At 45.7% G+C, this 72,089-nt stretch overlaps 2 protein-coding genes across 2 annotated transcripts in view; one reads left to right on the top strand and one right to left on the bottom strand.

Moving 5' to 3' along the window:
- The first annotated feature begins 5,259 nt into the window (after positions 1-5,259).
- Positions 5,260-34,869, top strand: LOC120936480 (dysbindin domain-containing protein 2-like). Its single transcript, XM_040348856.1, has 4 exons — positions 5,260-5,459; positions 5,596-5,731; positions 29,286-29,423; positions 34,016-34,869. Exons 1-4 carry the CDS (start codon positions 5,316-5,318, stop codon positions 34,213-34,215), a joined length of 618 nt encoding a protein of 205 aa, XP_040204790.1. The 5' UTR covers positions 5,260-5,315; the 3' UTR covers positions 34,216-34,869.
- A 19,629-nt stretch (positions 34,870-54,498) lies between these two features.
- POLR2D (RNA polymerase II subunit D) overlaps positions 54,499-72,089 on the bottom strand; it is a 20,248-nt gene continuing 2,657 nt past the window's right edge. The window contains exons 2-4 of the mRNA XM_040348857.1: positions 61,744-61,924; positions 59,790-59,885; positions 54,499-56,173 (exon numbers count right to left, since the gene is read on the bottom strand). Of these exons, the coding sequence (XP_040204791.1) occupies positions 56,095-56,173; positions 59,790-59,885; positions 61,744-61,924 (356 nt within the window). The 3' untranslated portion in view covers positions 54,499-56,094. The remainder of the gene's footprint in view (positions 56,174-59,789; positions 59,886-61,743; positions 61,925-72,089) is intronic.

Here is a 72,089-nt window from a genome sequence, read left to right on the forward strand (position 1 = left end):
ATAATAATGTAAAATTGGTGATTGAAAGGAAAAAACAAATAACACTTTAATCAGAAAACACAAACTGAAATTAAATTATAGCTCTAAATAAAAATGAATAAACAGTCCAAATTATTGACAATAAAAAGCCCATAAATGTTTAGCAGGTGAGATGTTAAACACCCGTGCATCTGTGCCACATTACAGATTAGTTGCAAATGTGTCCAAAAGAAGAAAGTGATATGTCCTCCACCAGACTTTTAGATTGGCTTCTTACCAGATTTCCACGATCCCTTATGACAGGGGATCAGAAACAGCATGTAATAGGTCCCAGTCTCGCAGTTTTAGACATGTACGGTCCTGATGGATCTCATTCACAAGAAATTTCAACGGTATCAGTGCCTTCTTCTGCAATAAGCGTTTATCGATTGGTTTGCGCAAAACTTATAGCGTTTACAAAATAGGGGATAGTTTTATTGCATTTTTATTAATATTTTTTTTTTACTACTAATGGCGGCGATTAGCGAATTTTTTCATGACTGTGACATTATAGCGGACACATCAGACAATTTTGACACATTTTTGGGACCATTGTCATTTTCACAGCAAAACGTGCTATAAAAATGCACTGTTTACTGCGAAAATGACAATTGCAGTTTGGGAGTTAACCACTAGGGGGCGCTTTAGGGTTTATGTGTGACCTCATATGTGTTTCTAACGGACCGTTTTCATCGGACATGTCCCCTCGTGTGTACGAGGCCTAATACGCCACCTATAGGTGAACTGACACTGGCACATCAAAAGACAGGAAGTCCCGATCTATATAACCCCTCCCATACAGGAAGTACCTCAGTTTTGTAGCAAAAGCAATGAATATCCCAGTAAAGAGGGGAGGGACCTCTGTGTCCCGTGATGTACTCCAAGAAAAGGATTTTACAGGTAAGCTGTAGGAAAAATCCTATTTTCTTTATTGTACATCACGGGACACAGAGCAGCATAGTAATTACTATCTGGGACATCCCAACGCAATGCCCCTGAGGGGATGGAGACACATATAAAGCAGACCGCCAACAGGCGAGAGGATCTATATTGCTGCCCGCAGCACAGGGCGCCTCCTCCTGCCATCTTACATCTATCTGATCGAATTTTGTAAATGTATGCGCCACCTTGAAGACACTGCCGAAAAAACTGAGGTACTTCCCGTATGGGAGGCGTTATATAGAGGGGAACTTCCTGTCTTTTGATGTGCCAGTGTTCATTCACCTATAGGTGGCGTATAACCCAGATAGTGATTATTAATTAATTCATTATTATTAAGGTTGTCCCGATACCACTTTTTTAGGACCGAGTACAAGTACCGATACTTTTTTTCAAGTACTCGCCGATACCGAATACCGATACTTTTTTTAAAATGTGTCCCCAAATGCAGCCATGTCCCCCCACATATGCAGCCATGTCCCCCCACATATGCAGCCATGTCCCCCCCACATATGCAGCCATGTCCCCCCACATATGCAGCCATGTCCCCCCACATATGCAGCAATGTCCCCCCACATATGCAGCCATGTCCCCCCACATATGCAGCAATGTCCCCCCACATATGCAGCAATGTCCCCCCACATATGCAGCAATGTCCCCCCACATATGCAGCAATGTCCCCCACATATGCAGCCATGTCCCCCCACATATGCAGCCATGTCCCCCACATATGCAGCCATGTCCCCCCTATATCCAGCCATGTCCCCCCACATATGCAGCAATGTCCCCCATATATCCAGCCATGTCCCCCCACATATGCAGCCATGTCCCCCATAAATCCAGCCATGTCCCCCCCATACCATTACTTAGATGCCGCCGCATGGTTAATCGGCGCGCGGGGAACATCACAGCTTTCATTTGAATAACTAGTGTTCCCCGCTGCGCCACGTATAGACACTCCCCCTTGCTCGGGATTGGACAGATCCGTCCAATCCCGAGCATCGGATGAGGCATCGGGGGCACTTGCGGGAGTACAAGTACTCCCGCAAATACTCGGTATCGGTCCCGATACCGATACTGGTATCGGGACAACCCTAATTATTATCATAACGATACTAAAATACAGACAATACGTTTGCCCTCGCTTGTACAAAGTTTTGCTGCTTTCTAAAATGTGTAAAACAATCCTAACTAGCCCACAGGTTTTCATGCTGTCTGTAAGGTTCCTGTAGGCTGCAAACCCTGCTGTGACTGTATGTAGATAACTGATTACAGTACTTCTGAGCCTGTAGCTAACAATCGCCTCTCTATCCTACATGTCTGCATGTACCATTACAGTGGTCAGTGTTGAGTGATTCATCCCATGAGATTTAAATTGATGTCATGCTCCCTGACGTTGACCGTATCTATTTCTCAAAGAACTCTAATCATCAGAATGAGGGGACACAAAAGCTATAGAAAATGAATAAATGAAAGCTATGGTAACCAGTGAAACAGGAACTATGGTAATTAGTAACACAGAAGTCATGGGAAAGGATATGACATACTGTAACTGCACTCCAAAGTTCAAAAAAGGTTTTTTTTTTTTTTTTTAAAGTCCTAAAATAATATCATCTACTAATAGATAAATCTATTGTGAAAAGAATACAACTTAAAATAAGAAAAAGTAAAAAAATAAGCACTGTCATAACTTGTTTCTATATATACTGTAAAATGTTTTACACATTTTAGAAAGCAGCAAAACTTTGTACAAGCGAGTGCAAACGGGATTCTTTTTGGTCAGGGTGGACTTAAAGAGGAGTTCCAGCCTGGGTAAAAAATAAAATAAAAAATACTGCAGCTGCTGACATTTAATATAAGGACACTTACCTGTCCAGGGAGCCCGTGATGTTGGCACCAGAAGCCGTCCCGTCCTTCGGCTCCGGGTGCAGGTGCCGGCATCCTTAGTAAGGGAAACAGGAAGTGAAGCCTTGCGGCTTCATAGCCTGTTTCCTCCTGTGCATGCGCGAATGGCACAGCGCTTTCTCAATGGTCCCGTCATCTTCTGGGACACACACAGGTCCCAGAAGGCAACAGGGGGCAGGAGGGGGGCAAAAAAATAAAAACGCGGAAGTGACGTACCTCGCCGCGGCGACATGGGACGGAAGTCCTGAGGAAAACATACAAAAAAGGTATGAAGCCTCGTACACACGACCGAGAAACTCGACGGGCGAAACACATCGTTTTGCTCGTCGAGTTCCTTGTTAGGCTGTCGAGGATCTCGGCGAGCCAAATTTCTCCATTCCCGTCGAGGAAAAAGAAGACATGCTCTCTTTTTGGCTCGGCGGGATCCTCGACAGTTTCCTCGTCGATAAGTGTACACGCGACCGGTTTCCTCGGCAAAAAAAAAACCCCCAGCTAGTTTCTTGCTGGTTTTTGCCGAGAAACTCGGTAGTGTGTACGAGGCCTGAAAGTTTATATATTTTTTTTTAAACTGAGTTAAATTTTTGCCTAGAACTCCGCTTTAAAATGCCATTGACTGCCGACGATTGTGGGGTTTGTTTTATAATGGTGGGGGAGAGATTAAAGTGCCACCGGCCACCAATGACTGTGGGTTTGTTTTTGGGGGGGTAGGTTTAAAATTAAATTGGCCACCTCTGATTGTGGGATTACTTTATAAGGGTGGGCAGGGAGGCTCAAAATGCCACTAACCACTAATGACCATGGGATTCATTTTAAAGGTTTGGTTTAAAATTTCACTAACCACCAACCAATTATTGTGGGATTGTTCTTCAAACAGGTGTGTGTGTGTGTGTGGGGGGGGGGGGTGTTAAAGTGCCACTGACCACCAGTGATTATGTTTTTTTCTGGGGGGGGGGGGGGTTGGGGGTGGAGTTACAATGCTATTGTCTACCAAAGATAGTTGTTTTTTTTTTTAAAAAAAGGGGGGGGATTTAAAGTGTAACTAAACCCACAACAGTAAAATTAGTCTGTATATGCAGTAAAACATGCTTGTAATACTCACTGTGGAACCTAAGGGGTTAATCCTCTGCATTGTGTAAAAGGGCTGTTTGATCCTGTCTTCTCTGACCCTCCCCTTCTTCCAGAGACCCCAAACCATTTCCGTATTGAAAAGACCCTTGGGGACAAGCTACACATGCTCAGTTTGGTGTATACTGCTGGAGAGTTTTTTTTATATATCTTGGGAGGGTGCATGTGATCAGCACAGGGCCAATCAGCACTGTCCAGACAAAGGGTCATGGGTCATGCAGTCTCATAGGACAATCAGAGTAGAATAAAAACTCCACCTACAAGCTTTGACCATTCACTGATAGAAGTCACAAGACTGCTATATACTGCTGATGAGAAAAGGTATTTACTAAAATAATTACATTTCCATGTTCTGTGTACTGTGGGAGACCAGATATAGTGAATGCAGGGTCCTGGGTTTAGGAACACTTTAAAGAGGAGTTCCACTCGTTTTTGTGTTTATTAATATTCAGCAGCTCCAAAAAATGTAGCTGACGACTTCTAGAAAACACACACCTGTTCCAGGATCCAGCGATGCGACCGCCCGAATCCTCAGTTCTCTCCCTCGCCTCTCCCTGGCGCCAGCATTACAAGCGTGGGCACCCAGGTGTGACAGCTTGCGGCTTCACAGCTGGGTGCGCACTGCGCAAGTCACGCTGCGCCTCCTCAGTGGCTGGGCAATCTACTGGAACCTGCGACGTGTCCCAGAAGATTGCAGGGAGGGAGGGGGAGAGGAGAACTTGCGCTTGAGTTAGTGGCGGAAGTGGGAGCGGGGTACCTGTCAAAACTAGGTACCCACTCCCCTCCAAAAACGACATGCCAAATGTGGCATAGGAGGGGTTGAGGAGCGCTTGAAGCAGAACTTCCAATTTTGGGTGGAACTCCACTCCAACGTTCCATTGACCATCAATGATTGTGGGGTCATTTGTTTTTAAAGCGAAAGAAATGGAAGGCAAATGTAACAAACCCACATTTTCAGGTATTTTATTTTTGGTAGAGTGTTGCATGATGGAGTAGTTGTCAGTCAAACTATTGCAGCACTGAAATATGAAAAATAGTCTGGGGTACAGAATATACTGGCTGATACCCCCCCAGCGATTACATTGTATATTTACTTCTACAGACATGTCCATCAGATGTGAAATGGGGACATCAGTTGGGATGTATGCAATCCTTGTGTGTAATGACATCCTTGTATATACTTCCCTGCTAGGATGAGAGTAGAGGGTATACAGACTATATACACACTATATCCAGACATATAAACCAAGTTCCATGGAAGAATGAACAGAGGGATCAGCAGAGAGGACAGGCTGTACAGTCCAGCACTGACACTCCATTCTCTAAGGATGAGTAATGAGACGTGTGTGTCCCCGCCCCGCCCCTCTCATCACACACGAGTGCTGTGCTCCTGTCCGGACTACACAACACCGCCGCGCCTCTGCTGGACTCTCCACCGTCCTTCTCCTGGACTAGACATGACAGCGAGACAGGTAAAGCCTCTATAGATCTCTATGGTCCCGCTGCACAGGGAGGACCGGGCTCCGCTGACTTGGGGGGACTTTTCCTGTAGTTGTGTATGGCGGAGATGAGTGATCCGGGTGGTGTCATGTTGTCTTGTCTCCCCAGGGACACCCCCTGTACCAGAGTCAGACCTCCGGTACTCAGCACCTCCGGGACCGACAGAGGTTCTTCGAGGACGTCCTTCAGCATGAAGTGGACCTGTACTACCCGCACACGCACCTCATCCCTGAGCGCTGGAGACGTGAGTGCACCATAGGGGGGGGGGGCATGGAGGGAGCATGGAATGGGCACAGGGGGAGCATGGAGGGAGCACAGGGGGGGGGGGGCATGGAGGAAGCACAGGGGAAACATGGAAGGGGCACGGGGGGCATGGAGGGAGCACAGGAGGTATAGATAGTGCTGTATATACAAGTTGGGGGGAGCTTTTTGGAATGAATGTTTGTGGGTCCAAGGCTGAGAAATGAACTCCTTGGTAAATATTGGTTGCTCATTCTCCCATCTGCAGTGTCTACCAAGGCATGGCACATTTTGAATATTCATGGGGGAGGGGTATTTTTGGCATACATTTCACCCGGCATTCACACATTTTAATATAGAGTAGACTTTCTCCAACTTTTTTACCCCATGGGGAACCCTTACAATGATGTTGATGTCTCAGGGACATCAATGGGACATCAATGGGAATAATGCCCCCCATACAGTGGTGGTCAGGGAATAATGCCCCCCATACAGTGGTGGTCAGGGAATAATGCCCCCCATACAGTGGTGGTCAGGGAATAATGCCCCCCATACAGTGGTGGTCAGGGAATAATGCCCCCCATACAGTGGTGGTCAGGGAACAATGCCCCCATACAGTGGTAGTCAGGGAACAATGCCCCCATACAGTGGTAGTCAGGGAACAATGCCCCACATACAGTGGTAGTCAGGGAACAATGCCCCCATACAGTGGTAGTCAGGGAACAATGCCCCACATACAGTGGTAGTCAGGGAACAATGCCCCACATACAGTGGTAGTCAGGGAACAATGCCCCCATACAGTGGTAGTCAGGGAACAATGCCCCACATACAGTGGTAGTCAGGGAACAATGCCCCACATACAGTGGTAGTCAGGGAACAATGCCCCCCATAATGTGGTAATCAGGGAATAATTACCTTTTACAGTGGTAGTCAGGGAATAATGCCCATACAGTGGCAGAGAGGGAATAATGCCCCCATACAGTGGCAGAGAGGGAATGATGTCCCCCATACAAGTGTAGTCAGGCAAGTATGCCCCCATACAGTGGTAGTCAGGGAATAATGCCCCCCATACAGTGGTAGTCAGGGAATAATGCCCCCATACAGTGGTAGCCAGTGAATAATCTCCCCATACAATGGTAGTCAGGGAATAATGCCCCCATACAATGGTAGTCGGTGAAGAATGCCCACCATACAATGGTAGTCAGAGAATAATTCCCCCCCCCCATAATGGTAGTCAGTGAAGACTGCCCCCCCCTGCAATGGTAGTCAGACAATAATCCCCCCCCCCCCCTATAATGCTAGTCAATGAAGAATGCCCTTCATACAGTGGTAGTCAGGGAAGTATGCCCCCCTACAATGTTAGTCAGAGAATAATCCCCCCCCCCCTATAATGGTAGTCAGTGAAGAATGCCCTTTATACAGTGGTAGTCAGGGAAGTATGCCCCCACCCCATACAGTGGTATGACTATGGAATGGACAGACTCATCCACATAGGTACGCAGGGGTGGGTACACGGACCTGGGTGCACAGGTTTTGTGCCAGTGTCCATGCACCTGCCCCTGTACTATGGGCTGGACATAAGATCAGGAAAGTGATCACAGAGCTCTCCATCCTGCACAGATCTGATTGTGGTGTGAATGAGCCCTAATACTGACGTTCTCTCCCAACCTCTCCTGTGTCACTCTGCACACTTGTTTAATAATAAATGGCTACTTTCAGTTACACATGTAAAATATTTGTCAACAAGTCTCTAAAAAGACATTTGTTTCCATTTTGGAGATTAGCTTTCCCCATGGGAAAATGAAGTGAAGACATGTAAAAAAACACGATTTAATATTGCAGCTACACACCCGATCGGGATTGTGCGGATCTCTGCTTGCACGCCGCTGTTTTTAAGAAAAGAAGAGAGAAAGATGTAAAACACCTTCCTGGTAGCGCTGAATAAATAAGCACATGGCACAGCTGTCAGGAAAACATCCCCACAAGTACAGGAACATGCCAGTACATTGTAAATACAACACAGGATATAGGGCCATATCCTCCTTCCAGGCACAGGCAGGCTAATGATAAGAAGGTTTATGGTGGATCTGACACATAGAAATCACATTGTTTCACAGCTAATTTCAACAAGCAAACTATCTTAAAGTGTTACTAAACCCAGGACCCTGCATTCATTATATCTGTTCTCTCACAGTACACAGAACATGGAAATGCAATGGTTTTAGTAAATATAAACTGCTAAATACTTTTTCTCATCAGCAGTTATAGCAGTCCTGTGACTTTTATCAGTATCTGGTTAAAGCTTGTAGGAGGAGTTTTCATTCTCCCCTGATTGTCTTTGAGGATGCAGGACCCCTAACCCTCTGTCTGGACAGTGCTGATTGGCCTTGTGCTGATCACATACACCCTCAAAAATAAAACTCTCTAGCATTACACATCAAACTGAGCATGTGCAGAGTGACTCCAAGGCTCTGTGCTATCAGGAGATGGATTGGGGACAGTAAAAGAAGGGGAGGAGACAGGATCAAACAGCCTTTTTACACAATTAACCCCTTAGGTTCCACAGTGAATATAACAAGCATGCTTTACTGCAAAAACAGACTGATTTTACGGTTTTGGGTTTAGTAACACTTTAAAAACTTTAAAACCTAGGAACAAAAATGTTATATATTGCAATGTACAAATCCTCAGCTTATACTGCAGCTTACAAATCCTGCCCGAAAGTTAAACTTTGACATAGGATTGTGTCGGTTCCTGGCGCTGCATATGCATTCACTCATAGGTGTGTGCAGCCTATTGCATTAGGGTGTGCACCCCAAAACTCAAACACACATGCGTGTGTGTGTGTGTATAGGGAGATGATGCAGCAGATTCAGTGCTGCAGATTAACACAATGGGGGTTATTCAAGAAAGGCAAATCCACTTTGCACTTCAAGTGCAAACTACAGGTGCAAAGTGCACTTGCTGTAAATCTGAGGGGTAGATCGGAAATGAGGGGAAGCTCTGCTGATTTTATTATCCAATCATGTGCAAGCTAAAATGCTGTTTTTTATTTTCCTTGCATGTCCCCCTCAGATCTACAGCGACTGCACTTCCAAGTGCACTTTCAGTGCAATTTCAAGTGTACTTTGCACTTGTAGTTTGCAGTTGTAGTGCAAAGTGGGTTTTCCTTTAGTAAATAACCCACAATGGATTACTCGGGGTGTGTAGTGTGTGACAGGGCACAGTGGATCCCCCCCCCCCGCCCTTGTGCCCGTGTGCCGCACATTCTTCTGTACACTGGATAATAAACTGGATGGCGCTAGTGCAAGGGTTGATTGGGGTATGCCCAGGCATACCCGGCACCCCACCTATGCATCCACTTCTATGGGCTGCCTGTCCGCAGCTCGCATCTGCCAGTGGCTCTGCACGTGGGATGGCACTAATCTGCCGTCTGGATGAACCCTAAAGATCAGGAATGATCCAGGCAGCCATCAGCCTGTCATTGATTTTAATAGAGAAGTATGAGATTCATAAAAAAAATGATACTCACCTAAGTGGATGCGCCAACAGTCCGATCATGCATCTGTCCAGTGGCGGCCCGCCCATAGGGGACGCACGGGCGCCGCCCCCCCTCCTGTAGGCACAAATTTTTTTTTTTTTTTTCAATGGCACCTTTAACCACTTGACCACCAGGCACGTAAACCCACTTAATAACCAGACCAATTTTCAGCTTTCGGTGCTCTCACAATTTGAATGACAATTACTCAGTCATACAACATTGTACCCAAATGAAATTTTCGTCCTTTTTTTCACACAAATAGAGCTTTCTTTTGGTGGTATTTAATCACCGTTGGTTTTTTATTTTTTGCGCTATAAGAGAAAAAAGACTGAAAATTCTGTAAAAAAAATGAATTTTTCTTTGTTTCTGTTATAAAATTTAGCAAATTTTGTATTTTTTTCTTCATTCTTTTGCATAATGTGAAAGATGAAGTTACGCCGAGTAAATAGATACCCAACATGTCACCCTTCAAAATTGCACACGCTCGTGGAATGGCGCCAAACTTCGCTACTTAAAAATCCCTATAGGCGACGTTGTGGGGTATTGCAGAGTATTGTGGGGTATTGCAGAGTATTGTGGGGTATTGCAGAGTATTGTGGGGTATTGCAGAGTATTGTGGGGTATTGCAGAGTATTGTGGGGTATTGCAGAGTATTGTACAGGGTATTGTGTATTGCACAGTATGGGCAGGGATAGCTGAGCATGTAGGGATGGATGGATGGCTGGATCTGTGACTGCATTTGTCACAGATCCAGCCCACAGCACTCGTGCTGCATCCGCTCTCTCCCCTCTCCTCTCACACTGTACCGTTTGGTACAGAGAGGGGAGGGAGGAACCGGCGTCATCACATGACGCCGGTTTGTTTACAAGTGATCACTCCGTCATTGGACGGAGCGATCACGTGGTAAACCGCCGCCATCAGTGGCGATTTACCGCGATCCGTGATCTGCCGGGTCCGGAGGACCCGGCGGTCACGGACATTCCCGTGTGCGCGCCCCATGGGGCGCGCGGGAGTGCGATTCTGGGAGGACGTCCATGGACGTCCTCCCAGAGTTAAGGAACCGCCTTGTAGACGTCTTTCGTCTATAGGGCGGTGATTAAGTGGTTAAGAAAAAAAAATTTCCTTTAGTACAATTAGACTGAGCGCCGGCCACCATTGCCCTATGAAGTTCCACGTCAATGCAATCTTTAGATTGCAGACGTGGCGCTTCATTTGCAGGCTTTTATCCCGCCTTATGGGCGCATTGCACAGCGCTGAATAGCTTCCCGTGCATCCGTATCCACTATGGGCGCCGGGAGCTTACTATTGCTGTGTTACTTCCGGGATTCATCTTACAGGTGCAAACCGGAAGTGGCGTCACGTGGGAAAGCTCCGTCGTTTACACTGCCCGAGCGGAGCTGGGAAGGTTAGCCATGCCATTGCCTCATCCCATCGTCTCGTTTATTATTGAATGAAAATCAGGTGCACTGCCTGATCCCCACCCATCCAACTCGGAGCCTGTTATTGTAGTTAGACTGCTGGGACTTGTAGTTCTCCATCTTCTCCTGGGGCTCATGGAGAAGATGGAGATTGGAGAACTACAAGTCCCAGCAGGTTATACATACAATAAGGCTCTGAGGTGGATGGGTGTGGATTGCATGCACCTGAGCCCAGGAGAAGATGGGGAACTACAAGTCCCAGCATGTTATAATATAAGGCTCCTAGGTGGATGGGTGTCCGGACATCCATCCACCTCGGAGCCTTATATTATAACCTGCTGGGACTTGTAGTTCCCCATCTTCTCCTGGGGCTTAGGTGCATGCAATCCACCATCTATGGGACTACAAGTCACAGCAGTGAAAAAAACTGGACAAAGATGGTGGATTGCATATGCACCTGAGGGCCAGGAGACGATGGAGAACTATAAGTCCCAGCAGGTTATAATATAAAGCTCCGAGGTGGATGGATGTCTGGACACCCATCCACCTCGGAGCCTTATATTATAACCTGCTGGGACTTGTAGTTCCCCATCTTCTCCTGGGGCTCAGGTGCATGCAATCCACACCCATTCACCTCAGAGCCTTATTGTATGTATATGATAAACAAAAAAGGGGTAGTGGCGCTGCTAGAACCAACCAGGGTTGTATATACAGAATATGGGTATCCTGTAATAATGGGTCTGTGTTGGGTAACTGTAAAAGGCGCGACTTTTGACACGTGTTATGTCAATAGCGTCTTTTCTCAGGACGTTTCGTTCAAAAGTTCAAATAGCCAGGCTTACTCAAAATATGAGGTTTATTCGTATCTCTCTTGGCATCAGCTTGTAAATACACACAAAGTTCAAATCTTCATACAGCTTGTTCTAGTAAAAACAAAAGATAGTTAGGTATAAGCTTAAAAGAAAGTACAGGAACGTCTTGCTTCTGTAGTGAAAAGTGTCAGCTTAGAACAGCTAGGTGTGAGGTAAGCTTTTGTGTAGGCCTAACGTAAATAAAGTGTCCTTGGTGAGATTCCTTTTTAAGTGTATGTGTAGAAAGAATCATATGGTGTATGAGTGTGTAAGTGTGTGTGTGCCTATTAGGGTGACCACGTGTCCCGGATTGCCCAGGACAGTCCCGCATTCTGCAGGCCTGTCCCGGGCACCTTCACTCTGGGACAATACAGTGTCCCGGAATGAAACTGACACAGGTCCCAGCATGAACCCCTCAGAGCTTAAGATGTGACACCCCCCAAACTAGTGAACTACAGGTCCCAGCATAGATCTGTGAAATCTATGGGGTCACACCCTTAGATCTCATGGATTCATGCTGGGAGTTTCAAAATTGGGGGGGATGGGGGTCACATCTTTAGATATCGGTTCATGCTGGGATTTGTAGTCCTTTACTTTGGGGGGGGTGTGACCTCCCCAAAGTTAAGGACTACAGGTGCCAGCATGAACCCCCCCAGAGCTGAAGATGTGAGACCCCCTGCCCCCCAAATAGTGAAGAACTACAGGTCCCAGCATAAACCTGTGAAATCTATGGGATCACACTCTTAGATCTCAGGAGTTTCATGCTGGGTGTTGTAGTCCTTCAAATTGGGGGGGGGGGCACATCTTTAGATATTAGGAGTTCGTGCTGGGACTTGTAGTGCTTCACTTTTGGGGGGAATGTGACCCCCAAAAGTGAAGGACTACAGGTCCCACCATGAACCCCTTAGAGCTGAAGATGCGACCCCCCCCCCCCCCAACAAGTGAAGAACTGCAGGTCCCAGGATGAACCGGGGAAAACCATGGGGGGGGTCACAATTGTTTTTTATAAAAAGTTATTTATTTTTTTAGGAAGGGGGGGGGTGTCCCTGAATGGCAGTTTGGAAATGTGGTCACCCTAGTGCCTATATGCCAGTTCTCTTTTTATCCTATACAAAACTATATGTCAGCTAAATACATGGTAACGCCCTTTCTTGAATGGATGCTTAATATGGTTTCAAACTAAAGCGAAGTCACATAACTCCACCCATTATCCTGTCATGGTCAAACTTCAGAAATAGAGATTACTATTTATCCCCATATCTGCATCTTCCTGAGAGCTGACCTATCTTTCAAGCTGATTTGATTGACAGCAACATAACAGTTTCCTATAAAAAAACATAGACCTTTCTGTTAAATGCCAAATTCTTACAATAGATACAGAAGTTCTATACCAAACTTACAAATGCATATCCAACTCATAATTGAATGACTATATATATATATATATATATCACATACACACACATCACTTCACACAAACTCTAAATAATTAAACAACAATATCAAAAAGTAGCTTTAGCTTTAAAACATGTGAAGACAGTATTTCTGTTTTCAGCTCTATGACATCTGAACTCTGTGTGTATTCTTATCTGTGAACCTACTGACCTTTTGAACCCATGTCAAACTTGGACACTGTAGAACAACTGCGCCAAAATCCATTCATTCATGCCTAACCTATTTCAAGACCTGTCTTTTGCTAGGCCAAGTAAATCTCCAAAGTTAAAGGAAGACAACCTCCAAACCAAAGATCTTGGTATAAAAATCCAAATTAATGTAATTATTCTACAGTAACCTAAAATAGGGCCAAGTCCAATGATCTGTGGACACCCTAGAATCACACACTGGAAGAAATTAAGGTGTGTGTAGGTTGCCCCGTTGATGGTACCAAATAAAGCTAACTGCCAGGTGAATGGCTAAGCTTGGACCTCCAGCCTAAGTTGGTATCCAATTATCACGTGTAATAGAAAAAGGAAAAATATATAAAAGTGATTGAATATTTAAAGGAAAAAAACAATAATGGTCAGGATCCTGTGCAGGCCAGCAGATGCTGGATATAGCTGTGACTGAAGTGTACACCGCTGTGACTCAATTCCTAGTGTATCTAGAAGCTAAATACTATCATTCAACTCTCAGATCCTGAAGTGCACCAGTATAACCAGAATTATAATGTCAGAAAATGGCAAAAAACTTTCATGAATGGTGTATCAGAACTGGCTGGGTGAGGACAACGGCCTCCGTTGGTTCCCAAAATTATGGTAAGGTGATATAAAATGTAATTAGTGATGTGTGCAGAGTGATACCAGGTGTGTGGTCAGGACACTGTGCAAACCAGCAAGTTTAGCTGAATAGGGCTATAACCAGATAAAGTAAAACCGGGGTGCCAGACAACCCAAAGCAAACCTGCCAAATTCCCAAGGTCTGATATGTGGTGGCAGACCAGTTAGGAGGTATAGACAAAAAATATATAAAAAGAAGAACTAAAAACTAGACTTAATCAGATCAGTCAATTAACCAGATATAGAATCTCCAATAAGGGTGAAAGGATAAAGTTGCCACCTAGGAGTGCTAGAGTCCCAATGGTGGATCCAGGGGGGGGGGGGCAACAGGGAAATTGCCCCCCCCCCCCAAGACAATCATTTCACATTGGCTTTTAAAAAAAAAAAAAAAAAAATCTTTTTTTTATGATTTTTTTTTTTAAACTGCTTTGCGGTGCCTGCAGCTACTGCTGCCGAGTCTCTCACTCTCTCTCTCTCATCACCAGGGCCGGACTGGCCCAGCCCGGTAGGCTGCCTGTCCTGAGGCTGCTTTGAGCTGTAGCTGACTGCAGCGCTCCCCCTCTCTCCTGCGTGTATGACACCGGGCATCTCTTGCTGTGTGTGTGAGAGCTGGGTCTGTGTTTGGCTGTGCTGCCTGTGCTAGACCTGCTTGTGTGATAGTAGATGGAACACTGATTGAATCAGTGTTTTGTCTATCACACAAGCCTGTCTAGGGAGGGACCTTGCTAGAGCACACTGCCCTGCCAAACACAGACCTACAGCTCCTGTTTGTTCCATGACACATGTCGGGAGAGGAGATACCTGCTGTGTGTGATCGAGGCAATGCCATGGTGAGTGCCATGCACAGTTGTGCTGCATTCATATACAAAGTGGGGCTGCATTAATAGACAAAAGTGGGGCTGCATTAATAGACAAAAGTGGGGCTGCATTTATAGACAAAAGTGGAGCTGCATTAATAGACAAAAGTGGGACTGCATTTATATACAGAAGTGGGACAGAATTTATTTACAAAAGTGGGACGGAATTTATTTACAAAAGTGGGACTGACTTTGTTTACAAAAGTGGGACTGCATTTATATACAAAAGTGGGACTGCATTTATATACAAAAGTGGGACTGCATTTATATACAAAAGTGGGACTGCATTTATATACAAAAGTGGGACTGCATTTATATACAAAAGTGGGGCTGCATTTATATTCAAAAGTGGGGCTGCATTTATATACAAAAGTGGGGCTGCGTTCATATATACAGTGGGGCTGCATTCATATGTACAGTGAGGCTGCATTGATCTCTTGTACCATGTCTCCAGTCTCTGACCATCCCTTGTACCATGTCTGCAGTCTCTGACCATCTCTTGTACCATGTCTGCAGTCTCTGACCATCTCGTGTACCACGTCTGCAGTCTCTGACCATCCCTTGTACCATGTCTGCAGTCTCTGACCATCTCTTGTACCATGTCTGCAGTCTCTGACCATCCCTTGTACATGTCTGTAGTCTCTGACCATCCCTTGTACATGTCTGCAGTCTCTGACCATCTCTTGTACCATGTCTACAGTCTCTGACCATCTCCTGTACTATGTTTGCAGTCTCTGATTATCTCTTGTATCCTGTCTGCAGTCTCTGACCATCTCTTGTATCACGTCTGCATTCTCTGACCATCTCTTGTACCACGTCTGCAGTCCCTGACAATCGTCTACAAACTATGGGATAGATTTATGGCATTTATATTTAAATATTTTTTACTAGTAATGGCGGCGATCATTGATTTTTTAGCGGTACTGCAACATTGCAGCGGACACACCGGACACCTAATTGAGTTCTGTAAGCAACACCTTATTTTCTGGCAGTGCCCCTCCCGAGACTAGACTCTGGATCCGCCCTTCTAGAGTCCACAGTGGTAACAACAATATGATACACTACGCTGCTGTAACTTACTTGGCTTTGTTTCGAATCCTCAACGAATTTGCGCCGTAAGTTACGGCGGCGTAGTGTATCTGTTGCGGCGTAAGGGCGAGGAATTCAAATAGGAGTAATGGGGGCGTGTTTTATGTTAATACGTCGTGACCCGGCGTAAACAACGTTCTTTTTTAACTGTGCATGCGCCGTCCCTGGGGGTATCCCAGTGCGCATGCTCGAAATTAAACCGGAACCCGCCAATGCTTACGACGGTGACGTCATTCTACGCAAATTCCTATTCGCAAACGACTTACGCAAACGACGTAAAAAATTCAAGAAATTGTACGCGGGAAGGACGGCTATACTTAACATTGAGTACGCCTCAGTATAGCAGCTTTAACTATACGCCGGAAAAAGCCGAACGCAAACGACGGAAAAAAAAGCGACGGGCCAGGGTACGTTCGTGGATCGCCGTAAATAGCTCATTTGCATACTCAACGCGGATTACGACGGGAATGCCACCTAGCGGCCACCGAAAAATTGCATCTTAGATCCGAAGACGTACGAAGACGTACGCCTGTCGGATCGATCCCAGATGCCGTCGTATCTTGTTTTGAGGATTGAAAACAAAGATACGACACGGGAAATTTAAAATTACGCCGGCGTATCCGTAGATACGCCGGCGTAATCCTTTTGTGGATCTGCCCCTATGGGTTCCACTGTTCCTGATAGGGGTAATTGTGTCAAAGTTCAAACCACATATGCAATCCCTGGTAAATATGTGACAACTATAGATGTGACTTCAAGTGCCGATCCCTTGCAGTCCAATAATAGGTGACTGTTGTGCTCCCCCGCTTAAGACCCCACTCACCAGATGTCGGTACCCAGGCGGTTGGTGATGGTACCTTACTCCCTTCTGTTGCACAGTGCTCTCTGTTGTATCCTGAGCGATGTCTGTGTTCCGTGCCGCTTTTCAGAGATGTTAAAAAGGGGTGGGTATGTCTTGGGCGGCAATGATGTATTTTGTCACTCAAAATGGAAGAAAGGAGATCCACATAGCGTAATATGTTTTTTTAAAAATGCTCCAGAATTTTTTTTATTTAAAGAAAAATATTAATATATCATAGTGGAGGTAACTCCACGGCAGGTCCCAGGGATAATTGGGTCCCTCCCAAGAAGTTAAAAAACAAAATGAACAAACAATGAGCAAAAAAATGGTTTGCTGAGCTGGCCGCCTGTCCTGTGTGAGCTGCAAACGATAGCTACCGACTCCGCCGATGGGCTCCTCCGAGGGCGTTCGTGTCAGCCGTTGGCAGCTGGGATGGTTGGCGAGCGAGCGTGTGTACGTACGGACGTGCTTGCGTAGCGGTCACTGACGCGTTTCGTCATGTGACTTTCTCAAAGGTCACCTTTGATGCTGAGCTGTATACTCCTGAAACTATGGGTGGAAGAAAGTGGAATACAGGGGACAAAGTAGGTGGATTATATAAGGGGTGTGGTTTACAAGAAGTGGGAGGGGCGGGGTCTTGCGCCCCCCCATCCTAAAACTTCACCAGCCGCCACTGCATCTGTCCCCTGTCCGGTCTAAGACTGAAAACTAAAAGAAAGAGATCTCTACTTATACAAGACCCCTTGTCTTGTTGCCAACATCCCAATTATATTGAAGAAAACAAAGTATCCCCCACGGGACTTTATAGGCAACCAGGTCACCAAAATTCATTCATTAAAAACGTATTTTATTTGATACATATTAAAAGAGAAAAATGCATATGTAGCATAGTGTCTGTACTTAAATAATAAAAGTACACGATTCACTGTACATACGTATTGTTGATGAATTTACATACAATATATTCATGCTGTCTCCAGTCTACCCGACGCGTTTCTGGTTTAAACACCTTTCTTCAGGGGTATTTGACAGGGAGATGTATATTTATTCAGTAATTAATTCAAGGTAGTGTTACATTTTAAGGGTCCATTTAGATTTGTTCATTGTGTTAGTGCATGTGTGTTAATGTGCGCTATGTCACATGTTAATGTGTGTGGCATTAAGGAAGCCTATTGTAATCAATGGGCTTTCGATGCACCAAAACGTCCCAAGAATCGCACGTGTCACTAAACTTTTTGGCACAATGGTGTGTTGGCATGCAATGCAGCGCGTTGCAATACTCGTGTTGCCTTAGTGCAGTGGTCTCCAAACTGCGGCCCGGGGGCCAGATGTGGCCCTTTGCTTGATTTTATCCAGGCCCTTGGGGTGCTTTTTTATTCATTGGCACCAATGATGGGCCAGAATTCCTCCCAATGACCCCAATGATGGGGCAGAATTCCTCCCAATGACACCAATTATGGGGCACCATTCCTCCCAATTATGGGGCAGCATTCCTCCCAATGATAGGGCAGAATTCCTCCCAGTGATGGGGCAGAATTCCTCCCAGTGATGGGGCAGAATTTCTCCCAATGACACCAATGATGGGGTCCAATGAAACCAATTATGGGGGATTTTGTACTCCTGATGGCCACATTCCGGCCCCCTTAAAGTCTGGAGGACAGTAATCCAGCCCTTTGTTTAGAAAGTTTGGAGACCCCTGCCTTAGTGCATTGGGGTGCTATCTAAAATGAATGACACCGCAATGCACCAACGAATGTAATGTGCATTGTGGTAATGCGTGTGTTAATGATTGCGTTATCACAATACATAGATGTAGATCTGTCCTAAAATAGAAAAAAAAAAACAATGGGGGTTATTTACAAAAGCTAAATCCACTTTGTACTACAAGTGCAAACTACAAGTACAAAGTGCACTTGAAATTGCACTGAAAGTGCACTTGGAAGTGCAGACGCTGTAGATCCAAAGGGGGCATGCAAGGAAAATAAAAAACAGCATTTTAGCTTGCACATGATTGGATGAGCTTCCTCTTAGAGGTCGACCGATATGGGTTTTTCTCTGTCCGATGCCGATATTTAGAAATTGGGGGGGGCCGATATATGATGCCGATTTTTGCGGCCAATATTTTAGGCCGATTTTTTTATTTTTTTTTGCAGGTGGCACTAGCTCGTGGCACTGATTGGCAGGTTGCACTGGATGGCACTAGCAGATGGCACTGATTGGCAGGTGGCACTTATTAGCACTGGCAGGTTGCACTGGATGGCACTGAAAGATGGTACTGACAGGTGGCACTGATTGGCAGGTAGCACTAATTGGCACTGGCAGGTGGCACTAATTGACACTGGCAGGTGGCACTGATTGGCAGATGGCACTGATTGGCAGGTGGCACTGGTTGGCACTGACTGGCAGGTGGCACTAATTGGCATTGTCAGGTGGCACTGGATGGCATTGTCAGGTGGCACTAGATGGCTTTAGTTGGCACTGGATGGTGGCGGTGGCATTGGCAGATGGCACTGAATGGCAGGTGGCACTAATTGGCACTGGCAGGTGGCACTGGTGCAAAAAAAATTGTGTCACCCCCCCTCAGTACAGACCCCCTCTCCCTCCAGTATAGACACCCCCCCCTCGGTGCAGACCCCCCCTTCCTCAGTACAGACCACCCCCCCTCCTCAGTACAGACACACCCCCCTCCTCAGTACAGACACCCCCCCCTCCCTCAGTACAGACACCAGAGAGCAGCGGTGTGTGTGTCCCACGAGCGCAGCCCCTCCTCCTCTGTGGGTGTAAACAGAGAGGAGGGCCGCCGCGCTGGGTGTACCAAGATGGCCACGGCTCCGGAGCTAGGCCGAAGCAGCGGCCTTTCCTGATGCAATGGCCGCGGCGGCAATCCTTCGGATCACGGATCAACGGTGATCCGTTGCACCACTAGCCGATTTCTCTAAAACGGCCGATATATCGGTCGACCTCTACTTCCTCTCATTTCAGATCTACCCCTCAGATTTACAGCGACTGCACTTTGCACTTGTAGTTTGCACTTATAGTGAAAAGTGTATTTGCCTTTCGTAAATAACCCCCTTATGGCTAATAGAGAGGAGTTCTAAATGTTTTTTTGTAATTTCTTTGCCCAGACATACATTTAAAGTCTAAGATTAAATTATTATTATTTTTTTTGTTAATCAGCGCCAAGGATGGTGCTTATGTTCAATACATAGGGGGTTATTTACGAAAGGCAAATCCACTACTAGTGCAAAGTTCACTTGAAATTGCAATGAAAGTGCACTTGGAAGTGCAGTCGCTGTAGATCTGAGGGGTAGATCTGAAATGTGGGGATGCTCTGCTGATTTTATTATCCAATCATGTGCAAGCTAGAATGCTGTTTTTTATTTTCCTTGCATGTCCCCCTCGGATCTACAGAGACTGCACTTCCAAGTGCACTTTCTGTGCAATTTCAAGTGCACTTTGAACTTGTAGTTTGCACTTGTAGTGCAAAGTGGATTTGCCTTTAGTAAATAACCCCCAAAGTGTCCCTTGTGCTGTTAGCTAGTCAGTTCGTTGAAATCTGAAGGCCTCTGCCATCCTACGTGGCCCCACAGCCATGCTCTCGGGCTTAATAACAGTGCTGAATGTGAACTATGAATGGTGGACGGGCAAAATGAACAAAAGGTTCACCTCACCATTCACAGAGCACTTTTCATTGATGGTAAAGCTGCTATTGGCACTCTTGGTGGGCAGGTCCAGAGCTGGTATTAACTCCCACAGCACCAGAAAATGATTATGGTTGTGGGGGAATACAAGAGAAAGGCAAGGGACTTTGAATTTCAACTAACAGCCGGCAGCGCAAGCGACACTTTAAAAAAAATAAAAAAAAATAATACATTTTTTTTTTTTTTACCTCACTTAGTCATTAAGGACTTATTCACGCTTGCATTTTCATGCAGAAAACCTCATGTATCTAACTATATGAGCATGCATTACAAATGGAATCTGCGTTCTTTCACATCATTATGCTGCAGTTTAATGTGAGAGAAAATATAGGCCCATTCACACCTACGCATGTGCGTGCCCACACAATATACAACACAATTGGAAGGGTGAGAATCCAGAAAACCTGTTAGTTGGCTGTTATTTCTCTATAGTGTGGGGAATCTAACAGGGAAAACCCCCAGAGTGGGATGGAGATGTACAAAAAGTCAGCGTGTGACTTACTCATCAGATTCCACATATAACCCAAATGTTACTTCTAAGTAGAATTGATCCTTGAAAAGTCTGACTTTCGATCCGATAGCTACAGGGAGTTTGGAGCCATTGCTGCTTCTCTGCGTAATCACGCTGCAAATGATTGTACAAATGTCTGAGCTCATGATACTGCGCACATACCGTATTCTGAATGCTGATAGGCTAAAGCCTCATACACACCATGAGAATATCTGGCGAATGATCGTTCCTTTTTTTTGCATGTTAGTCTCATACGGGAAACCAATAGGTTACTAAAGTTCCGACAATTCCCGGATGACAGAATACAACTTCAGAGTGATGTATTGTATTGTATTGTATTCTTTCATTTCCAAGCATGCGTGGTCTTGGTCTTCTGATATTTGTTGGGCAAACAGTTGAATATTCTTCTGAATAAATAAAAATCGTTCATTTTGTTATTGTGCAAGAAAACTTTTTTGTTTGTCCCTTCGGATAATTTTACATGAACTGTCCTGATCGGCTCTCAAAGGCTGTATACTAGCAATCAGATTATCGTACGATCGCTTTGAAAGCTGTATTTTTCATCCGATTTTCTCATTGTGTGTACTAGGCATTAAAGCGGAGCTCCGCTGTAAAAAAAAATATTAAAAGCCAGCAGCTACAAATACTGCAGCTGCTGACTTTTACTATATGGACACTTACCTGTCCTGGAGTAAAGCGACATCGGCAGCAGAAGATCGCTCGTCACTCGGCTGCCCCCACCGCCATCCTCGGTGAGGGAACCAGGAAGTGAAGCATTGCGGCTTCACTGCCCTGCGTTCCCTACAGCGCATGTGCGAGTCGCGCTGTGCCGTGCTCACTGGTCCCCGCTGTGTTCTGGGAGCCGTGTGTTTCCCAGAACACAATGGGGGGGGGGGGGTGACACACTACCCGCAGGTCCCCACAGAGTTGACTCCCGGAAGTGGGTGCAAATACCTGTCTAAGACAGGTATCTGCACCCCCCTCCCCCTTGAAAGGTGCAGAATGTGACACCGGAGGGGGGGAGGGTTCCGATGAGCGGAAGTTCCACTTTAGGGTGGAGCTCCGCTTTAACTAAAACACTATGGCCCAGATTCTCGTACATGGGCGTAAAACTGTGCGGGCGTAACGTATCTGGTTTACGTTACGCCGCCGCAAGTTTTACAGGCAAGTGCTTTATTCACAAAGAACTTGCCTGTAAAGTTGCGGCGGCGTAGCGTAAATAACCCGGCGCAAGCCCGCCTAATTCAAATGAGCAGGGTAGGGGGCGTGGAGCATTTAAATTAGGCGCGTTCCCGCGCCGAACATACTGCGCATGCGCCGTCCGGAAAATATCCCAGGGTGCATTGCTCCAAATGACGTCGAAAGGACATCATTGGTTTCGACGTGAACGTAAATGGCGTCCAGCCCCATTCACGGACGACTTACGCAAACAACGTAACTTTTTAAATTTCGACGAGGGAACGACGGCCATACTTAACATTGGTTGCCCCTCATATAGCAGGGGCAACTTTACGCGTCGCAAATCTAACGTAAACGTTGTAACTTCACTGCGTCGACCCCGCGTACGTTCGGGAATTTGCGTATTTTGCTAATTTGCATACTCGACGGTGAAAACGACGGAGGCGACACCTAGCGGCAAAAAAAAATTGCATTTAAGATCCGACAGCGTAAGAGCCTTACGCCTGTCGGATCTAATGGATATCTATGCGTAACTGATTCTAAGAATCAGTCGCATTGATACGACGGCCCAGGTTAGGACTTGCGTTGCGCCGTCGTAAGCTCTTTCAGAATCTGGGCCTTTTTACGTAAAGTAACATTAAACCTTTGTTTATTTTTTTTCATTAAAATAGCAAACCTGCTCTGTGCAGTGGTTTTGCACAGAGCAGCCCCGATCCTCCTTTTCTGGGGTCCCCCACGGCGCTCCAGGCCCCTACTCTTTGGCAAGTGCCCCCCATGGAAAGCCGCTTCAAAGGAGGCTTTCTCCCAAGTCGTCCTGTTAGTCTGGCAACTCGACCCCGCCACCCCCTTTCTCATCACAGCATTTGATTTATAGCAGCGGGAGCCAATGGTCCCCACTGCTACCAATCTGCCCAGTGAGGAAGGAGCCAGCGGCAAGAGCTGCTGCTCTCATGCACATTGCTGGGTCATATCGGGCTCCGGTAAGTATATGGGGGGGCTGCAGCACAATAGGTTTTTCACTTTAATGCATTGAACGCATTAAGGTAAACAACCTTTAGAACCACTTTAATAGAACCGATGCATATGTGAGTACTCTTTTTCAGCAGATATCAGACATCTTTTAAGTCTTTGAAACTGAAATGCATTAAATAGGCCATGCTCTTTACTTACAATTGAGCTGATAATGACCAGGGATTTTCATAGCAGGTACAGCGCTGTAAACTGAGTAAGTGTGGGGCTGGCTGCTGTTGTGTCATTCAGTAAGGTGGATTATGGGGTATGCAACACAGGACTCCTGCTGGCAGGAACACGCTGATCTTCTATAAAATCCAGGCGTAGGCAGCCAAGTAGGCCAAGTTTCTTAGATTGGTAGATGTGGCTTTCTTTGCTTTCACTTCTGTAAATCCTTTGTGGTCCCCAGTTTTGTTGGTGAGTCACATATGACTTACAGTCTGCGTGACGTTGTCTATGACAGCTTCTCAACCTGTCTAATGTATAGCAGAACATCTCATTGTGAAGTGGCCATCTCAACCCAGCGGTGCCATTCATCATTGCGTGTGGAAGGATTTACTTCAAGAATCAATTAGCTTTTGCCTCGCTTTATTGAGGATAGACATGTCAGTGGGATAAGTACCAAGTACCAACTCTTTCCGACATAAGACATAACTGGCATGCTATGTGAAGAAAACGTGTCACAATCAGGCTTTTCCAGGAATCTGAATATTCAGGGCAAGATTCTCAAACGAGATACGACGGCGTATCTCCAGATACGCCGTCGTATCTCTAAGTTGCGCGGTCGTATCTATGCGCCTGGTTCTTAGAATCAGTTACGCATTGATTTCCCGTAGATCCGACTGGCGTAACTGTGTTACACCGTCGTATCGTAACTGCATATTTACGCTGGCCGCTAGGTGGCGCTTCCATCGAATTCCGCGTCGAGTATGCAAATTAGCTAGATACGCAAATTCCCGAACGTACGCCCGGCCGACGCAGTACATTTACGCCGTTTACGTTAGGCTTTTCCCGGCGTATAGTTACCCCTGCTATATGGTGGCGTAAGTGCGGCGTACCAATGTTAAGTATGGCCGTCGTTCCCACGTCGAAATTTGAAAAAGTTACGTCGTTTGCGTAACTCGTCTGTTAATGGGGCTGGACGTCATTTACGTTCACGTCGAAACCAATGACGTCCTTGCGGCGTACTTTGGAGCAATGAACACTGCGAAATTCCACGGACGGTGCATGCGCCGTTCAGGAAAAACGTCAATCACGTCGGGTCACAGTACATTTACATAAAACACGCCCCCCTGATCCAAATTTGAATTAGGCGGGCTTACGCCGGCCGATTTACGCTACGCCGCCGCAACTTACGGAGCAAGTGCTTTGAGAATACAGCACTTGCCCGTCTAAGTTGCGGAGGCGTAACGTAAATCGGATACGTTACGCCACCGCAAAGATATGCGGTTCTATGTGAATCTAGCCCTCACTCTTTTTTTTATTTTTTATAATTACTCATTTTCTTTATTTTCCAAATTACATCACATACAATAAACAAATAACAATAACAAAACAAAACAAAACAAAAAAAAAAAAAAAAGGATATCTCCGTACATATTCAAATAAAAATACTTTCCTACATTACCTTATCCCCCCCATGGGCACCATGAGGCCTCCCCCTCCCTCTCCTCCAATCCCCCGTCCCACTCCCCACCTACAAGAGGCGGGAGGGACGCCAGGGAGAGAGAGAAAGAGGAGGAGGAGAAAGGAGAGACGAGACCCCCCCCCCTCCCACGTGACCCCCTAAACCCCATCACCTTATGACCTCCCTACGGCACAAAAAGGAGGAGCTCAATACCACCCTAATAATAAAAAAAAAAAAAAAAAGGCAAAAGGGATTTTGTGCAGGGCTTAATAGTCCTTAATTTCGTGACTTTAGTGAAAAAAAAAATAAGTTGTTTTCTTTATTTCGTGCCTCTTTAACTCCCCATCACCTTATCTCCCCCCCCCCCCCCTACCATGCGAAGGGGAGAAGTTTCATAACCACCTCAAAAAAAAGGAGTGGAAAAAAAATAAATACATAAATAAAAAAAAAAAAAAAAAAAAAAACCACAATATTGGGTGTGTTCTTCTCCTTTCCCTTATTAGTGATCTTTCTTTTGTGACTATAACCTTCCTTTAAAACCCCCGTTCCCATTCTTATGACTCCCAAATAAAATTCCTTAAGGGGAGCCTCTATACTTATCCTCCTATGTTGACTTAATTGATTAATTATTTCCTCCTCTTTAGTGATCCAAATTAGTGTTGTGAAAAAGAGGAGGGGGAAAAAAAAAGAAAAAAAAAAAAAAAGGTGAGAATTAGGAGGGGGGGGCGCGCCTCCCCCCTCTCACCTCCTCTCCCTCCGGTGCCCGCAGGGTAGGGAGACAACAAAAAAAGAAAAAAAAAAAAAAGGAAAAAAGATTATTCGCCGTCTCACCGCTAGCCCTCACTCTTTAATCATAGTAAAGTAGGTAGGCTTATTTATAATTAGTATAATGAGTCTGAACACTTCAGTCTAATGCCTAGTACACACGATCGTTTTTCCCGTCTGGAAAACTGCCGTGTTTTCCTTTGGCCGGGAAAACCGGCCGTGTGTATGCTCCTTAGCAGTTTTCCCGACAGGAAAACTGTGGGTTAAAAAATGAGAACATGTTCTCTTTTTCTCGCCGCGAATCTCGTCGTTTTTTTCCACGCAGTTTTCCTATGGGAAACACTGCGAGGGAGCATACACAAGGCTGGTTTTCCCGACCAAAGTTCTCCTGGCAGATTTCCTGTCGGGAAAACCGACCTTGTGTACAGGAGAAAAGGGACAAGCCGCTTCCCGAAAACCGATCGTGTGTACTAGGCATAAGTGTCAGTGATCACACTGTTTTCCAGAGTTTAGAGAAGCCTTTTTCAACCTTTTAGGAACCCTCGAAATAGTTTTCAGGTCTCAGAGAACTTCTGAGAAAATCATTCATTGGTGGTCAGTGGGAAGAATGCCCCATTTACAGCAATGATCAGAATGCCACCCATATTGACAGCTAAATAAGATCATTGGTGTCATTTAGCTGGCTTTGCCAAATGCCGTTACACAGGGAACTATGCAGGTATCATCAAATGGGTGGTCAATCAACCATCGTTTTAAGGGACCCCTTTCACACATAGTGTCATCAGTAAAACGCCGCTATTTTTACCATTGACGCTATGGGTGGATTTTGGCCGCTAGGATGCATTTAACCCCCGATAGCGGCCGAAAAAGGGTTAAAACCGCCCGCAGTGTGCTGCTGAAGCAGCGCATTGCGGGCGGTATAGCCGTGCTGTCCTATTGATTTCAATGGGCAGCAGCGGTGGAGGAGCTCCGCTCCTTCACCGCTCCAACTACTTTTTTTACCGTCCTGCTAGCGCAAAGCTCCAGTGTGAAAGCCCTCGGGCTTTCGCACTGAATACAATGGAGCAGCTTTTTAAGAGTGGATTGCAGGCGCTATTTTTAACGCTAAAACGCCTGAAATACGCCTTCAATGTAAATGGGGGTCTTAAGGTCTCTGAAGGAACCCTGGTTGAGAATGGCTGGTTTAGAGGATTACAACACCAACCACCTCAAACCACATCTAACCTTATCACTTTGGTTGGATTCAGTGAGGTTGAATCATATATATATATATATATGTCTTCCCATCCCCCTAATGCCGCGTACACACGAACGGAATTTCCGACAACAAATGTTTGGTGGGAGAAATTCCGACCGTGTGTAGGCTCCATCGGACATGTGCTATCGGAATTTCTGATAACAAAAATTTGAGAGCTGGTTCTCAAATTTTCCGACAAGAAAATCTGTTCTCATAAATTTCGATCATGTGTGGACAATTCCGACGCACACAATTCCACGCATGTTCTGAATCAAGTACGAGACGGAAGCGATTAGTCTGGTAAAACTAGAGTTTATAATGTAGGTAGCACACTCATCACGCTGTAACGGACTGAAAAGCACGAGGCTGAAAAGCGCGAATCGTCTCTCACCAAACTTTTCCCAACACGACTGGTATTGAACTTCCCTTTTCTAGTGCCGTCGTACGTCACCACGTTCTTGATGTTCGGAATTTCCGACAACATTTGTGTAACCGTGTGTATGCAAGACAAGTTTGAGCCAACATCTGTCGGAAAAAAAGTACTATTTTTGGTGCAGATGACCACTACTGCCCCAGGGAAATGTGGAAATATTTTAACAAAGGATTACGTGTAAGCAATTTTTTTTAAGGAGTGCTTTCGCATACATTTTCTCTCATAGTTTCCGTGTTCCAAAATATTACACATATTATATGTGGGAGCCCATGGCAGCCCTCATTTGGAGGACAGCGTTGATCTCCAGAGCAGGGGTGGACTGACAACTCATGGGGCCCCCGGGCAATAGGAGATTATGGGGACCCCAGGCAATAGGAGATTATGGGGCCCCCGGGCAATAGGAGATTATGGGCCCTCCCCCCCCGGGCAATAGGAGATTATGAGGCCCCCGGGCAATAGGAGATTATGGGGCCCCCCGGGCAATAGGAGATTATGGGCCCTCCCCCCCCGGGCAATAGGAGATTATGAGGCCCCCGGGCAATAGGAGATTATGGGGCCCCCGGGCAATAGGAGATTATGGGGCCACACAGTACACACACACACACATACGTACACAGTATATACACACACACACACAATATACACACACACACAATATACACACACACAATATACACACACACAGTATACACACATACAGTATACATACACACAGAATACACTTACACACACTGAAAAGATATTGGAGAGGCGGGGGAACTATAATCTTGGGATTTAAAAAAAAAAAACACAGATTTTTACATACTGTCCCAGGTTTTCCTGAGGCTGGCAACCCTGATGGGGCCCCCCTAGTGGCATGGGGCCCCCGGGCAGTGCCCGAATGGCCAGTCGTCTCAGTGGTAGAATAGTAACACAGTTCCATGTGCTAAGAGCTCAGTGGTAACCCATAACAACCAATCCAATCCGATTTCAGATAATTTTTTGGGTTACAGTACTCATCAATGCACTTTATAATTTTGAACTCATTATTTTGTGGGGGTTTTTTTGTACAACTAAAAATGCAAATCGTTATGGTGCAGGTTTCAATGAGCTGCTAAAAGCAGATAACAAGAAATCAAGTTAAAACAAAAAACACAGCTCACTTTAGGGTTACTGTACTCTAATCTTTGCCTTCCTAAAAGCTCAGTCCACCCGACATTTCAGTTTGTGTTATATGTGGAGCATTAAACCGTCTATTGCATGGGAACCGGTGTATCAGAGCTACTACTTCCTATGTAATGCCTGGACAGCCTCAAGAGCACAGCACTCAGCCTGGGAAGTCTCTTTAAACCTCCATGTGCAATCCGTGCAAAAAAAATAGGAAAGAAGGCTGGTGGAAGTCGGCTAAAACATTGTTTTATTAACTACTTGCTGACCGCCCTATAGCAGTTTTACTGCTACAGGGCTGTAGCTGTGAGCCGGATCACATCCATATACATATACATGATCCAGCTCTTCTGGGTAGCGGGCAAGAATGTGCGCCAGCCGCGGCTCGCTCACGTTGTGATTATACACAGCGGGAGCCCATCATCAGGGACTGTGGACTTGATGCCCGCCAGCATCTGCCAATCATCCTGCAGAGACACAGCACAGCAGTCTGTCTATGTAAACAAGGCAGATCGCCGTTCTGACAGGTGGGAAAGCATGGATCCTGTGTCTCTGCAAACCCCCAATGCACTGAAGGGTTATGGAAGTGGGGTGGATGTAAGGGTATAAAATTAGGAAGGTCTAACTGAATGGAGGACATGGGAGCACAAGGGACACATGTCCCTGAGTATTGTCCCTTGTGCTGATTTTTCTATGTTTGTTTTAGGTACACTTTAGACTGAACTGCCTGAGCAGAATCACAAATTCTTAAATATCCTAAACTGCTTTCTGGCACAATTTTTATTTTATTTTTTTTCTATTTGAAATATAAAACACAGTTTCAGAATACTCCTCAATAATAAATAACACCAGTGGCGGCAGCTTTTAGCAACCAAAAAAGGGAAGAGGATGTTGGGGGCCCAGCCTGTTCTCAGAACCAGCAGCCTGAAATCACCACAAGTAGGCTGGTTAGGAATGTAAAATGAGTCAGAAAGCCAAAGAAATCATCCTGTTCAGATATTAGTAAAGATGGTGTGACTTGAGTAGGTGCCGGAAAACATTGCACATATTTCATCAGTGTATTTCTGTTTTGCAGCCCCCCTGGATAGCGTGTCATCAATGGAGGTGAATATCGATTCTATGGAGCTGTCAGAACCACTGGACATTACTGAGCTGGAACCCAGCGATGCTTTTCAGCAGTGTGAGGATCCACTAAGCCCTCTGGTCACTCCTGGTTAGTAGAGATTGGAATGTTAGAGGAGATGGAAAACATCACTGTCTTATAAATAATAATAATAAAAGGCCCGTGGGGGGGGGGGGGGGGCAATTCTTGATTCTTAGAGCTGACGTTTAGGTATGAATTTTACTGCATAGTTACTTATAGAATTATGTAAATATATGCTGGACCCAGAAGATTGTGGCTATGTTTGTAGTAACAGTGACTACTACAGTGATTTGCAGCTTCCACAACAATCACTCAGGTATGACATATGCATACTTACATTGGTCCATTATAATGCAATAAATGAATATCTAAACTGCAGATTTAAAGCAGAACTTGAGTCTAAGAAGATCTGCGTTTAACCACTTGCCGACCTCCGCACGACGTCGACAGAATGGCACGGGCAGACAGATTGGCGTACAGGTGCGTCCCTTTAAATCTGCCGCCCAGCGGGCGTGCGCCCGCCGCGTGCCTCCCGAGTGCGGCCGCGGGAGTCCCGCGATTGCGGTCGGCAAGGGCAGAACAGGGGAATGCCTTTGTAAACAAGGCATTCCCCTATTCTGCCTAGTGACACTGTCACTGATGACCGTTCCCCGTGATCGGGAACGGTCATCAGTGACGTGTCATGTGTAGCCACGCCCCCTAACAGTAAGAATCACTTCCTAGGGAACACTTAACCCCTGCAGCGCCACCTAGCAGTTAACCCATTCACTGCCGGTGGCATTTTTACAGTAATCAGTGCATTTTTATAGCACTGGTCGCTGTAAAAATGACAATGGTCCCAAAATGGTGTCAAAAGTGTTCGATGTGTCCGCCATAATGTTGCAGTCCCGATAAAAATACCATAAAACAGTCCCCTATTTTGTAGACGCTTTAACCACTTAAGCCCCGGACCATATTGCTGCCTAAAGACCCAAGGTGTTTTTACAGTTTGGGACTGCGTCGCTTTAACAGACAATTGCGCGGTTGTGCGATGTGGCTCCCAAACAAAATTGGCGTCCCTTTTTCCCCACAAATAGAGCTTTCTTTTGGTGGTATTTGATCACCTCTGCGGTTTTTATTCTTTGCGCTATAAACAAAAATAGAGCGACAATTTTGAAAAAAATGCTATATTTTTTACTTTTTGCTATAATAAATATCCCCCAAAAACATATATAACCATTTTTTTTCCCCTCAGTTTAGGGCGATACGTATTCTTCTACCTATTTTTGGTAAAAAAAATCGCAATAAGCGTTTATCGATTGGTTTGCGCAAAATTTATAGCGTTTACAAAATAGGGGATAGTTTTATTGCATTTTTATTAATTCTTTTTTTTTTAATACTAATGGCGGCGATCAGCGATTTTTTTTCGTGACTGCGACATTATGGCGGACACTTCGGACAATTTTGACACATTTTTGGGATTTTTGTAATTTTCACAGCAAAAAATGCATTTAAATTGCATTCTTTATTGTGAAAATGACAGTTGCAGTTTGGGAGTTAACCACAGGTGGCGCTGGAGGATTTGGTGTACACTGTGTGTGTGTTTACAACTGTAGGGGGGTGTGGCTGTAGGAATGACGTCATCGATCGAGTATCCCTATACAAGGGATCACTCGATCGATGCAGCACCATAGTGAAGCACGGGGAAGCCGTGTTTACACAAGGCTCTCCCCGTTCTTCAGCTCCGGGGAGCGATCGTGACAGAGCGGCTATAAACAAATAGCCGCGCCGTCGTCCCGGATCGCTCCCCGAGGGGACCCCCGACCCACGTCTAGGCAGGGACGTACATGTACGCCAATGTGCCTGTACGTGCCATTCTGCCGACGTATATGTACATGCGGCGGTCGGGAAGGGGTTAACTTTTGCGCAAACCAATCAATAAACGCTTATTGCGATTTTTTTACCAAAAATATGTAGAAGAATACGTATCGGCCTAAACTGTGGAAAAAAATGTTTTTTATATATTTTTGGGGGATATTTATTATAGCGAAAAGTAAAAAATATTGCATTTTTTTCAAAATTGACACTTTTTTTTTGTTTATAGCGCAAAAAAATAAAAGTCGCAGAGGTGATCAAATACCACCAAAAAAAATCTCTATTTGTGGGAAAAAAAGGACGCCAATTTTGTTTGGGAGCCACGTCGCACGACCGCGCAATTGTCAGTTAAACTGACGCAGTGGCGAATCGCAATAAGTCGCCTGGTCTTTGACAACCAAAATGGTCCGGGGCTGAAGCGGTTAAACTTGGCCCTCCTCTCCCTTGCAGAAAAATGAAACAAATCATAGAGAAACTCCTGTGGATGTAATAGTTACTTTCCCCAGTCATCTCTCTTGCGTCCCTGGAGAAGGTGGCGTAGTCCAAATCTCCCGATAAAACAATCCTGCACTGTGCTGCATCTTCTCGTGATGTTTGGCATGCTCAGCATTCCCCAGAAACACTTCAGCAGGATTATGATGTCACCCCTGCACCATGTTTTTGTATGTTTTTTTAGTGCTTTGGCAAGATAGAAGGATCACATAAAAAAATTAGACCTTGTATGGAGCACAAAGTCCACTTTAAAGCTGAAGGGATGGTACTTGGCATGAATGAAGAGTGTCCCGTGTGCTTATGGATGCTGTGTTCAGATGAAATCCTCTGTGCCCTGATCCCCCCCCCCCCCCTTAGCAGTGATCTTGCAGGCTGTGGGGGTTTATATGAGTGGCTTCAGCTTTGACTGGCAATCATCAACTGCCAACTATGCTCGCCCTTTACGCCCCTATTCTCCATTCACTGAAACCTTACTATTGTTTCACACAATTAAAAACGCTCTATGAATGGAGGCCAGGTGGATGCAATTATGGGATTCTTTTCATTCCGGCCACCCTCATCAACCAGAATTGAGGTGCAGGGTCTATGGACCAGATAAAGCAACCTTGTGAGGAAGTCACTGCTGTACATGAGAGCACATGGTGTTTGTAGGTTCCTGGGGTGCTTTGTGACCCATGTACAAAAAACTTGGAGTGCCGCTCAGAGCACTACTCCATGCAGTAAAAATCACAGATCTGGTGCCGACATTGAAACTAGCTGAAGCATGAAAGACAGAAGGTAGAAATGCTGTACATCGGAATCCAGCCACTATATAGAGCTGAAGAAAAGGAAATTTACCCCTAGGGGCTTTGTGTTGCAGCACGATATAAATAATGTACAAGTAGGTAAAAAAAGTATAAATTTATTGATAGGGTATCAAATAAGAGCCTATATAGAGCTGAAGATACGACATCAACCCAAACTCCTCCTCTGACATGATTTGCCCCACCTACGGGGGTTATTCATAGGTATTAAGCTCCATAGACAGGGCGAAACATGTCAGAGGAGCATAAACAGGAGGAGTTCAGGCTGAAGCCATATCTTTAACTTTATATATTGGCTCGGTTCCGGTGTGCAGCGTTTCTACCATCTGTCTTTCATCTGTTCCTGAGATGCTTTGCTAGAAGTCCAAATACAGGAACCAGGAGCTGGAACCTATACCGTGTGTTACATTTGTACATTATGGCAGTAGAATTGATTAAGTAAAAACAATCCCTGTGGTGGAGTCCTTTCACAGCCCACATGGCCCCTGATCAGAGGCGGCTCTTTAATTAGTCAAATTAAGCAGTCGCCTAAGGCCTCACACTCGCAGGGGCCTCGTGGCCGCCTAACTTACCCAATGCATTACCCCAGTTTTGAGGGACAGGGGACCTTAAAGCGGAGGTTCACCCTAAAACAATTATATACCGTTACCACCAGCATACTGCTGACATCTACAGTATGCTGGTATTTTTTTTTTTTCGCGCTGCATACCTTCTTCTAGTTCCTTTCACCCGGCTTCCGGGTTCTCACTGTCCCGGGGAGTAGGCGTTTCTATTAAGATGCGTAGATGATTGACGTGAGGGTAAGGCGCGTCACGTGTTCCGATAATAGACGATCTGCTCAGTCAGCTCTACACGGCAGGCGCCGTATAGCGCCGAGTCCTAGTTCGTCTATTTTCAGAACGCGTGACGTACCTTACCCTCACGTCAATCATCTACCCCTCTTCATAGGAACGCCTACTCTTTGTGACATCAATGACCCAGCATGCCCTCAGTCAATGACATCACAAGGGGGGCGGTTCACCCGGTGACATCACCGGGTGGCCCCTGCCCCTTAGTTATTAAAGAGCAGGATCTGGGGGCCACCTTGTTAAAGGGGGCTTCCAGATTCCGATAAGCCCCCTGCCCTCAGACCCCCACAACCACCGGCCAGGTTTGTGGGGAAGAGGCTCTTGTCCTTGAATTGTTTTTCCCATCATGGGTGTGAGTGGGGCCCCATGTCAAGTTTTGCCTAAGGCCTCACAAGGCCCCTGATAGTTTCCAAGTTAAAATGTGTGCTAAAGGAGGATAAACAGGGAGGTTTATTATGTGTAATTTAGCAGTTCTGCTTGCACAGGAGGCATGGAGAGTGTAGAATGTAGACCTCGGTGGCCTATCTGTCCTCATACACAACTGACGAGAAGAATCTCCAAACCTAATACTTTTAGTGTACAATGCAAAGTTTACTTTCAGATACAGTAGGCAGGACATGTCTAGGTACACCCACACATCCTCATATTTCTATATTTCTTTCAGCTGACCTCCAGGGAATCGACTACTTCAGGCTTCGCTTCCCCTTTCCCACGGCGCCTGGCCAGGAGCATCCAGCACATGATGGTGACACAACAACACGCAGACAGGAGGAAGCTGCAGATGCCCAGGCCAAAGAACACAGCTCTACTACAGATTCTGCACATCATGGTCCCAACAAGACCTCCTTGTCTGAAACACAATGACCTGCCAGTTTCCTCTGAATGGACTATGGTACTAGCCAGTGTCTTGTGGGACTCCATTCACTGGTCCCTTTACTATACAAAATACGGCTCATGTGGACATACTAAGCTGTCGGGGGTATCAGATTTGTAATTCAGTTTACATTGCACCATTATTGTCAGTTGAATGGAGTCTGCCACACAACTGGGCATTCAGCAGAAAATGCTTTTTATGAATGGGGAGAATTTTAATGCATTCCAGTGTTTTTACAAAGCACATTTGTGGGTTAAAGCTTTGTATGATGATTAAGGTCAGTCTGCCCTTTTCAGAGGCCTCTGTACTATTAATAATCATTTTCTAGGAAGAGCATGTTGGTTGGAACAAAAGTGTAACTTCCTTCTATTTCCGTCTGCACCACATGAAATCAGACAAGGGGGAAATGTGATGATAATCCCATAGCAATTACATCATGGAAAAAAATGTATCTGTGGCTCCCTCTAGTGGATTGCTGGTGGAATTTAGTAATGTAGCACACAGTGAAGCTGTATAGACCGTTCAATAGGATTTTTTGCTTTGACAGTTCTAGTGTATATGATTCATTGTGATAGTCTGAATAAATGAATGACTGTTTGGAAAAATACAGTGCGGGTGAGTCAATAAAGCGATTGCGACGCTTTTCTGGTGGTATAGTCCTTGTTAAAATGTCCTGCTCCTAATTCATGAAGTTCAGATTCAAGTAGTTCTTATTTTTGCCATATTTAAAAATCGAATGGAAGCTATGGACCCCCTCCCCAGAAATATAAACATTAACACAAGTTTACATATACTGTATGTACTTTTATTGCCTCATACATATACATGAAGTTTAAATAAAATAAATAATCTTAAAGACTACATTCATCTTTTTTTATATATATATATATATATATATATATATATATATATATATATATATATATATATAATAAATGCACATCTTTTTTTTTTGCTGGTAAAAACGTGCATTTTTACTTTTTTTTTTTCTCTGTAGCCTGTAAGGCAATGGACTCATGACCAACAGATCACGGGTGCAATGCCAGGATCCTGCAGACAATTAGCACAGCTGTCTGCCCGTACCTCATACAGGCAGACAGTTACTAAATGGCAGGAAGAATCAATGAACTATGAGGATGCTCACCAGCGCCCTCGTAGTTCGTTGAGAACTAGCTGATGGTACTTGTAGTTCATTCGTTCACAGAACTCTGTGAATGAATGACACCCCCCGCCCCCCCCCCCCCCCCCACGGGCAGTCTGCCACTTACTCGCGGGGCTGTGGTGTCCTCTCCTCATCTCCTGGAGTGCGGGCAGCGGCTCCGGTGTCCACTAATCCAGCGGCTTCCTCCGCCGTGTGTGTCTTCTTCCGCCAAAGCGCTAGGCATCCAATAGGATCGCCTGACGTGCCACCGACATGGGGATCAGGGGGCCGGACGCATGGATAGGGGAGGTAGCGCCCATGTGCCCTCTATGGACGGGCCACCACTGGTCTGCACATTTCATATAAACTTCTATAACAATAAAGAAAAAAAAAAGGACTCTGTGTTATGTGATAAAATGTGCATCACATCACCCCCTGCCACGCGGCTCTGCAGTCCATACACTGTGTGGGCAGCAGCGTTTGGAGCTGCAGGGCAGTGTGAACAGGCCCTTAAACTATCATCTGACTAAAGCAGCCACTTGAATGATGTGTATTATTTAGTAACACAGTTCAATGCCAGCAGGAGTTGACTAATCAGGATGGAAATCAGCAGGAGTGAAGAGCCGGAATTGAACTTCCTCTACATGTGCCAGATATTACCAAGGGAATAGTTTGCTGGATATTTTTACATCTACAGTTGGATGTTTTTCATAAAGTTAAGGCAGTGTTGTCTTGGAAAGTATTGCTCACTGCTGAAGCGACTCCCGAGTTCCTTTATTTTCAACTCAGAACAATACCATTCACTTTGGATGTTAGTTTCCCATACATTTCTTAAAGAAAAAGTCTCAGTAAGAGCCCATTCACACTGGGGCGGCACGACTTCCGGGGCGACTCGGCAAGGCAACCATGAAGACGACTTCAGGGGCGACTTGGCAAGGCAACCATTAAGACGACTTCAGGGGCGACTCGGCAAGGCATTCTGAAGACGACTTGCAAAATTACTTCTGTATAGAAGTCAATGCAAGTCGCCCCCAAAGTCGTACAAGAACCTTTTTGTAAGTCGGAGAGACTTGCGTCGCTCCTATTAGAACGGTTCTATTGAATAGAATGGGACGCGACTTGTCAGGCGGCTGAGTCGCATGCACCGAAATGCATCATGACCCCCTCTTCTCTGTCCAGTGCCCCCATGGGAAGCCACTTCCTATGGGGGAACTTGTGCGTTCTCACTCCCAAGCCCCACTGCTGTGTCTATTGACACAGGCAGTGGGATTCGGCCCTGCCCCTGGCTTTGATTGACAGCAGTGGGAGCCCCAGCAAAGCCAGGAGGGGAGAGAAGAGACATGCACAGCGCTGGATCAAATGAGATAAGGTAACTAAAAAGAGGGAGGGGGGTGCCTAAACATTTTTTTACCTTAATGCAAGGATTGCATTAAGGTTAAAAATGTTTAGGCTTCAGGACTTTGCATTAATGCATTAAGGTAAAATAAATGTATCTGTGCAGCTTCCTCCCCGATCCTTAAGCCTCATACACACGATCGGACTTCCATCAGACAAATCCGTGGATTTTTGTCCGAAGGGCGTTGTCCGTGAACTTGTTCTGCATACAGACGGCAGAACATTTTCAACCAACATTCACAAAACTATGTGGTTTGTCTGCTCTTTAGCGCCACCTTTTGGGCAACTTCTGTTAATGTTGTCTGACGGTTAGCATTGGTTCGGAGCATGCGTGTTCGTACTTTGGATTTTAGTCTGACGGACTTGTGTACAAAAGATCAGATAATCCGATGGAACAGATTTATTGTCAGACAGTTGGTGAGCATGAATAGCCAACACTTGTTGTCGGAAATTCCGACAATTGTCCGATGGAGCATACAGACGGTCGGATTATCCGACAAAACATGTCCATCCGACAAAACGTGTCCATCGGACAATTGTTGTCGGAATATCCGATTGTGTGTACGGGGCTTTAGACTTACCTGAACCCAATCTCGATCCAGCGCTGTGGAGGAGAACAGTGGCTCTCTCAGCTCTCTTACACAGCACTGGACAGAGAGGCAGCAGTGGAGCAATGTGAGCAAGTGAGTAAAGAGCAGAGGGCGGGGCAAAGCTGCGGTCTGTGTGTCAATGGGCACACAGACCGCAGCTTGGAATCAAGCCTGCACGAGTGCCCCCATAGCAAGCTGTTTGCTATGGGGGCACTTGGCATGACAGAGGAATGGAGATCGCCGGTAGTGGACCCAAGAAGAGGAGCGGGGCAGCTCTGTGCAAAACCACTGCACAGGGCAGGTAAGTATGTTTATTTTTTACCACATCTAAGCACTGTAAGCTTCAATTTATTAAATTTGTGTTCTTGGGTTCAGTTTTCGTTTAGCTTTAAACAAAATAAGTTAGGAGTGTTTCTATTATATGGGATTCTTATATGTGTCACACCTGTTTGTATTAAATACAGCTGGAATCTGAAGAACTGCCATAAGTAAATCTAAGGATTACTTACCCCTGCTTTTCATACAATGAATCTCTATGGCCCCGTACACACGTTTCTCGGCAGAATTCAGCCAGAAACTCGGTCGGAGCTGGATTCTGGCGAGAAACTCGGTCGTGTGTACACTTTTCAGCGAGGAACCCGTCGAGCCGAAAAGAGAACATGTTCTCTATTTCCTCGTTGTTCAATGAGGAAAGTCGGCCCGCCGAGCTCCTCGGCGGCTTCCACACTGAACTCGACGAGGAACTCGATGTGTTTGTCTCGTCGAGTTCCTCGGCCGTGTGTACGATGCCTAAGGCTCAAAGATCGGGACTCAGTTCCAGCTTCTCAAGAGCAGGAAACCTAACGGTTTATCACTATATAATAAAAAATTATTAGATATGCCCATCTCTGTGTATGGGCATGCAATGGGTCAGCGTAAGGCACTCAATGCAACATCACACCTTTACTTATCACCGTCTTAACCAATATCCCTGAAATTTACATAGAAAAGGTCTAGTAGAGGGAACTCCTGCTTATTACATATTTATCCCCATGACCCAATTCAGTTAACAACTGGTGGCAGATTGATGCCACAAACCAGAAAAAAAAAAAAATTCTGCATGGAATTTATTACTTACAAAATGCAATGTGGCAGATCTCTACTTTATAACTAATTCAGTCCACCAGAACTATTTTCTCCTCAGCAGACAATGGGCCTAATTTACTATGCTCTGTGCGCTGCGCTGGTTCATGCGTTAATTAGTACTCCGGGTGGAGGCTTAATTGGGCGCATGAACCAGCGTAGCAGCCGGCGAATTGAAAGTAATATGTTAAGCCGCGCCGAACTCCCTATAGAAGTCTATGGGAGAAATCAAAAGTGTTCATTTTAAAGGCTAATCTGCTAGTTTTGTCCTAAAAAGTGTTTGGGGACCTCAGTCCTGTCCCAGGGAACATGTATCAATGCTTTTTTTATTTTTTAAAACGGCCGTTTTTTCGGGAGCAGTGAAATTAATAATTCTTAAAGTGAAACAATAAATGTGAAATATTCCTTTAAATTTCGTACCTAGGGGGGGTGTAATGTCAGCATGTGAAATAGCGCATTTTTCCCGCACTTAGAACTCCCCCTGCACAAAACGACATTCAGAAGGAAAAAAGTCATTTAAAAATTCACACGCGGCTATAATGAATTGTCGGCTCTGACAATTCTAAAGGGATTCATTCATAAAACAAACAAAAAAATGTGTAGGGGTTCCCCCAAATTAAATTACCAGGCCCTTCAGGTCTGGAATGGATATTAAGGGGAACCCCGCCGTAAAAAAAAAAAAAAAAAAAAAGACGTGCGGTTCCCGGCAAATATCCATTCCAGGCCCTTCAGGTCTGGTGTGGATTTTAAGGGGAACTCCACCCCAAATTGAAAAAAAAAATGGCGTGGAGTCCCCCTAAAAATCCACACCAGACCCTTATCCGAGCACGTTGACCTGGCCGGCCGCAGAAAAGAGGGGGGGACAGAGTGCGGCCCCCCCTCTCTCCTGAACCGCACCAGGCCACATGCCCTCAACATGGGGAGGATGTCCCCATGTTGATGGGGACAAGGGTCTCATCCCCACAACCCTTGCCCGGTGGTTGTGGGGGTATGCGGGCGGGAGGTTTATCAGAATCTGGAAGACCCCTTTAACAAAGGGGACCCCCAGATCCTGACCCCCCCCCTGTGTGAAATGGTAACGGGGTACATTGTACCTCTACCATTTCACCCCAAAAAAAATGTCAAAGTGTTAAAAATGACAGTAGCCGGTTTTTGACAAATCTTTTAATAAAATCTTCTTTTCTTCTTTCCTTCGGGTTTCTTCCGCTGCTTCTTTCTTCTCGTCCACATCTTGCCCGACGTCTTCTTCTATCTTCTCCGTCCGTCCTTCAGCCTTCTGGTCCCGCATCTTGTGTCTTCTGCGGTCTTCTTCTCGGTCCGCCAGCCTTCTCGTCCGCATCTTGTGTCTTCTCCGGACCCAGCGTTTGAATTTGAATTGGCCGTCGTCTTCCCGCTCCTGGGACCCGCCCCCCTCTGACGCCACAAGTAAACTCCTTAGAAGGTCATGTGCGTCAGAGGGGGGCGGGGTCACATGAGTGTGACACGGCGGGAACTTCTTCTCCGGGCGGCGCGATTGAAATTGAATTCCCCCGCCGTTTTCCCGCTCTGTGACCCCGCCCCCCTCTGACGCCACAAGTAAACTCCTTAGAAGGTCATGTGCGTCAGAGGGGGGCGGGGTCACAGAGCGTCACACAGCGGGGGAATTCAATTTCAATCGCGCCGCCCGGAGAAGAAGTTCCCGCCGTGTCACACTCATGTGACCCCGCCCCCCTCTGACGCACATGACCTTCTAAGGAGTTTACTTGTGGCGTCAGAGGGGGGCGGGTCCCAGGAGCGGGAAGACGACGGCCAATTCAAATTCAAACGCTGGGTCCGGAGAAGACACAAGATGCGGACGAGAAGGCTGGCGGACCGAGAAGAAGACCGCAGAAGACACAAGATGCGGGACCAGAAGGCTGAAGGACGGACGGAGAAGATAGAAGAACACGTCGGGCAAGATGTGGACGAGAAGAAAGAAGCAGCGGAAGAAACCCGAAGGAAAGAAGAAAAGAAGATTTTATTAAAAGATTTGTCAAAAACCGGCTACTGTCATTTTTAACACTTTGACATTTTTTTTGGGGTGAAATGGTAGAGGTACAATGTACCCGTTACCATTTCACACCGGGGGGGGGTCAGGATCTGGGGGTCCCCTTTGTTAAAGGGGTCTTCCAGATTCTGATAAACCTCCCGCCCGCATACCCCCACAACCACCGGGCAAGGGTTGTGGGGATGAGACCCTTGTCCCCATCAACATGGGGACATCCTCCCCATGTTGAGGGCATGTGGCCTGGTGCGGTTCAGGAGAGAGGGGGGGCCGCACTCTGTCCCCCCCTCTTTTCTGCGGCCGGCCAGGTCAACGTGCTCGGATAAGGGTCTGGTGTGGATTTTTAGGGGGACTCCACGCCATTTTTTTTCTCAATTTGGGGTGGAGTTCCCCTTAAAATCCACACCAGACCTGAAGGGTCTGGTATGGATATTTGGGGGGACCCCACGCCATTTTTTTTTTCAATTTGGGGTGGAGTTCCCCTTAAAATCCACACCAGACCTGAAGGGTCTGGTATGGATATTTGGGGGGACCCCACGCCATTTTTTGGGGGGGTTTTTACGGCGGGGTTCCCCTTAATATCCATCCCTGAAGGGCCTGGTAATTTAATTTGGAGGGACCCCCTTTTTTTTTTTTTTTTTTAATGAGCAATGACTGTATTCTTTATAGCCATGAGTACTTTAAACTTCCTTTTTTTTGTTTCACTTCAGAAATGACATCTTGTACAGGGACAGTTCTAAGCACGGGAAACATGCGTGTACCCCCCCTCCCCCCCCCTGTATGAAATTTAAAGGAATATTTCACTTTTATTATTTCACTTTAACCACTTCCATACCGCGCCTATTCTGGCACTTCTCTCCTTCATGTAAAAATTATATTTTGTTCCTGGGAAATTAATCAGGACCCCCAAACATTATATATAATTTTTTAGCAGACACCCTAGGGAATAAAGTTAGCGGTCATTTTTTATTTGATTTCCAACGGTATTTGCGCAATAATTTTTCAAACGACTTTTTTTTGGCCCAAAAAAAAAACACGGTTCATGAATTAAAAAAAAAAAGTAAAGTTAGCCCAATTTTTATGGATAATGTTAAAGATGATGTTACACCGAGTAAATAGATACCTAACTTGTTAATACCTCACATGTGTGGTTTGAATGGTGTTTACATATGTGGGCGGGACTTACATGCATATTTGCTTCTGAGTGCGAGCTTCTAGGGACAGGGGCGTTATTTTTTTTTTTTTTTTTTTTTTTTTTTACCTCATATTTTTATTCTTGCACTTTTTTGACACTTTTTTTGATTTTGGATCACTTTTCTTCCTATTACAAGTAATGTAAACATCCCTTGTAATAGGACTAGTGTGTGACAGGTCCTCTTTATGGAGAGAGGCGGGGTCAATAAGGCTGGAAAGCATGGTATTGAAAAAAAAAAAAAAAGTTCTCATGCTTTCAGCTGCAATCATGTTCGTTCAGCACAGTGATGTAGTGTATAGCACTTTGACCTAGCAGCAAAAGAGTCGTTGGTTCGAATCCCGCCCGTGACAGCATCTGCATGGAGTTTGCATGTTCTCCCTGTGCCTGCGTGGATTTCCTCCCACAATATAAAATCACGCTGTAAATCGGATCCGGTCTAAATAAGCCCTAATATGCAGTAGTATATTTAGGTTTTGTTCTGCCCTAGGCCTGACTACATATCTGCACCTCCTAATAGAAAAATGACCCACCCCTTCCTGTCAAAGCCACACCCTGTTTTTGTATGACCCGCCCAGTAATTTTCAGGGGACCCACACACTAGTTCTGGGGGGCACTGGATTCCCTTAACCACTTCCGTACCAGGCACTTACGCACCTTCCCGCCCAAGCCAATTTTCAGCTTTCAACACTGTCGCACTTTGAATGGCAATTGCGCGGTCATACAACACTGTACCCAAACAAAATTGGCGTCCTTTTTCCCCCACAAATAGAGCTTTCTTTTTTTGTTATTTGATCACCTCTGCGTTTTTTTTTTTTGCGCAACAACTAAAAAAATACTGCAAATTTTAAAACAAAAAAACGTTTTTATTTTTTTAGGTTAATTTTTTTGTAAATAAGTTTTTCTCTTTCAATTACGGGCACTGATATGGCGGCACTGATGGGCACCGATGAGATGGCACTGATGGACATCGATGAGGTAGTACTGACGGGCACAGATGAGGTGGCATTGATTGGCGGCACTGCTATGCGGCACTGATGGGCACTCATAGGCGGCACTGATGGGCACTCATGGGCGGCACAGATGGGCGGCACTTATGGGTGGCACTGATGGATACTTATGGGTGGCACAGGTGGGCACTGTGCATGGATGGGCACTGTGGGGTGGCACTGATGGACACTGTGGGGTGGCACTGATTTTCCCAGTCAGTGCCCATTTGTGGGCACTGATTGGCATCTTTTTTCTTATTTTTTATTGCTTTTTGTTTTTTTGTTCTATATTTTTTTTGTTTTTGCACACCCTGGTGGTCCAGGGTGGGCATCCCTGGTGGTCCAGTGTGGTGATCCGAGGGGGGGCTGCGCTGATAAACAATCAGCGCGAACGCCCCCTGTCAGGAGAGCCGCCGATCGGCTCTCCTATACTCGCGTCTGTCAGACGCGAGTGAGGAAGAGCCATCGATGGCTCTTCCTGTTTACATCGTGATCAGCCGTGATTGGACACGGCTGATCACGTGGTAAAGAGTCTCCGTCTCCGTGAGAGACTCTTTACCGAGATCGGAGATGCAGGGTGTCAGACTGACACCCCGCATCACCGATCGCCGCGCTGCGTGCCCCCACAGGCGCGTGCGGCATGAAATCCTGCAGGACGTCCTGTCAGGATTGTGTAACCACTTCCCGGACGTAAATCGGCCATAGGCTGGGCGGGAAGTGGTTAATTTGCATAGTTTTTCTCTCACTTCCTGTTTGGCTATGGGGCAGGAAGTGAAGGCAAATCTCCCCAATTGGACACAGATAATACAAAATAAACTGACAGGGCCTATAACCCTCCCTCACTCTATCCAAAATTAAAGAAAATAAAACTTGTTGATTATAGTTCTTGTCAGGGGCGGACTGACCATTGAGTCACTCGGGCACTGCCCGAGGGCCCCATGCCACTAGGGGGCCCCATCCGGGTTGCCAGGCTCAGTAAAACCAGGGACAGTATGTAAAAATCTGTGTTTTTTTTAGATCTGTCCCTGATATGTCCGAAAATGACATGCTTTTAATGTGAATATCCCAAGATTTTAGCTGCCCGCCTCTGCACTACCTCCTGGCGTGGTGGCCATCTGTAAGCCAGAGGGGCCCCATAATCTTCTATTGCCCAGGGGCCACATGAGTTGTCAGTCCGCCCCTGGTTCTAGTTTAAGCACAAATTTCATAGAGTTTTATTGAGAGCCCTAAGAAAATATAACCATGCCAATAGGCCAGGATAGAGCGTTGCTAATATGTAGGAATGTGTGCGTTAGAGCACCCCACCCAATGTTAACTAAAAAATTATTAATTTGCAAATAAGTATTATCTGCTCATTTTTTGGGGATGTCTGCACCCCTGATAGTGACAACATTTGTGAGGTGTCTTCACCCTTTCTAATTCATTCACTTCCTGTCACATAGCCAAACAGGAAGTGAGGGTAAAACCTTACTAATATCTTTTCTTGGGGACACAGAGATCAATCTAAATAGTTTCCCATTATGTAAATTGCACTCTAGCATTTTGCTGTGTACACCCCAAATTATTAGGGATCTTGGACTTTGGGGTCCATTGACTAAAGGCAAATCCACTTTGCACTACAAGTGCAAAGCAAGGAAGAAAACAAAACAACTTTGCTTCTACAGGATTGGATGTTAAAACCATCAGTGCTTCCTCTCTGATTTTCAGCAACTATGCTTGTACTGCAGAGTGGCTTTGCCTTTACTAAACCCCAAACTAAATAATCATTTGGGGCAGGGATCCTCAAACTACGGCCCTCCAGCTGTTTTAGAACTACACATCCCATGAGGCCTTGTAATGCACTGACATTCACAGACATGACTAGGCATGATGGGAATTGTAGTTCCTGAACAACTGGAGGGCCGTAGTTTGAAGACCCATGATTTGGGGTGTACACAGCAGTGCTGGAGTGCAATTTGCTTAATGGGGACACTAGTTAGATTGACCTGTGTCCCCAAGAAATGACACTGGTAGGGTTTTAACCTCACTTCCTGTTCAGCTGTGTGACAGGAAGTGAAGCCAATTTTAAGAAAAGGGACACAAAGCTCAACACAAAAATAAAAAAACACAAAGCAGGGGTTCTAACACTCACTTGGCTTCCCTCAAACACCCACAATTTGAATAGGATTGCCTTGCGCTAGATTTAAGCACAGTGCTGTAAATCAGCACGTCAAGCCTGTCCACCAATAGCAAACCCCCCCCCACAGGCCATGTTTGCAGGTTTTCCTTCATCTTGCACATGTGCTTTAAAATACAGTCTGGACAGCAATTCTTGATAAGAGAAATCCCCAAAACATGTCCTGTCGGGGGTACTTGAGGGCTGAGGACCACTGCAGAATAAATAAAATACTTACCAGTTTTTGTCTTTAAAGTCATGGGGAATAAACATGGCAAACATTTCATGATTACACACCAGGAAAGAAGCTTAGACAAAAATCACACATAATTTGTTAGGCCCAAACCTAGTTCAGCTGCAGCTGTCAACATATGTAGCATGAAAAAGTAACAAAAGACAAACTTAACAATTTTAAAGTAATTTTTATTGGTCAACAAAACAAGGAAAGCAAAAAAAGACAAACAAACAAAAATACATTTCAAAATTCTAAATAACCATAGCTTTACACATTTTTCATAAAATAAGGCCACATAGACAAATACATCAAAGTGAACATCATTTAAAAATAAACCAAAACCATTGGCAAAATAAAACAAAACCCATGCAACAAACCACATTTGTGTTTAGCAACAGCATTTCTGCCAGCCTGCCCCTTCTGAGGGCAGCTGAGGACTGATCGATCCAAGCTTTTTATAACAGTGCTAGTAATGAAGCAATTGAAATCACATGAACAAATTGCAGTCTCTAGTTTGGGTGAGCTTGTAATTGGGCACACCTGCAATTAATCCAAACAACGCTCTATGAGCATCCAATGAGTGTTTTTCACCTTTTAAAAAGAAAGGATATTTTTTTTCTAAGTGTTTGAGCATGCTCAGTTCATCACACATGTAGGAACCAAGCTGCAATGGAATGAGAGCTTTTTTTTTTTTGTTTCCCCTGATCTGATGCTTTCCAGCCTGAAGGGGAGGTGTTAAAGACAGAAGTAAACACGCACATTTAATAATCTATTTGTGTGAAAAAAAAGGTTGCCAATTTTGTTTGGGAGCCACGTCGCACGACTGCGCAATTGTCAGTTAAAGCGACGCCGCGCCGAATCACAAAAACTTGCCCGGTCATTGACCAGAAATATGGTCCGGGCTCAAGTGGTTAAAAATTAACAAAACACAAAAGTGAGCCCAATTTTTGGGGATAATGTGAAAGATGATGTTACACTGAGTAAATAGATACCTTACATGTCACGCTTTACTATTGGAAACACTCCTGAAATGGGGCCAAAATGAATTCCGTGAATATCCCCATAGGCGACCTTTTTCATTTTTTTCCAGGTTACCAGTTTATAGTTACAAAGAAGGTCTAGTGGTAAAAGTATTGCTCTCGCTCTAACGCACACGTCAATACCTCACATGTGTGGTTTGAACGATGTTTATATATGTGGGCGGGACTTGCGTAAGTCCCGCCCACATATGTAAAAATTATTTTTACTTTTTGCTATAATAAATATCCCCAAAAATATATATTCAAAAAACTAAAAAACCCCTCAGTTTAGGCCGATACGTATTCTACATCTTTTTGGTTCCAAAAAATCGCAAATAGCGTTTAGTGTTTGGTTTTTGCAAAAGTTATAGCATCTACAAATTTTTTTTTTTTGTTGTTTTAACTAGTTATTGGGGCGATCAGCGATTTTTATCGGTACTGCGACATTATGGCGGACACATCGAACACTTTTTTGGAACCATTGGCATTTTTCTAGCGATCAGTGCTGTAAAAAATGCATTGCTTACTCAAAAAATGCCACTGGCAGGGAAGGGGTTAACACTAGGTGCGAGGGAGGGGTTAAATATGTTCCCTGGGTGTGTTCTAACTGTAGGGGGGGGGGACTGACATGTGTAAATGACAGATCGCTGTTCATGAAGGGGAACTCCAGACCCCCCAAAAAAAAAATAAGGTGGGTTCCCTCCAGGTGCATACCAGGCTCTTAGGCTTGGTCTGGAACATAAGGGGTTAAACCCGCGCAAAAAAAATAGCGTGGGGTCCCCCCCAAGATCCAAACCAAGCCCTTATCCCAGGCACGCAGTCTGGTCAGACAGGAATGGGGGTTGGGACGAGCGAGCGCCCCCCTCCCTCCTGAGCCATACCAGACCACATGCCCTCAACATGGGGGAGTGTGTGCTGTGGGGGAGGGGGGCACTGCCCCCCCCACCCCAAAGCACTCTTGCCCCCATGTCGATAGGGACAAGAGCCTCTTCCCGACAACCCTGGCCGTTGGTTGTCGGGGTATGCGGGCGGAGAGCTTATCAGAATCTGAGAGACCCCTTTAATAAAGGGGTCCCCAGATTCCGGCCCCCCACCCTATGTGAATGAGTATGGGGTACATCGTACCTCTACCCATTCACATGGGGGAAATGTAAAGTTCAGGCGCACTGTGCAAGCGTACGGGGATCTGTTTTCAAAAAACACTTTCCCTTTCAATTCGGCCCGCCAAACACTTTAAAACACATGTCACTTCACTTCCCCTGCATCCCCCCACCTCCCCCCCTAATAAACTCCCGCCCAAACCCCCGCAATTTACAGTTTAATGTGCCGTGCGCCAGGTCTGTACTGGTGCACAATGCACCCTCTCCTGGGCGCACGGAGCACATTAGTAACTAGGGAAATACACTGCACTAGCAGCGTATTTCTTTAGTAAATGGCCAAACGGCTGCTACTCCTGCTTTTACTCCATGAGTCATGGAGTAAAGGCTTGGTAAATCAGGCCCAATGTGTATTCTCAGGTTTTTTTGTTGTTGTCATGGAATGGTTTAAAATGCTGCAGCTATTGCTTGTGAAACTATTGGATATAGAAGGCAGCATAAACATTTAAATAACACCGATCCTTGCAACCATTTAAGGAAATGTAGTTCAAATCCCTTGCCCTTCACTTCTTTTTTGGTATAAATCACCCTTTATGGGCGTCCTTTTGTAGAAAAGCTGGTGACTGGATTTTTTTTTTTTTAATGTGTTTTCACAGGAAGAACAAAATAAATAGAGGAATAGCAATATAGTTATAACTAAATGTTTGTACTGCTTATTACTCTTTCGGTACAACTTTCAGTTTTTGACAGAATAGATATGGATGTAAGAAATGTTAAGAATAAGCAGTAGTACTCGTCCACATAAACTCAGGCTATGTGCTTTAACTACTTGTTTACTGGGGGAATTTTCTCCTTTTTTTGCACACTTTAAAATCTGCATTATTTACTACAAATTTGTGTAAACTCCCCAAAAACTATGGGCTAGATTCAGATAGCCCGCCGTAACTTTGTGCGGGCGTAGCGTATCTCAGATACGCTATGCCGCCGTAACTTAGTGAGGCTGGATTCACAAAGAACCTGCGCCCTAAGTTACGGCAGCGTAGCGTAAATCTGCCGGCGTAAGCGCGCCAAATTCAAATTGTGAAGAGGTGGGCGTGTTTTAGGTAAATAAAACATGACCCCACGTAAATGAACGTATCCCAGTGCGCATGCTCCTAATCACGTCTCAAATAGTCAATGCTTTCTACGTGAATGTAATTTACGCAAAGCCCTATTCGCGAACGACTTACGCAAAATTCGACGCTGTCCCGACGTCCATACTTAACATTGGATACGCCTCATATAGCAGGGGTAACCTTACGCCGGAAAAAGCCTTACGTAAACGACGTAAAAAAATCCGCCGGGCGCACGTACGTTTCTGAATCGGCGTATCTAGCTCATTTGCATATTGTACGCCGAAATCAACGGAAGCGCCACCTAGCGGCCAGCGTAAATATGCACCCTAAGATACGACGGCGTAAGAAACTTACGTCGGTCATATCTTAGAAAAATTCCGGCGTATCTTGCTTTCTGAATACAGAAAAAAGATACGCTGGCGCATCCTAGAAGTTACGCGGCGTATCAACAGATACGCCGACGTAACTTCTTACTGAATCCAGCCCTATGTATTTTCTGAAAGCGGAGATTCTGGAGAATAAAATGGTGGTAGTTGCATTTTTTTATATAACAATATTTGCAGTTATTTATCAAATACATATTTTCAAGAGAAAATACAGTAAAAAAAATTGTTTTTTCAGATAAGTTTTATTAGTTATCTCAGTCTCCCGGCGATGTCACTCCTCCCAGACCTTATCGTGAATTTCTAATCTATCCTGTAACCTAGCTGACATTTTTTCCATTAGCTCTACATCTTTTATTCTGGCATACAGAGCTTCTTGGGGAGGGTGGGGTGTGCCTCTTCCAGTTGAGGGCAACCAGACAACGTGCAGCTGTCAGGATATGTCCAAGTAGTTTCTTGGATGTTTTGGTAATTAGTAATGATGACACACGAAGTATGAAAAATGTTGGCAACATGAGGACCTGTACCCCAAAGAGGTGGAATAGCAAGCTCTGTGTCTTCATCCAGAAGGGCACTATCATGGGGCAACTCCAATATGGTAGAGGGTACCTTTATCCCCCTGACAGCGCCAGCACTGATGCGAGCTAGAGGGGTAGATAACACGGCGTACGTCCGGTGTCAGGTACCAAAAGTAAAGAATTTTTTAAGCATTCTCTTTGTAGAGCGTACAGAAGGAGCTTTTAGCAGCCTGGGACCAGATCGTCCACCACGTCATCTCGGATTTATTTTCCCAGTGGAGCATGTAGGCATGTTTACCCTGATTTTGTATAGAGTAGGAAATAAGTAGCTGGTATATGTCAGAAATCAGCTCCCTCTAATATTAAGCTCTTGAAGGGGGATTATTAGCTATATCAGCATATAAAAGAACATAGACAGAATACAGTAAGTTCCAGGTAACACTAGAACCAGAAAATAGCCAGTACAATGTAGCAGCAATTGGTTCAGGGTCACCTTTATCCCCTGACAGCAGCAATCCGAGCTAGAAGGGTAGATAACGTGGAGTACGTCTGGCGTCAGGTACCAAAAGTAAAGAATTTTATAAGCATTCTCTTTGTAGAGCGTACAGAAGGAGCTTTTAACAGCCTGGGACCAGATGGTCCACCACGTCATCTCATGGATTTCATCTCCCAATATATTTTCCCAGCAGAGCATGTAGGCATGTTTACTTAGATTTGGTATAGTGTAGGAATTAAGTAGCTGGTAAATGTCGGAGATCGGAACCCTCTGTGAAGGGGGATGGTGCTGAAAATTAGAGGTTTGGGGCAAAGGAATGAGCATAGTGGCGTATTTGCAGATATCCAAAAAACACCTGGAGAGGCAAGTAAAATTTTTCCTGGGGTTCAGTAAACGTTATCAATTTACGTGATCTAGGGTCCACCACATGGAGCGGCCGGACGATCTATGCCCGGAAGTGGAAGTAGATAGCTGGATTTGACAGGTATCTGCGCCCCCCTGAAAAGGTGCCAAATGTGGCACCGGAGGGGGGGGGGGGGATCCGATCCGCGGAAGTCCTACTTCTGGGTGGAGCTCCGCTTTAAACTGCAGCAGCATCCACACTTTGCAGATAAGGGTGCTACCATCAACAGCAGAATAGAATTGATGCATAATATAGTGCAAAAAGGAACCTCACCAAATGTTGTTAATAGAGTATGTCATTTACTAGTTAAAGGGCAGTCACTCTTCTGTTTCAATTGTGAAAAGTGATTGTAAAAGTTTGTTTTTAAAAACAAGAAAGAAAAAAAAAATGAACAAACATGTTATACTTACCTGCTCTGTGTAAGGGTTTTGCAGAGTGGCCCTGATCCTTCTTTTTCTGGGGCCCCTCAGCAGTGCTCCTGGCTCCTCCTCCGCATCGAGTGCCCCCACGGAGAGCCGCATTCCATGGGGGAACTCGTGCAGGCGCTCTCCCGAGTCATGTTGCTGTGTCCATTGGTATAGACTGCAGGACTAGATAGTATCTATCTGTCATGGACCTTGAGATATTAAAGTGTTTCTACTTGACATATGTTACACAGGAGAGGGACATTCAATGCAAGGCTTTTGAAATGCTAAGTGGAACCAGCTTGCGAAATACCTTTTATTGTGTTCTGCAGGTTAAGAGCGGGTGTCGGAGTCAGGCCGTCTAGCTGGAACCAGGTTATTGTGTACATTGATTACCCCCTGGGGCTTCTGTCTCAATACACAAGTCTTTCTATCCAAGCTATTGGACCAATCCCTGTTGACAATTTCAAGTCCTCATTTGCATGGTCAAGGGGGACCTGAGTGAAGACTGGATATACTTTACAATTGACCAATAGGAAAGCGGTTGTTGGGAGTGGGATGTTCCAAAATTCTGTATAAAAGTGTGCTGTGTACTTGAAATAAAGAGTCCTGTTGGAACTTACATACAGCCTGCCTGGTGTTTGTTCTTAATGGGTCCGAATGGCACATAGCGGTAATTCGGATCCCGGAACCTTGGATGACTGGACCATCAGACGTTGCAATCTGCAAGCTGACTCACTGGTAGCAGAGGAGTGTCGGGAGAGCAGGACCTGGGCGAGGAAGGATCTCGTCACATTGGTTGGCAGCGGTGGGATTTGCTCTCCAGTTACTGGGACAACTCCAAACCACCACCATGAATGACCAGCTATGCAGCCTGGAGGAGAACCATGCTAAAAGACTTGCTTGAGAGCCGTGGAGGGACCGGTGGGAAGAACAAGGCCACCCTGATCATTGCGCTAGCCAAGATGGATCAGAGGGATGGTGATGCAGGACCCCGGTCAGTTGAAGACTTGTTCCAGCAGCGAGTTCAACAGCGGTTGGCATTATATGGTGATCATGGTGACCCATCAGAGACCGCCATACAGAATACCATTAGAGACCTCCAGCGGCAGGATGAGAGAGAACGAGAGCGACAACAGAGAGAACGAGAGCGGCAACAGGAGCTGAGAATTGCAGAAATACGGCGATCGGTGACAACGCCTAAAGAAGCAGCACCAAATGAAAGAAGAGGAGAGGTACAGATATCAGTAACCATGGAAGAGGAATTCAGCAGGAGGTTGCGAGAGAAGCAGATACAGCGCAGAGGACCAGTATCAGAGGAGGTCCTGCTTGGATGGTCTGATTCGATCCGCTGCGAACTCTGGAAAGAAGCGCTAGCCCGCGAGCAGCGACACCAGGGAAAAGCTCTCCCCTCCATCCATGTAAGGTACTGGTCACAGTATGAAGTACGGATGCTGTTATTGGGGGAACAACCAAAGCAGGAGTGGACAGCAGAGTTAAGCAGGCTGATCCGGGAAGAGATGCGGTTGGACGAGAGCTACAGAGCCCTCCGGTGGTATGTAGTCCAAGAGTGCCCGTGGTCAGCGGATGACAGCCCCACGGAAGGCTTTGACTATGATGGCCTGGGATTGTTGTATTGGAGGATGTCCAGGGATCCCAACTTTGGGAGCGATCGGGAGTGGCGTTGGGAGGAAATAATGGAGCACAGAGAGCGAAGACTGAATGTCCCGGAAGTGCACTGGTTACAGGAAGATTTGGAATTCCTGGCCGCTCAAGAATGGGAACTGGAAATCACCTACAAACAGCTGCTAGACTCCGCTCAGCAGCAGGGTGAGGTTCCCTTTACCTGGGACTATGAGGAAATATCAGCTGACAGTGATGAAATCCTGGCTGATGAATCAGCAGTGGAAAATCGGGAGCTTGCCATTCCCAAAGCTGAAGTGCTGACCGCACGGCCGAGCTCTGCTAACCTCTGCTCAGTACCCATAGCATCTTCTGGGTTCCATGGACAGGAGATGGTGAACCTCTATCCCCAGACACCAGTTGTAGAGACAGGGGATTTGATAGACTTTTCTGCTGAGGAAGAACAACCTGGGGAGCCTCCAGCAGAAGAGCTGGTATCAGGGCCAAACTTCACTGTGCTCTGCCCAGCACCAAGGGCAGTATTTGTGGAGTTACAAGGAACTTCCCCAGCTGAAGCGCTGGTCACAGGACAGAGGGATCAAGACCTCTGCCCCACCCCCGTGGCAGTTCCGGAGGCTCAGGGTGAGAAGATGGCAATCACTCCCCAGCCACAGATTACAGAATGTATGGACTGTTCAGAGGATGTTATGGATTATGCACCCCCAGCAGAAGTGCTGGCAACAGGGCAGAATGCTAGCCATCTCTGCCCAGCACTGGGACCAACTGTGGAGTTCCAGGGAGCCGGGGCGGTTGGCCCCCCTCCCCAGCAACAAGCTGAGGTAGTAAAGCTGTTACTCCCAGCTGAATCACTGGCAGCAGGGCAGGATGCTACTGGCTGCTGCACACAACTACAGCTTGAGCGGATATCGGTGGATGGGACTGTGGTCCCCACTCACAGCAACCCAGCGGAAGAGCTGGCAACAGAGCAGAGTGCCCCGGGCCTCTGCTCTCAACTAACAGAAGAGGGGGTTCCTGTGGTAGTGGATGGGACTCCGATCTCCACAGACACAACCCCAGAAAATGGTGCGGCACTGAGACAGGAGGATGTCGGCTTTGCTTTGCAAGCACCGGGGGATTTTTACCTAGCATCAGTGGATGGGACTGCAGTCTCCACTGGTATACCCCAGGAATGGTGGCCAGTTGGCCCAGATTCCCAATGGCATGATGAACTGAGCCCAGCCACCCTGTCTTCTCTCCAGCGGCTGAAAGGACTCCAGGGAGAAGGGCCAGTCCAGGCCTCTCCCCAGCGGCAGGCGTGTTCTCTGAGAGAGGCAGAGATTGGCTGGGTGAGTAATGCTCTCTTTGGGACAAGGTATCTGGGGTACTGGGTGGGTACCGAAATTGGGGTCTCTCCCAGTGTTAGTCTCCTGCCAAAGGGGGAGATGTGTGACAGACCTAGCCGGGACAGGGGCTTTTGGAGAGGACTGAATGTGAGCCTCTTGCCGTCCGATTATGGGCCAGGACCTCAAAACAGGAAGGCAGATGGGTCATCCCAGCACAGTCCTGGAACTTTAAGACTACTTTTCCAACATCCTCGAGTTGACCCGTTTGGGTCCCACTGCGGCTGTTGGACTGGTTCCCAGGGGAAGTAATGTCATGGACCTTGAGATATTAAAGTGTTTCTACTTGACATATGTTACACAGGAGAGGGACATTCAATGCAAGGCTTTTGAAATGCTAAGTGGAACCAGCTTGCGAAATACCTTTTATTGTGTTCTGCAGGTTAAGAGCGGGTGTCGGAGTCAGGCCGTCTAGCTGGAACCAGGTTATTGTGTACATTGATTACCCCCTGGGGCTTCTGTCTCAATACACAAGTCTTTCTATCCAAGCTATTGGACCAATCCCTGTTGACAATTTCAAGTCCTCATTTGCATGGTCAAGGGGGACCTGAGTGAAGACTGGATATACTTTACAATTGACCAATAGGAAAGCGGTTGTTGGGAGTGGGATGTTCCAAAATTCTGTATAAAAGTGTGCTGTGTACTTGAAATAAAGAGTCCTGTTGGAACTTACATACAGCCTGCCTGGTGTTTGTTCTTAATGGGTCCGAATGGCACATAGCGGTAATTCGGATCCCGGAACCTTGGATGACTGGACCATCAGACGTTGCAATCTGCAAGCTGACTCACTGGTAGCAGAGGAGTGTCGGGAGAGCAGGACCTGGGCGAGGAAGGATCTCGTCACACTATCTATATTGAAATAACAGCTTTTTATATACTTTCCATATATTAGTACATTTTTATTAATATATGAAGGGTCTACTAATGCAAAAACTTTGTATTTTGGGATCTATATGCATGTACTCACAGTCTGTCATATCCAATTTTTTTTTATTTCACAAGCCTTTATTTATAATGCACTTACAAGCAGATCAAGCTGTCAAGAAAAAAAGTGACAGGGGATAGGACAAAGCACAACACTACCAGAGGTGCTTGATCTTCCGCACATAGAGTATAAACAATTATGCATTCAGCTTTTAAAGTGACTGACACTAAAATCAAATTGTGAATTACCAGTCCTCATCTATTGTTGTATATGCTCCAATGTGGAGATTCCCAAACATTTGAGTTAGGACTACACTTCACAGAGAGAGGGGCCCAGATGAGACAGTGTGGCTCCCAAATACATATGCAAATGCTGTGCAACCAGAACCCCTGTTATCAAAGAAAATTGTTAGACACTGTCTTTTTTTATTTTTTTCAGGCTAGCTTGTAAGTTTGCTGGGAAAACTGGTTTGTGCTGTGCCAAGCCCTTCAATGAGCACCTGATTTTAAAAGTTGTTAGAAATTCAGGGGGATGCCATTTTAGTATAGCACTGCAGCAAATGACTGAATGAAAAACTAAAGCCCTGTGCAGGCAAAGATGGTTCCATCCGTAGAAATATTTCTTCTTATCAAATCATTTGCATGCCAAGTAGCCTGGAAGGTTAAACACAACATTTACTAGTCCCAAAAAGAATTCACTTTACCATAAGCTTAATTTTATATCTCTTCTCTGTCATCTTCATTTAGGCATTGCAAAGTCAGCATCTGGGATCCACGATCTCAGATGTGAAATAATAATGCAAACTGGGATTTTACATGTCTAGGTTCGTGGCTTATGTGAACACATGATGCCTGCCACAGGTCACCCCCCTTTCCTTCAAACTATCCATATTGGTGCTGCATGCATTTTACTATAACAGCGCCAAAGTAATAAACTTGCAGTGTAGAGATGTAGGATTTACTTTCTTCACCCAGATTGCCGCAAACGGATGACATTCCCTTAAGGTGATCCTCATAGCTTGACCGGATCTCAGACTACATTATAATAAAAGAAATAAGAAATTGCCATTTGTTTGTGTACCTAAACTACAGCTAGAGGCTGACATATCAGGAACTTTCTTATGTAGAAAGTTACCACAAATCTAAACCATCTTAATGTAAGAGGGTACCTTAATATGCCTTTTATTTACTTATTGCCTTTGAGAAGAGGGATATGTAATCAACCACCATTCATAGTCACTCAGTTTAGCTGTGAAAATCTCACAAAAAAAAAAAAAAAAAAAAAAAAACACATTAGGTAGGCACACAACCCATCAGCTTCCTGTACAACGTAAAATAACCACACCTATTAATGAAAACATAATAGCCAGTATCTAAATACAAGAAGTCGCTTGGTTTGATGTCCAATATCAGAATGTCCATGTTCAGATGAACAGTTTACCTACTGACAAAATTCAGCATTGTAGAAGGAATTATGTAAAAAATATTTTCATAGGCGGGAAAGACTATCATACAGAATAAAATGCATCAACAACTTCTGCAAGTAGAGTCCAAAGAATGGAGGGGCAAAGGTGAACACTGGAGATGACCAGCACAAGCCACAGAAAAGTGGATGTAGTCCCATCTTTACAAGAGATTTCCATCTTTAGTACTGGAAGCTTCTCTTTGTCTGAATATCATCCAAGATCTGCTGTAACTCCTCATCTTCAAATCGTCCTTCAAGACTGCAGAAAGAAAAACAAGGTTTTAAAGGAATCCACATAATGGGTAAAAGGAAAAAGAAAAACACTAAATTAGCTGTCAGATTAAGACTTTATTTTTTCATTTTAACAAAGGAAGGACCACCTCCTGAATAAAGAATAATGCACATCAGATGATCCCTGGAAGCCAAATGCAGGTGTAAACAAGCTCTTTTATAAAAGGGAGACAATTTGGTTGGGGGCCCCCTCATCTCACAGTCCAGTGTTTGAACAAATCAAAATATATAAGCCATTAAATCCCATCTTTAGGGGAAAAAAAACTGTCTCTCATGTAACTACCATCCCGGTCCCTCACCTCTGTCCTTTCAACCAGTTGATCTAGCATTTCAGAGTGTGCCCACATCACCCAGTCACCTTTTCATGATGTCATACTGTGCAGCCATTAGGAAGTGTCACCAAGGCCTGTTCCAATCAGTTACATACACAGAGCTCATCCCAGGTCCTGCGTGATATTAGTCAGGACCTTTGCATTCATATCACTATGCAGAGGAGTCTTCCTATTCTCTGGAGTCAGCGGGCTTTGTTGTATTGATATATATATATCAGCTATTGGAAATTGAAAATGACACCCTGCTCCTTTACCCATGTTAGCTGTAGCCATAGAGAAAACTGATCTGCACCTACAAGGATTAACAAAAATCAAGGTTTTTATTAATACTGTGGATGTTAAGGCTCTTTTTTTTTTTTTTTTTTTAAACAAACATGTGAGCGAATGACTCCTGCGGCTATCAATCTATCCAATGAGGACCCGAGACAGTGGCTGGAGCTGCTGGGCTCATCCTTGTCTCTGGAACAATCAGGTTCATGCAAGTAAAAGGGGGGCTGTTGCATTACAGAAGGTTTTTCACCCCTTTTAAACGATGCTCTGTCTAGGCCACCTAGAGACAGTGGAATGAGAAGCCAGAGTACATTTACTGGATTTACTGCATTCACTTTTGCATAGAAACCAATCAGCTTCCAGATTTTATTGCCAAAGCTGAGGTTAGAAGCACATTGGGGAAAATGGATGAATGGCTGCACACTCCGGAAGGAAGACAAAATCTTTATTAGGGTGATCAACAAATAAAACCATAAACAGCCTGGCTGTTCGCGTTAACATTTTTATCTCCTGGTGCTCAGTGTGCTGTATATGTTTTTGTTGATCACCCCAATAAGGATTTTGGCATCCTTCTTGAGAGCAGCATCTCTCTCCTCACAGTGCAGACAATGGCTCCTGCTGCTGTCAAATACTGTTATGAGGGGGCAGGGTCAAGCCACACTGTGTGTCACTGGACACAGACAGTGGATGGAGCCCGCGGGTGTGCCTCTAAAGGATGCGGCTTCCTAAGGTGGCACACTAAGAAAAGGAGTCAGGTGCTCTAGTGGGGAACCCAAGATGAGAATTTGGGTTGCTCTGTACAAAATCATTGCACAGAGAAGGCAAGTATACCAGTTTTGTTTAAAAAAAAAAAAAAAAAATTATATATATAGCGCATTTACAATCACTTCAAGGACAGGACTAACAGATCTGAAAACTCCTTTGCAACTAACTCACCAGAACAGGGTTGGGAAAGCACCTTATGCAAAACACTCACTCTGCCTGAAAGCCCCTACTGACGATACCCACAATTTCAGTCCAGTGAGGTCCAGACGCGGTACTCCAAAGGCCAAGCTAAAAATAACTACACCAGAAAGCTGCAGTCAAAGAGACAAAGCTTCAGCAGCAATATAGAAAAGCAAAACTAAAAACTGAAGCACGCTGGTAGCGGGTGGTGTTATCCTGGGATTAATACCTTGCTCCTATAACTGACTAACCCCCCCACCCCTTTTTTAGTCTGGATACCATGAAGACATATTACAAGTAAACATGATAATGATCAATCTCTTCAAGACATCTGCACAAAGTTTCGTTTTAGGTAACCTTTGCACTCCCAGTGACATGCAGCACTGTTTGTGTAATTATAGTAGGCCCCCGAATTCTCTCAACATGTTGAAAGTGCCTAATCATGAGAGCCAACCTCTTTCCCATTTCTCAGTACAATCTGATGAAGATCATGGTAAGATATACATGCAGATGTGACTGTGCCTTCTGCTTCTGTCAACAGAGGATGGTGAATTAAACACACTCATCGTATTAGGGGAGAGAAAGTGAACTTCATTGTAAATATTCAAGCTTATACCTTAGGAAAGATGGGAAACATTAAGGCTGCAAAAAAACAAAAGAACAAAAGCTGGACAGCCGCACTCCAAAATTTTCTTTAAAAGAGATGTCTTTATTTTCAACTGTGCATACAGTCACTGCAAGCCCACAAAAATCAGTATGGCCAACGTTTCGCACTGGCGTCAGTGCTTAGTCAAGGCTGGGTTGACACAAATTGGATGCGGGTCTCTGCATCAGATTCGCAATAGCAGGAGATTTTGACTGCCTCTCTATGGAGCCAGTTAACATATCTCTGCTGCAGCTCCGGTGTGAATTTGCACAGGAGCCCTGTGAGTCTTGATCCGTATTCAGCCAAAAATAAATCGGACCTGAAACAGTAAACAGGGATGCACTGCGGGAACGTTTTACCATGTAGTGTGGGATTGCCCGGTCATCCGGGGTTACTGGGAGGAGGTGGTGGCCAAAATTGCTGCCGCCACTGGCCTCCGAGTGCCACTGGACCCTAGGGTTCTTCTCCTGGGTATCACGGAAAAGGTGACACAATCTACACATGCTGGTCTACAACTGTTCTACCTTAGTTTCTACGCCAGGAAGGCACTTTTGCGCCAGTGGAGACTGACGGCCCCCCCTACGGTGGCTCAATGGCTTGCACTGGTCGACTCCGTGTTACCTCTCTTCAAGCTGACATACATGGGGCGGAAGTGCCCTCAGAAATTTGACAAGGTCTGGGGTTCGTGGGTGGCGGCTGGCACAACCTCTGTGCGGTAATGTGGCGGACGACATCCTTAGACCTGTGACGCCCTACATGACCAAATGCCTGGCCTTACTGCTGTGCCTAGCCCTACGCACTACCCCCTACATGCTGAAAATGCTCTGCCCTTGGACGGAGACCCCGGGGCCAAGAACCGCTAAGTGCCATTGATCCACAATGAAATACTGCCACGAGCTGTCTCCTCTGTACCACCATAGAGACTTGCACCTCGCCCCCCCCCCCCCGCCTCGGGGGGAAAATGCTTATTACCCTGAACTACACATGAGCAATCTTCACTTTATCCGGCCTCCCGACCTAGACCCGGATGGGTCTCATTCCAGTGTCATACCCTGTACCTACATTAGTAATCATACTGTATTGTACTTCCTGAAATGCTGAACCTCGCTGTACCACAGTTCTGTTAAGCTGTTAATCTGAAACTCTGCATTGTCCCGTTTCAAATGCTTCCTTTTGTATCAATAAAAACATTTCTGTTAAAAAAAAAAACAGGGATGCACTGGACCCCTGCTGTGAGCCGCATGCGAAGATAGTGTGAACCCAGCCTAAAAAGAAAGGCAACTGCACAATCTCCCCACCACCACTTATACTACAGAAGGCTAGAGGCAATGTGACTGAGAAGTGGCTGTGAGCTGTGAGAGACAGACTAGTAATTTTATAAAGATACATACCTGGGAATCAGTGCTTTTGCCTCATCTGCTGTTTCTGGACACAAGTTGGCTAAACAGGCCAACTCAAATCTGTGCAGCTTTTTCTGTAACAGCAAGCTGTGTGGGAAAAGAAAATTACACGTTACAACACTAAATCAGTTAGTCCTATAATGGTGTTCAAAACAACATATTAGTTCTGCACATCTTTTTCTCAAACACATAAAAAGACAATGAATACAGGTGTACTGGCAAGCAGTCAACATTTGAATGTTCAATTCTACAATGAAAGCATTTTGAAATATGCAGACTCTAAAATCACATCTGCAGATTTACAACATACATAGATTTTAAGCATCTGTTCCTTGATACATAGAAGATGCAAGTCAACACAGATATAATAAATGCATAAACCATGCTATCAGTGATTCTGGGCATTATCATAGATTACCAAAGTAGTCTGGTGGCCAGGACATCTGTTCAAACTTGGTGTACTGTACCCCAAAGGCTACGAAACTGTCATTCAAAAGCATGATTTCTTTATACATTTTTACAGTTCACAATTGAAGCAGGCCCAGTAAATGTCCAACAATGATGTAAACAAAATAAACATTCTGTATAACAAATCACTGTGTACTTCACAAGAAAGCTGGTTTAAATAAAATTACATATCCAGTGCGGGCCCTGTAAATGTTAACGAGCCCATAATCAATAGATGCTCACCAACTTATGCAATTGAAAGAGGGGCACCGGAGGATAGAATGGTCTTGGCTGCTAGTATCGCAAACCAAAATGAAACCATCACCCAGAAAAGGATTTTGTATATATGGACTTTCTCGGTACTGATGACACAAGTAGATACAGTAAAAATTAATTTATTGTACATAAAATAAAAAATATATACATTTAAAAACAGAACTTATGACAATCAACCTCATACTAGTTACAGCAGTGGAATATAAACGGAAATCCGTATGGTATCTAATGTTGTGAGGTGAAGTCAAAAGGAGACCTCCTTTTTTCTTCACCTCACAACATTAGATACCATACAGATTTGGGTGATAGTTTAATTTTGGTTTGCGGTACTAGCAGCCGTGACCATACTATCCTCCGGTGCCCCTCTTTCTATTAAACCCTGGATGATGGTACGTTATATGATTATTTAAACAATCTGATCTGAGGCTATACTCAAACAATTTTGCAACTTATGCAATGGTTTAAGGTCTACAGAGCAATCTATCCACTAGGCTCATTTCAAGGAATAGCAATTGGAAAGGTCTGAAAACTTGTCATAAAGTTAGCGGTTTCTCTCTGAAATCAGCACCATATGTCAACAGTGCCTTAATGCATTGCCCAACAAGAGGGGGCAAAAGCATAAATCCTGCACCATTCTTCTAAAAGGTTACCAAGAGGCACACCCCAAATGACCAGGTCCAATCTTCTATACTGAAAACTCCTGTAATCCATTTCACTTTAAAATAGAAACTGGCATGGGCGGCCCAGAAAGACCTGAAACATGTCTGCTTTTTTTTTTTAATGTGGTGCCCATCGTGCCAATTTTTCTGGCCATTATAAAGCTTTGCCAATTACCCCAAGGGGTTGGTTGATGCAGTAATTTGTTTGTAGGATTTTCTGCTTAGCACAGATGCCTGAAGGCAGTTTGATCACCCTCTAGTGCAGGGGTCTTCAAACTATGGCCCCCCAGTTGTTCAGGAACTACAATTCCCATCATGCCTAGTCATGTCTGTGAATGTCAGAGTTTTGCAATGCCTCATGGGATGTGTAGCTCCACAACAGCTGGAGGGCCGTAGTTTGAAGATCCCTGCTCTAGTGTCTACATACCGCTTTACAGTTTTCTTTTCCCATCACAGGCTCAACTAGACTCCATAACCATTACAGAGAAAGGAAAAACTACCAGGATATTCTTGATTGGTATGGTTGTGTATTGGGTAGGTTTAAAAACATATTTTGCATGTACCTTCTGACACTGGCAATGGTTTCTCTATTCTTGAACCGACTAAACCTTGCTGTGTAGTTAAGAGTTTTCATAAATACTTCGGACAACTCTTGTTCCTCTTCTGCGCTCTCATTTTGTTGTTTCCGATGCTCCAACAACATGTGCACTTCTGAATTCAGCAGTGTTTCTGCACTTTCGAACTCTGCAGGGGGAAAAAAAAAAAAATGGACAGGCATGAGTCACATAAAAAGTTGAGCACTTTGATGTGCTGGCAGATGCAACCATACCCAGGACAGGTTAACATGTTCTCACCCACACACAAATCCTCTCTTCTACCCACATTCACATACACCTGGTAAAATTCTAAAACAATCATTTAAAAGAAAAATGAAAGCAAAATGTTTTATTTTTTTATTTTATTTTTAAACCTACCCCATACACACATTCTGCCAGGTACGTACTGCGGTTCCTCTCGTCAGCTGCCACATTACTAAAGGGCACAGTAGAGCCATAGCACCAGAAACAATGTACCACAGTGCCCAGGGGGACATGCTATAAGACAGTGAAGTGAAAAAGAGCCGATCGCTGCTATTGTGAATGTGCGCTTGTTTGGAGCCACTTACTACCCTGCTGTTATAGATACAGCTGGAGGAGAAAAGATGTTACAGTAGAAGGAAAAGGTATTGCAATAACTAATCAGTTATTAGGGGTTGTCAAGGCTCAGGGTTTAAAAAAAAAAAACCTCATGTCATACTTACTGTGATACATGTGCCTATATGTCTCAGTTTACTGCTCCCTGCTAGCCAGGTTATTGATGTGCTAATGTCCCCTCACTATTTCTAAAGGTTAATTGATCTATTGTGTTGTGTGAAGGAGAGCTGGGTTTAAGTGGCTTGTGTTAATTATTCTGATTGCTTCATTGTGGTAATTATCTCTCTATATGCGGGGTCGAGCGGTCTGGTTGATGTATTCAGTACAGCTAGTGCTCAGCGTCATTGATGTCATTGTCTAAAGAAAATGTGTTTCAGCATCGGCCCCGTCGTGTCTACCTACTCTCTATCTGTATGGAAGCCCCAGTGTGAGGGGGGCGGAGATTTGTCATTGTAACAGTTTTGGAAATGACATATAAGCTGTGTGTTATAACATTAAAGTCTGTGTTGTTCAAGCAGTAAGCTTGTCTCATGTGTGGCTTTCTGGGCGATTCCAGGGATATCCCTCCTCGTGGAATATTGGGGTGATTTTCGTTATGGGAAGAAGGGAACGTTGACGGGGATATCATACCGTCACACTTACCTCCGCTGTGAAGTTGGTTATGCAGAGAGTAACAATAGTGATATATCAGGGAGCTGTGATGTATTCCCACCAGTGTCCAACACCTTGTCAGCTGGGAGACGAGTCCCCTCCCACTATTCACCTGGAAAGTTATTGTCATGGCTTTCCTTCTGATTTAATAGGAAGTTTGGCAATGTCTACCCCAGGGGCGGACTGACAACTCATGGGGCCCCCGGGCAACAGGAGATCATGGGGCCCCCTATGTTCCCGCCCACAGTCAAGCCACACCCACACAAAGTCCCACCCCCATCTTGCACTGCGTGCACGCCTCAATTCTGGGTCGAACCTGAGATAAACAGTACACAGGGGGCACCAGGGCAAAGCATGGGGGAACCATGGCAAAGTATAGAAGTCAGCAGGTCATAGCACAGGAAGGCACAATATGTATGTGTGGAGGGCAAGAGGGCACACTACATGGGGAGCAGCAGGGCGCATTAAGGGGCACACAAGGGCACATTACAGGTTGGGGGGGCACAGTAGGACACATTACATGGGGGGGCAGCAGGGAACATTATAGTGCCAATTACATGGGGGGAGGCATAGGGGCACATCATGGGGCACAGCATGTAAACATTATATGGGGCAGGAGGGCACATTATGGGGTACAGCAGAGTATATTACATAGGGGCATGAGGGCACATTATGGGGCACAGAGAGCACATAATGGGATACAGCAGGGCATATTACATGGGGGGCATGAGGGCACATTAAGGGGCACAGCAGAGCACATTAGGAAGGATAAAATCTTATATTATGGGGCACAGCAGGCACATTATGAGGCATAGCAGGGCATATTACATGGGGGGCAAGAGGATATATTATGGGGCACAGCAGGGGATATTACATGGAGCAAGAGGGCATATATAGGGCACAGTATGGCGCACACAGCAGAGCACATTATGGGGCACTGAATGATGCATCACAGGGCACACAGCAGGGTACATCATATGGCACACAGCAGGGTACAGGGCACATCATGGGGCATTATGTAGGGCTCAGGACAGATCACAAGGCCCACATGAGGGAATTGGGCACACAGTGAGGCACACAGTAGGACACACCAGACAGCTGGATATGGGGCAGACAGCAGGCCATGGGGCACAGAAAAGGGTAAGGGGCAGACATTGGGACAGACAGGGGCAGACATTGGGACAGACAGGGGCAGACATTGGGGCATGGGGACACACAGAAGGGCATGGGGCAGACATCAGGGCATGGGGCAGACAGAAGGGCATGGGGCAGACAGAAGGGCATGGGGGCACAGAGCAGGGGGCACAGAGCAGGGCATGAGGTAGACATTAGGGCATGGGGGCGCAGGGCATGGGGGCACGGAGCAGCACATGGGGCAGACAGCAGGGCATAGGGGCACAGCGCAGGGCATAGGGGCACAAAGCAGGGCATTTGACCCATCTTGTCTACTGACGCTGCTTGATCTTGATATCTAATATATTGATCCCCCATTGCTGACTTTGGCTCTTGTCTTGACTTTGTCCTCTGCTGTTTTGGTACTTCTGCTAACTCCAGTCTGGACTCTGACACTGCTCCTGCCTTCCAATTTGGTCGTTGATTGGTGACTCTGGCTCCTCTTAACTACTTATTTGCTTTGTGCATCTACACGTCCCTGTGCTCCACCTGTGTGCCAGTATTCTGCACCATTTACAGTCTGAGCATCCATAACATCCAAGTAGGCTCTAGAATGTTGTTTGACCACCCAGTGTCAGGACCATGTCACTCTTTGTCCTGCTGCACCCTGTCATTACCTTCAAGGGGCATTGGACAGGAGAAATAAAGGAAGCCCTCTCATTAGCTCAGCTGCTACAAGGTATGTGACAACTAAATTCAATACTTAAACATCACTTTGACTCAGGGTGAAGCTTAGACTGGTTACTGGCTGGTTAAATCTGCTACAGGTGGGTCCCTAATAGATCTCAAACTGATAAGGATCTGTAACTGAGAATTTTGAAGATCCATAGTGCTACAAAGGATAGAGCTGCTAGTTTCAGAGCTACCTTTAAAGCAGATATACTGTATATCTAACAGGTAGGAGTTCTTCTCACCTCACAGAGGAGTACCCTCTAGCATGGTGGTGTCAGTGCAGTACTCATTATGTTTATGCAGGTGTATTTATGGCGACTGTTGCCACTGCGGACATGTTTCTTGAAGGTGTGAGTGTGGTACTAGATGTGCCTCTAGACTACAGATATGTTTCTAGTTGTGTCAGTGTAGTACAGATTAGACTGTCAAAGTAACTGCACTGCAGCCACAATGCTTTCATTATTTACGACACTGACCTGCTTCTTCACACATGGCAGGTCAGTGTGGATGCCGTTCGTTCCTGGCTGTGTCTGTACTGCAATTATGTCTGCTCTGCCTCCGAGTCCAGCAGCTCCTTCAAACAGTCCTCCGCGGCAGTGACTTATGGCCCCGCCCCCTCAGCTGAATTTCACAGGGGGAGAGGTGGCCGGAGCGCCTGTCATAGTGACTGCACTGTACATCCCCGCGCGGCTCTGTCTGAGCCATCCATCCACGCCAAGACATGACCCAGCTAGCTGCCCGGGATTTAATGGTACAGCCATCTCGGGGTACAGACAGACTTTTTTTTACTGTGTAGAAGCCGACGCTGCTGCGGGCACCTCCAGGGGCTGACTGAGCCAGCCCGGGCCCCCCCCACCACGGGGCCCTCGGGCAGTGCCCGACTGACCGAATGGTCAGTCCGCCCCTGGTCTACCCCCATCCCATTACCCAGTGTGAGCCCACAGAGATCTCCCATTTACCCCCTACAGCTCCAGGGTCACTATGAAAAGGCACCTGGCTCCAAAATGGACTGGAAACAGTTCCCAATGGAAGGCATCAAACAGAAGAAAGACACATTTATTTTAACCACCTCAGCTCCAAATTGTTTTACCCCCTTGATGACCAGGCCATTTTATGCTATTCAGCACAGTGCTACTTTAACTGGAAATTGCATGGTCATGCAACACTACACAAATTAAATTTATATCATATCTTTTCACACAAATACATATTTCTTTGGGGTTATAAGATTGCCACTGTTTTTTTTTTTTTTTTTTATATATATATATATATATATATATATTTTTTTTTTTTTTTTTTCAAGAAAACGACCAAAACGTTTGGAGGAAAAAAAAATATATTTTTTATTTTCTGCTATAAAACATATCTGTCATGGATCTTAAGATATTAAAGTGTTTCTACTTGACATCTGTTACACAGGAGAGGGACATTCAATGCAAGGACACCGGCTATTGAAATGCTAAGTGGAACCAGCTAGAGAAATACCTTTTATTGTGCTCTGCAGGCTAAGAGCGGGTGTCGGAGACACTCCGTCTGGCTAAAAAACTATGGATTGAAGGTTAATTGAATCTAGAATGTATGTGTGAAGATGTATGTGTTTATTGTTCTAAAGGTCAGAAGCCTCCTGTCAGCTGTATTGAATTAGCATTCTATTGTCTAAAGCAATGTAACCTCTCAGAGGTAGTAATTAAGTAGACCGGGTTATTGTGTACATTGATTACCCCCTGGGGCTTCTGTCTCCATACACAAGTCTTTCTATCCAAGCTATTGGACCAATCCCTGTTGACAATTTCAAGTCCTCATTTGCATGGTCAAGGAGGACTTGAGTGAAGACTGGATATACTTTACAATTGACCAATAGGAAAGCGGTTGTTGGGAGTGGGATGTTCCAAAATTCTGTATAAAAGTGTGCTGTGTACTTGAAAATAAAGAGTCCTGCTTGAACTTACATACAGCCTGCCTGGTGTTTGTTCTTAATGGGTCTGAATGGCACATAGCTGTAGTTCGGACCCCGGAACCTTGGATGACTGGACCATCAAACGCTGCAATCTGAAAGCTGACTCACTGGTAGCAGAGGAGTGTCGGGAGAGCAGGACCTGGGCGAGGAAGGATCTCGTCACATTGGTTGGCAGCGGTGGGATTTGCTCTCCAGTTACTGGGACAACTCCAAACCACCACCATGAATGACCAGCTATGCAGCCTGGAGGAGAACCATGCTAAAAGACTTGCTTGAGAGCTGTGGAGGGACCGGTGGGAAGAACAAGGCCACCCTGATCATTGCGCTAGCCGAGATGGATCAGAGGGATGGTGATGCAGGACCCCGGTCAGTTGAAGACTTGTTCCAGCAGCGAGTTCAACAGCGGTTGGCATTATATGGTGCGAACCCATCAGAGACCGCCATACAGAATACCATTAGAGACCTCCAGCGGCAGGATGAGAGAGAACGAGAGTGGCAACAGAGAGCACGAGAGCGGCAACAGAGAGAACGAGAGCGGCAAGAGGAGCTGGAGACCGCCTACAGACAGCTGCTAGACTCTGCTCAGCAGCAGGGTGGGGCTCCCGTTGCCTGGGACTGTCTGGGAGAAATAGCAGACAGTCAAAAAGATGAGGAGCAAATGGGGCCAGGGGTGACCCTACGTTTTCCCGTTCTAACCGCACTGGAAGAAGCAGCGATGATACAGAGGGCACTGCGAGCGCTAGAATGCAAGAACGCACCGGAGGTCCCCCAGGCAGCGAGACAAGCTAATAGCATGAAGGTCTCAGAAAGGGGAGTTGAGACAGGCGCTGGAAGGCTGGGAAATGATGATCAGCAGCAAGTCCAGAGTATCTCATCGGTTGCCCCAGCAGAAGCGCTGGCTACAGGGCAGAATGCCTCTGGCATCTGCCCAGCATCAGAAAAAGAGGGGGATACGGAGAGTCTGAGAGAGGATCTGCGTGAGCTGTTGTCCCAACAGCAGATATCCCCACCGGGAGTAGAGGAAGCAATTCTCCCTCCCCAGCAATTGGACACTACCCCAATGTTCATCCCCCCAGCAGAAGTGCTGGCAACAGGGCAGAGTGCTAGCCATCTCTGCCCAGCACCGGGACCAACTGTGGAGTTCCAGGGAGCCGGGGCGGTTGGCCCCCCTCCCCAGCAACAAGCTGAGGTAGTGAAGCTGTTACTCCCAGCTGAATCACTGGCAGCAGGGCAGGATGCTACTGGCTGCTGCACACCAGTACAGCTTGAGCAGATATCGGTGGATGGGACTGTGGTCTCCACTCACAGCAGCCCAGCGGAAGAGCTGGCAACAGAGCAGAGTGCCCCGGGCCTCTGCTCTCAACTAACAGAAGAGGGGGTTCCGGTGGTAGTGGATGGGACTCCGATCTCCACGGACACAACCCCAGAACATGGTGCGGCACTGAGACAGGAGGATGTCGGCTTTGCTTTGCAAGCACCGGGGGATTTTTACCTAGCCTCAGTGGATGGGACTGCAGTCTCCACTGGTATACCCCAGGAATGGTGGCCAGTTGGCCCAGATTCCCAACGGCATGATGAACTGAGCCCAGCCACCCTGTCTTCTCTCCAGCGGCTGAAAGGACTCCAGGGAGAAGGGCCAGTCCAGGCCTCCCCGCAGCGGCAGGCGTGTTCTCTGAGAGAGGCAGAGATTGGCTGGGTGAGTAATGCTCTGTTTGGGACAAGGTATCTGGGGTACTGGGTGGGTACCGGAATTGGGATCTCTCCCAGTGTTAGTCTCCTGCCAAAGGGGGAGATGTGTGACAGACCTAGCCGGGACAGGGGCTTTTGGAGAGGACTGAATGTGAGCCTCTTGCCATCCGATTATGGGCCAGGACCTCAAAACAGGAAGGCAGATGGGTCATCCCAGCGGACAGTCCTGGAACCTTAAGACTACTTTTCCAACATCCTCGAGTTGACCCGTTTGGGTCCCACTGCGGCTGTTGGACTGTTTCCCAGGGGAAGTAATGTCATGGATCTTAAGATATTAAAGTGTTTCTACTTGACATCTGTTACACAGGAGAGGGACATTCAATGCAAGGACACCGGCTATTGAAATGCTAAGTGGAACCAGCTAGAGAAATACCTTTTATTGTGCTCTGCAGGCTAAGAGCGGGTGTCGGAGACACTTCGTCTGGCTAAAAAACTATGGATTGAAGGTTAATTGAATCTAGAATGTATGTGTGAAGATGTATGTGTTTATTGTTCTAAAGGTCAGAAGCCTCCTGTCAGCTGTATTGAATTAGCATTCTATTGTCTAAAGCAATGTAACCTCTCAGAGGTAGTAATTAAGTAGACCGGGTTATTGTGTACATTGATTACCCCCTGGGGCTTCTGTCTCCATACACAAGTCTTTCTATCCAAGCTATTGGACCAATCCCTGTTGACAATTTCAAGTCCTCATTTGCATGGTCAAGGAGGACTTGAGTGAAGACTGGATATACTTTACAATTGACCAATAGGAAAGCGGTTGTTGGGAGTGGGATGTTCCAAAATTCTGTATAAAAGTGTGCTGTGTACTTGAAAATAAAGAGTCCTGCTTGAACTTACATACAGCCTGCCTGGTGTTTGTTCTTAATGGGTCTGAATGGCACATAGCTGTAGTTCGGACCCCGGAACCTTGGATGACTGGACCATCAAACGCTGCAATCTGAAAGCTGACTCACTGGTAGCAGAGGAGTGTCGGGAGAGCAGGACCTGGGCGAGGAAGGATCTCGTCACAATATCCATATGCACTTTACTGTGCAACATTACAACCTTTCAGCCAGCAGCATCCTAACAACCAATTACGTCATTGGTTGATAAGGAAGACATCTGGCGTCTGCACAGCATGATCATCCACGATTGCCCCTCCCCCTCAGCACTGGGGTCACATTGGTGGAGTGAGGGAGAGAAGAAACACTGGAGTACTAGTCAGAACCCGAGTGCAAAGGTGTTTTTGGGTTGGAAAAAGATCACGTTGGGAATCCTACATGTGTGGATGTTGCTGCAATACGTAAAACTATTAGTTTCATTTTGTACATTTTAGAATGCGGTGCCTCAGCATTGTGCAGAATTTTAAAGGGGGTCTTGACTGGCAAAACTTTTTTTGTAAATATATTTTATTCTATCTTTTCATGTGACAACACTAAAGAAATTATACTTTGCTACAATGTAAATTAGTGAGTGTACAGCTTGTATAACAGTGTAAATTTGCTGCCCCCTCATAATAACTCAACACACAGCCATTAATGTCTAAACTGCTGGCAACAAAAGTAAGTACACCCCTAAGTGAAAATATCCAAATTGGGGCCAAAGTGTCAATATTTTGTGTGGCCACCATTATTTTCCAGCACTGCCTTGAACTGATCGTAAAGGCTTGTTTTTTTTAAAATAACAAACATGTTACACTTACCTCCTTTGTGCAGTTCGTTCTTGCTCAGAGCACCCCGGATCCTCTTCTTCTTGGGCCCCTCTTCGCTGCTCCTAGCCCCTCCCTCTGAGCACCCCTCAGCCAGAAGCTGGCCTAGCCCCCTCTCTCCCATGATTGGCTGGCTGATTGCCTCGGGAGAGAATGCTCTGTCTCAGCCAATTAGGAGGAATGCCCTGGATGACTGAGGGGACCGTGGACATCGCTGGAGAGAGTAGTGGGGGGGGGGGGTAATTGGGGGCAGGGGTTGCTGCTACACAGAAGGTTTTTATCTTATTTGCATAGAATGCATTAAGATAGTGTCAATATTTTGTGTCCCCACCATTATTTCCCAGCACTGCCTTAATACTCTTGGGCATGGAGTTCACCAGAGCTTCACAGGTTGCCACTGGGGTCCTCTTCCACTCCTCCATGATGACGTCACAGAGCTGGTGGATTATGGAGACCTTGCGCTCCTCCACCTTCTGTTTGAGGATGACCCAGAGATGCTCAATAGGGTTTAGGTCTAGAGACATACTTGGCCAGTCCATCACCTTTACCCTCAGCTTCTTTAGCAATGCAGAGGTCGTCTTGGAGGTGTGTTGGGGTTGTTATGTTGGAATACTGCCTTGCGGGCCAGTCACCGAAGGGAGGGGATCATGCTCTACTTCAGTATGTCACAGTACATGTTGGCATTCATGGTTCCCTCAATGAACTGTAGCTCACCAGTGCGGGCAGCACTCATGCAGCCCCAGACTATGACATTCTCACCACCATGCTTTACTGTAGGCAAGACACACGTGTCTTTGTACTCCTCACCTGGTTGCTGCCACACATGCATGACACCAAATAAGTTTATCTTGGTCTCATCAGACCACAGGACATGGTTCCAGTAATCCATGTCCTTAGTCTGCTTGTCTTCAGCAAACTGTTTGCGAACATTCTTGTGCATCATCTTTAGAAGTGGCTTCCTTCTGGGACAACAGCCATGCAGATCAATTTGATGCAGTGTGCTGCGTATTGTCTAAACACTGACAGGCTGACCCCCGACCCCTTCAACAATGCTGGCAGCACTCATACGTCTATTTCCCAAAGACAACCTCTGCATAGGACGCTGAGCATGTGCACTAAACTTCTTTGACCAACCATGGCGAGGCCTGTTCTGAGTGGAACCTGTCCTGTTATACTGCTGTATGGCCTTGGCCACTGTGCTGCAGCTCAGTTTCAGGGTCTTGGTAATCTTGTTATAGCCTAGGCCAGTGTTGGCGAACCTTGGCACTCCAGATGTTTTTGAACTACATTTCCCATGATGCTCAACTACACTGCAGAGTGCATGGGCATCATGGGAAATGTAGTTCCAAAACATCTGGAGTGCCAAGGTTCTCCATCACTGGCCTAGGCCATCTTTATGTAGAGCAACAATTATTTTTCAGATCCTCAGAGTTCTTCTTTGCCATGAGGTGCCATGTTAAACACCCAGTATAAGGCTGGGTTCACACTACTTTCATCCTACTTTGCTCTGTGTTCAATGTTTCCCTATGAGAGCGTCTTGTAGCGTCCTACACAAGTCGGTCCGACTTTGAAAATGCTCCCTGTACTACTTTTGGTCCTACATTGATCCTACTTCAGGCCCATTGAATATCATTGAAGTCGGACCAAAGTAGTATCCTGTTCATGAAAGTAGGATGGATGTAGGACCAATGTAGGATAAATGTAGGACCAATGTAGCAGAGCAAAGTAGGATCAAAGTAGTGTAGTAGTGTGAACCCAGCCTGAGACCTTGTAACACTAACAAGTCAAATGACACCAGGGAGGGAAAATGGTTAATTGGGCCCAATT

This window comes from Rana temporaria, chromosome 4 (assembly GCF_905171775.1).
Source record: "Rana temporaria chromosome 4, aRanTem1.1, whole genome shotgun sequence".
Classification (NCBI taxonomy): domain Eukaryota; kingdom Metazoa; phylum Chordata; class Amphibia; order Anura; family Ranidae; genus Rana; species Rana temporaria.

Coding starts and splice junctions, on each gene's coding strand:
- LOC120936480 (XM_040348856.1), top strand. CDS start 5,316: ATGAGTAATGAGACGTGTGTGTCCCCGCCCCGCCCCTCTCATCACACA. Junction 5,460..5,595: donor TAGACATGACAGCGAGACAG/GTAAAGCCTCTA, acceptor TTGTCTCCCCAG/GGACACCCCCTGTACCAGAG. Junction 5,732..29,285: donor CATCCCTGAGCGCTGGAGAC/GTGAGTGCACCA, acceptor TCTGTTTTGCAG/CCCCCCTGGATAGCGTGTCA.